The sequence below is a fragment of the Lissotriton helveticus genome, chromosome 3_1 (assembly GCF_964261635.1).
Source record: "Lissotriton helveticus chromosome 3_1, aLisHel1.1, whole genome shotgun sequence".
Lineage (NCBI taxonomy): Eukaryota > Metazoa > Chordata > Amphibia > Caudata > Salamandridae > Lissotriton > Lissotriton helveticus.
The window spans coordinates 552,582,194-552,654,282 of NC_136061.1; positions in this window are offsets into that span (position 1 = coordinate 552,582,194).

Sequence of the window (72,089 nt, forward strand, 5' to 3'; positions counted from 1 at the left end):
AAGCAGCACCCGGCCGCCAGCCTCGCCTCCCACACCTACAGGACTCTCTGCCGACGACGACACAGGCAGCTCCGGGGCGGAGGATGGAGCGGGACCAAGCACGCAGCCAGGGCCATCTGGCTCACAGGGACTCCCGGGACCGACCAACGTCGCATGTGTGACTCCCGCGGCACCCGTCTCTGTGATCTGCACAGTCCCCACCACCACCAGTACCACCAGTACCACCAGTACCACCACTACCACCACTACCACCAGCACCACGACTCCTGCCGGTGCCACCCAGCATGACCCAGCGCGCAACGCTGGTCCAACGGCCCCACACACAAGCAGGGTGAGTGGGCCACAAACACAGGCAACGGGACAACTGCCAATCAGGCGACCCACACACCGCCGGTCAGAGGAGGGACAGCTACCCAAGCCAGTGGCACAGTCCCTACAAGCTCTTGCCAGGTGCCAGGCCTCATACGACCGGTCCCAGGCAAACGCTGATCGTGTTCACGAGGACTCAGTGGACAACACCAACAGCCTGCGCGAGATCTCTGGCATCCTTGGCCAGATGTTGGTGATCATGGGCCAGCAGGCAACGATGTGGAGGGAATGGGTTGCCCGGAACAACCCCCCCCCTCCACCATGTGTGTCAGCGCCACCGCCACCGTCACCTCCGCCTCCCCCGTCACCTCCGCCTCCGCCTCCACCGCCGCCACCACCACCTGAGCCCCTGGCGACGGATGTGGCCCATCACCAACCTGCCCTCCCAGCTGCCTCTGTACCACCTCCGAGACGGAGGGGGCGGCCGAGGCAGGAAGTTGCTGAGAGCAGTGTTGGAGCGCCAGGCACACGCTCCAAGAGGGGACGACCTTGACAATGCCACTGCCTGTGCCAGACATTCACCCTGCAAACCATCCTGTCCCACATAGACAATCATTGCCACTGGTCTGCTGGACTAGCCTGACACCCCCCAATGTGGTGTCAGCACGGACATTTCATCTGCCATTACCTACAACTCCAACTCCCTCCCTCCCACTTACTTGTAAATATTCACCAGCACAAAAGCACAACCTGTCAATAAATTGCATTTACTCACACAATGATGTTTTGCCTCCATGTTTATTCACATGATTGCCATCAGATACAGACGTAAACAGGTACAGGGATCATAGTCGCACATGATCATGGCGCTGCGGGAGTGACCTAGAGAAAACCAGAGACAGCAAACACACGTCAGTAAAGAGATTCACACACATCACAACACAATGCACAGCAACATTACACAAACGACAACCATCACACAAGCATGGGATGGGAGCACACACATCATGGACACTCCTATGTCCAAAGACATGAAGACACACATGTGCAACCATCACAAACCACACCCAGCTGAATAACCCCATATCCACACAACACCAGAAAACATACATGAGGCATTGTCAACCGCCACTAGAGGTAGATACTCACATTCAAGGGAAGTAGCGATCAATGAGCTGGCGCCTCTGGTCCACACCTTCCTCCTCACCACTATCCTCATCAGTCGACATGGGTGGGATGGGAGGCCGAGGAACTCCTTCGTCTTCAGGGTCCAACAGCAGTTCAATGTCATTGCGTACTGCCAGGTTGTGGAGCATGCAGCAGGCAATCACGATCTTGCATACTTTTCCTGGTGAGTAAGGCAGTGCCCCTCCGGTCTTATCGAGGCACCGAAACCTAGACTTCAGCAGTCCAAAGGTACGTTCGATGACTCTCCGTGTCCTTCCATGTGCCTCATTGTACCGCATTTCACCCGCCGTCCTCGGATTACGTAGGGGACTGAGGAGCCAGGGCCGGTTTGGGTAAGCCGAGTCGCCTATGTAGGGGGATGACAGAGACAAACATCAGAACAAGATATGGTGGGTACCCCATGCAACACAGAGATCACAAGAGTCCCCACTGCACACTCACCAACAAGCCACGCTTGACCGGGTGGCAGATTTGCCATGAGTCGTGGGACATTGCTGGTTCGCATGATGTGGGCGTCATGTGCGGATCCAGGAAATCTTGCACACACATGGGAGATGATGTTGCTCGCCAGGCACACCACCTGCACGTTCAGCGAATGAAAGTGTTTGAGATTCCTGAACACTTGTTCGCGTGCCCGTGGTGGAATGAGCGCGATGTGCGTGCCATCAATTGAGCCCACAACGTGAGGTATGTGGCCCAGTGCATAGAAACCAGCTTTGACAGCTGGCAACTCTTCCGGACGTGGGAAATGTATGTACTCATCCTTGTACAGCATCATAGCTGTTAACACATCCCGAAGAACCGTGCTGAACATTGCCTGTGACATACCCCCGGCACCTCCAACTGTATACTGAAATGTGCCAGTAGCGAAGAAATGTAGTACCGCCATGACCTTTGCAGTGGGTGTAAACGAGCCAGGATACGTTCTACGTGGCTGCAGATGAGGAGACAATTGAGCCACAAGCTCCAGCAACCGACGTCGATCCAGCCTGAATTTCCGAATCACCTCCTCGTCTACCATATCCTCCAGCTGAGTGTATGGGCGATGCACATTTGGAGCCCTCCTGTGTGGGAGAGAGATGTAACTTAGGTCAACGTACAAACGACGCATACGTGTACAACTCCATCACATGTGTACCTTACTGACATAACTCCAGTCGTCACCCTAATGTATCGTAGACACATCACAGACACTCATGCAACTGCATGCACACAAACGATAAGTTTACACACGCCATGTCATCAAGCACAAATGCCACCACCAATGATGATGTGCATACGGTAATGACATGCATGGTGACAGAACGTATAAATCACATACACGGAATGCATGTGTACCACCACCACTGTAGTCACCTCGACACAACAATAAACTGACAACAGATGCATGAATTGGCCACACAGCCGTGATGTACTGTGTAGTTGTGAAGATGTAACAACGTCTGTAGGGTCAAACCCGACGTCAACACGTACGAATGCACATCTGTTGGCCATTGTGTGCCGACCGATGTCCCTTGTATGGACACACATGCTATATTGTATGACATATGACCTTTCACAATCACGCTCACATCCCTCATGACGCAACTGCACACAACACATCACGGTGCAGCGTCTGACAAGATCACATATTTGGCGCCGCCATGGCGGTGCTCAACTTCCGCTACTTCCCAAAGGCCGAATGCGGCCTGCGTCCCTCTTCCCATTGGCTGCATGTGCAGGGACCGTGACGGGCACACATCGGCAACCGCACGTGCAAGCTTCAGGCACGGATGCTTCAGTTGCAACAATGTACTATCACTGGCGCCTCCATGGCGGGGCACGTACACAGCGGGGGAGGTGCAGGCCTATACACCCTGCAGATGTACTCAATGGACATGCCAGTTCATGACCCCCCTTACAGTCACCTTGCATCATCCACCGTACACCGGCCGGAGCGGCCGGCCCATGAACAACCGCCGTGCCCGGCCATGAACACAACCGCCATGGCCGTGCCCGGCCATGAACAACCGCCGTGCCCGGCCATGAACACAACCGCCATGGCCGTGCCCGGCCATGAACAACCGCCGTGCCCGGCCATGAACACAACCGCCATGGCCGTGCCCGGCCATGAACAACCGCCGTGCCCGGCCATGAACACAACCGCCATGGCCGTGCCCGGCCATGAACAACCGCCGGTCCCGGCCATGAACAACCGCCGTGCCCGGCCATGAACAACCGCCGTGCCCGGCCATGAACACAACCGCCATGGCCGTGCCCGGCCATGAACAACCGCCGGTCCCGGCCATGAACAACCGCCGGTCCCGGCCATGGCGGTTGTGTTCATGGCCGGGCACGGCGGATGTTCATGGGCCGGCCGCTCCGGCCGGTGTACGGTGGATGATGCAAGGTGACTGTAAGGGGGGTCATGAACTGGCATGTCCATTGAGTACATCTGCAGGGTGTATAGGCCTGCACCTCCCCCGCTGTGTACGTGCACCGCCATGGAGGCGCCAGTGATAGTACATTGTTGCAACTGAAGCATCCGTGCCTGAAGCTTGCACGTGCGGTTGCCGATGTGTGCCCGTCACGGTCCCTGCACATGCAGCCAATGGGAAGAGGGACGCTGGCCGCATACGGCCAATCGCAAGTAGCGGAAGCTGTGCACCGCAACAACAGGGCCAGTCATTGGCCCATTTCACGATCACGCTTCCAGGGCTGACCAATTGCTGGCGACGTATGCCACTGACACGTGCTGAGGGCCCTATATATGTGTCTTGGCCAACATGAAACTTCCTACCCTGGGGACCAGTGCTGCCTGTGACCATCACCTCGACCTGCTGCTGCTGCTGCTGAGCTGACCACCGACTGCTGCCTGTGACCATCACCTCGACCTGCTGCTGCTGCTGCTGAGCTGACCACCGACTGCTGCCTGTGACCATCACCTCGACCTGCTGCTGCTGCTGCTGAGCTGACCACCGACTGCTGCCTGTGACCATCACCTCGACCTGCTGCTGCTGCTGCTGAGCTGACCACCGACTGCTGCTCTAGTGCCATACTCCGTGATCTTGCCATGTCGAGTGGCAAAGAGATCCGGTCTCGACCCTTCACCGCCGCGGAGCTTGATGTCCTCGTGGACGGTGTACTCCGCAACTATGGACGCCTCTACGGCGCACCGGGACGGGTGGTAAGTGCAGTGTGGGACATGTTGGTGTGCATGAGGGGGCCAAATGATCAGGCCTATTTATATCTTAGCTGTGTAGTGTGGGCTAGACATATGTTCCTGATTGTGCATGGCTGCTGACAGTAACGTCTTGCCCCTATGTGTGTGACAGGCCACCTGTCCACTGACTTAAACCCTTTTGTCTCCCATCATGGTAGGTCAAGCTGCACCTTCGCAAGGACCTGTGGAGGACCATAGCACGGGAAGTACGGGCATTGGGGGTGTGCAACAGACGACATACACACTGCCACAAACGCTGGGACGACATTTCCAGGCTGAGCAAGAATGTAGCGGAAGTAACACTGGGCCTGATTCCAAGGACGCCCCGTCTGGCCCGACGCTCCATGACCCCTCTCATGCACCGTATCATTGCAGTGACGCATCCTGAACTGGCCGAACGTCTGAGTGCCGATCAACAGCAAACTAGCGGTGAGCATACTGTCTGTGTAGGAAACTTGTGAGTGCTATGCATGTATTGGTGCACAGACACACTATTGAGTTCCGTGTTGCGTATGTATGCCTGTGATGGCATTTTGGTCCCATTGGGTGGTACTCATTTGACATCCAGGTCCGCCATGTTGACACGCCACTTGCTTAGTAGTTGAGTGTTAAAGCACATCCCCTAGTGGTCCATGTCCCCATGGCAGAAAATGTGAGGATGACTGGTAGGGGTGGGCCATGTGCAGGATGAGGGCTCATGAACCTTTGTCTGCTATGTGATTTGGCTATCCTGTTCCTTCTGTACGTGAGTGTGCCCATGACTCACACATCTTTTCTGTGCATTTCAGCTTTGACAGAGGACACTCAGCCACAGACGGTGGAGAGTAGCCGAGGAAATGAGTCCGGCTCAGACTTCGCACACACGCAGACTGACACGGAGGAGGCCAGCGCCGGAGAGGGGGACAGGACCGTCCCTGAGGACTCGCATGTGGAGACACCATCGTCCTCCTCGTCGGACACTCTTGGTGAGCCTGCACTGTTGTCACAGACTGGGAGTGGGCACTCATCACCTTCTGTCGGAAGACAGCACACAGGGCCCACACTTCCGCCAACTGCACCATGTATTGTTCGTGGCCGAAGGAGTAGGGGGAGCAGAGTGGCGTTCGGTGCAGGCACCGCTGCCCCTGCCACGGTGAGCCAAAATGCACTGTGTGCTGAGGCCGTTGATCTGCTGCGACAGCTGTGTGTGGGTCAGACCAATATGACAAATGCTTTCCAGGATCATGATAGGAAGTTGGGGCAGGTGGTGGCATTCATGGAAGGGATGCATGGCGATCTTGCAGGTCTACACAGGACAGTGCAGTCATTGGCAAGCAGTGTGTCGTCTGCAATAGTACAGTCGAATGAACAGGGTGCTACTTCTGTTTCCCCATCTACACCGCTGGATGTCTCAGGGGGTAGTGATTATTCAGAGCAGGACTCAAATACAGGTTATTGCACTAGAAGCAGCGTCAGACAGCACGTCAGGGCACGCAGGGCACAGACCCCATCCCCTAGATCAGCTAAATCTGTTCACGTAGACGACGTCAGATGCACTGGAGTACACACACAGGATCCACAAGTGTTGTTGGGGGACATGCCTTCCGGAGCTACACAGGCATTCAACACGAAAGGTACTCCGAAGGCAAGGGATACTCACATGTCCATGGACTGTTCCTTGGACAAGGCCAGTCAGAAGACAAAGGCACATACTGAGAGCAGGGAGACTCCCAAGAGCAGGCCCACAGCAGAGGTAAGGGACACTCCCAAGGACAGTGAGAAGACTAAGGCACCTACTGAGAGCAGGGAGACCCCCAAGAGCAGGCCCACAGCAGTGGATAGGAACACTCCCAAGGACAGTGAGAAGACTAAGGCACCTACTAAGAGCAGGGAGACTCCCAAGAGCAGGCCCACATCAGTGGATAGGAACACTCCCAAGGACAGTGAGAAGACTAAGGCACCTACTAAGAGCAGGGAGACTCCCAAGAGCAGGCCCACAGCAGAGGTAAGGGACACTCCCAAGGACAGTGAGAAGACTAAGGCACCTACTGAGAGCAGGGAGACTCCCAAGAGCAGGCCCACAGCAGAGGTAAGGGACACTCCCAAGGACAGTGAGAAGACTAAGGCACCTACTAAGAGCAGGGAGACTCCCAAGAGCAGGCCCACATCAGTGGATAGGAACACTCCCAAGGACAGTGAGAAGACTAAGGCACCTACTAAGAGCAGGGAGACTCCCAAGAGCAGGCCCACAGCAGTGGATAGGAACACTCCCAAGGGCAGGGACACACACAGGGAGCAGGTGTCTGCTGGAGGCAGGTGCACCACAGACGACAAGTCTGCTGGCAGGAACAGGGCGGCGAGCAGGGCACAGGCTACATCCAGAGACAACACTCCACCTAAGGATAAGGCACATCCTACGGACAAGGCATCTAGCATGGACAATGGCGCAATCAAGGACAGGCATACTTCACCCCTGGGTGCACTGAGGCTGATGTTTTCTACTAAACGCCAAACTGATGTCTCCGCGGCGGAGTCCCCCCATACCTCCACTCCCATCCAGGCCAGTCAGAAGCAGAGGAGGGTGTCCCCTGTTGTTGCATCCCCCATTACACATCATTCCGAGTCCAGGCGGCAGGCACAGAGCAAACGACAAGCAGGCTCCAGCACGTCCCCCGAAACCAGATCCCCGGCAGCAGTTGCTCCACCTATGCTGGGTGGTGATTCTTTGGAGTCCCCACCACTTGGCAGTCCTGTCCTGTCCAGGGTGCACTCACACCTCCCTAAGAAACGCAGACACACACCATTGACACCTGCAAACCCCGATTTGGCTCTAGGTGAGCTATCCCCAGCTCCCAGGCCCACCCTGCCTCCTGGCCCATACAGCCCTGTGGCTCATCATTTCAGTTGTCCCAGTGGCGCCGGTGCAGTTGACTCTCATGTATCAGATGGTGGCACAGTGTCAGTTGTGCCCTCTCCTGTTGCAGGTCCTGGCAGTGTATCTGGGTCTATGGCTCACGTGTCAGTTAGAAGATCTGTGGCTGTGTTGCACACTCCTGTTTCTGGTGCTGGCAGTCTGTCTGGGTCAGTGGCTCACGTGTCAGTGACTACATCTGTGGCTGTGTCTCACACTCCTGTTGCTGGTGCTGCCAGTGTGTCTGGGTCCGTGGCCCATGTGTGTGTCACTCGGGCTGTGGCTGTGTCTCACACTCCTGTTGCTGGTGCTGCCAGTGTGTCTGGGTCCGTGGCCCATGTGTGTGTCACTCGGGCTGTGGCTGTGTCTCACACTCCTGTTGCTGGTGCTGCCAGTGTGTCTGGGTCCGTGGCCCATGTGTGTGTCACTCGGGCTGTGGCTGTGTCTCACACTCCTGTTGCTGGTGCTGCCAGTGTGTCTGGGTCCGTGGCCCATGTGTGTGTCACTCGGGCTGTGGCTGTGTTGGACAGGCCGCATGTTCGAGCTGTACCCCCTCCCCGCAATGGGACCAGGACCCTGGCTCTCCCTGCATCCCCAGCCAGAGTCCACCAACGACCACCCGAAGTACCCTGCAATCCCTCCACTACAAGACACCAGCTCCGGACCCAGCTGGCCCGGGTCACCATCTACCCCACGACATCGACCCGGCCGCCATCTTGGGGCACTGCAGCACGAGGCCGCGTGGCCTCAACTCGACCCTCACCCTGGGCCCGGCCGGGCCCGACATCGAGGCACCAACCTCCCCCCAGGAGGCAGAGTGACCACTTGGCGAGTCAATGGGAGAAGGAATCGTCAACGGCTCTCCTCCGCCAGGTGTCGAGCACCCCAGGCCGCCTGGGCGCTGGCTCCACCCCCCTGCTGGGTGTCTGGACTCCCTCATCCCGGACCTCCCGGCCCCCAGGCGCGAGGGTCCGGACATCAAAGGGGACCAGACCTATAACTGGGGCAGGACCAGACCAGGAAGGCAGTTGTATCCTGGAGTCGAGAGACCCGAGAAGAACTCATCCGTGACTTGGCCTGCTGGCGCTGCCGCGGCCCTCTGCCTCGTGAAACCATCGTCTTGGCCTGCTGGCGCTGCCGCGGCCCTCTGCCTCGTGAAAACATCGTCTTGGCCTGCTGGCGCTGCCGCGGCCCTCTGCCTCGTGAAACCATCGTCTTGGCCTGCTGGCGCTGCCGCGGCCCTCTGCCTCGTGAAACCATCGTCTTGGCCTGCTGGCGCTGCCGCGGCCCTCTGCCTCGTGAAACCATCTTGGCCTGCTGGCGCCGCCGCGGCCCTCTGCCTCGTGAAACCATCGTCTTGGCCTGCTGGCGCTGCCGCGGCCCGATCCACAGACCCTCCAGCTCGAGGATTGTGAGCTCGCCTTTTACCACCACCTGTACCAGTCCGGTACTAAGACTGTCCCGCTACCCCCTTTCCCTACAGAGACTAGAAGTGAGAGGACCCCCGGGTCCAAGTTATCCTGTATCGCTGATATCCTTGCCTTAAGAACCTTATATAAAGCCTTGAACTCGACTTGGTGTGGTGCCTGTTTGTGGGGAGGGAGAGTACTTGTCTGTACGATCGCCGGAGACGGTCCCCCTCGGGGATCTCTCCCCCGGTATCCGGCCGACCCTCAGGGTCCCCGTCTAACATTGGTGGCCAGCGACGGGATCCGAACCTACGCATGATCGTACAGAAAGTCACTCGCCCCACCACACACAACAACCATGTCAATAGAGAGCGGAACAACGGAAAAATTTCTGATGGAAAAATTGGAATACTACAACCACCGGGAACTGAAGCAATATTGCATAGAACTTGGACTTCCAACCACAGGTCTTAGCACAAAGGAAGACTTCAAACGAGCCCTAGAAGCTTGGGCAGAAACGGGTACGGCCGTACCCCGAACACAAACAACCGAAACGAGCCCCGCACCAACTAAAGAAAGAACGGATCTCTCCCTGGAAGAGATCCGAGAAAGAGAAAAAACCAGACTCCACGAATTAGAACTTGCCCGACTTCGCTTGGATGGGGAACTCAAGCTGGCAGAACAAAAAATAACCCTGGAACACTTACGACTCAGGGAAGAGCGGGAAGACAAGCAAAGACAGAGGGAGCTAGAGGAAAAGAGACTAGAATACGAACATGAGCGCAATCTCAAAGCACTGGAGATTCAGAAACAGAATAAAGACCTCGGGCTCCCCGAACGACCGACCCCGTCTGCCTCGACCGAACCCAAGGTTCACATCCCCAAAGATGTCATCCGGGAATACCACAAGAACGATGATATCCAGCAGTGGTTTAAAGCCTATGAGGTGGCAATGACCTCCCACCGGATTCCCCGAAGCGATTGGGGAGCCGGATTATGGGGGAGGTTTGTCAACGAAGGGCGGGACGCCCTGCTACAACTCCCGGACCAGCTGATGACCTCCTACGACCACATGAAGGCCGCCCTCCTCACTCGATACGGGCTCACACCTGAGATGTACCGCCAACGGTTCCGCGACTGCAAACGGATTCCGGGTACAACTTGGGTGGAGTACGTGAATTTTTTTAGCCGAGCCTTCGAGGGGTGGATCAAGGGCAACAAAGTAACCATCTACGACCAACTCTTTGACCTTATCGTCTGGGAACACCTGTCGAACAACTGCTTCGTGGAGCTCCGGCAACACCTCCTGGACAGCAAGCTAACCGACCCTCGACAACTCGCCGCCGAAGCCGACCGGTGGGAAAGCACCCGAGTTGGCCGGAGCGCACCCAGCGAAGTATCCAGATCGTATCGCCCCCGAGGGGGAGGAGGAAGTCAGGGTCGGGGGAGAGACCCCGGCCCCTCGTCACCCCCCAGAAACCCCTCGACCCCGGTTGGCCGGGGAAGCCCTGCCGTCCGGGCCGGTTTCCGGGCCAACATTACGTGCCACAGGTGCCAGCGACCCGGCCACTACGCCAGTGATCCCAACTGCCCAAAGAATCCGAACACTCCTCCCCGCCAAGTTGCAGCGGCGGCCCTAGGGGAAGAAATAATCCCGGAAGACCAAGAGGAGTACGAGACCGATCCCTCTGAATGGGCACCCGCCGTCATGGCACTGGTCTGCTTAGGGGAGAGAGACATGATTCCGCGGGCCCCCCTTCCCGCCAACACACAGAAGTACGGTCAATGGGTCAACATCAATGGCCGCCGGGCGGAAGCCCTCCGCGACACCGGGGCCAGTGTAACGGCGGTCCGACGCCACCTCGTCACTCCAGACCAAATCTTGCCGAACATTCTTTGCCCTGTTCGATCAGCCGACAACTCCGAAAGCCTATGCCACATGGCCTGCGTCCCCTTCGAGTGGGGAGGAGTAACAGGGATGTTAAAAGTAACTGTCCGCGATGATGCCCCCGTGGACTGCCTCCTAGGAAACGACCTTGAAAGCTCTCCCTGGGCAGCTGTCGAACGGAGGGAGCACCTGGGGATGCTTGGCCTCCCCGAATGGGTCTGCGTCACGACCCGGTCCATGACCGCCCGCGCGGTCCCCAGCCCAGAAGAGCCCGAGTGGCCAGAACCTCCTCCCGCGCTCATCCCAGAGGAGGCCGCCCCAGAAGCCATTCCCTTGACCCAAACCGAAGAAGGACCCGACCAGCTTCGGGACGTCCCTGACCTGGCACAATGGCGGCAGGAGGGAGGCCCCACGCAGGAACAATTCCGGGCCGAGCAACAAACCTGTCCTTCTCTCGAAGGACTCCGGCAGCAAGCCCTGGCCCAGAGCACCGGGGATACCTCGGGGGCCCACTGGATCTACTGGGACCAAGACCTGCTCTACAGCGAGCAGAAAATTGCAGAACTAGGGGCCAGTCGGGTGCTGGTGGTGCCCCTTCGCTTCCGAGACTTCCTCCTGAACTTAGCCCACGATGTCCCCCTTGCCGGACACCTGGGGCAGGATAAAACCTATGACCGCCTGGTGACCCATTTTTTCTGGCCCCACATGCGGAAGGATGTCACCAACCACTGCAAGGCCTGCCCCACCTGCCAGGCCAGCGGGAAAAGTGGCCGAAAAATCAAAGCACCATTACAACCCTTTCCTGTCGTCACCACCCCGTTTGAACGAGTGGGAATAGACATTGTGGGGCCCCTCGACCCTCGAACAGCCCAAGGACACCGGTTCATCCTGGTCCTGGTAGACCACGCCACCCGCTATCCCGAGGCCATCCCTCTTCGGACTGTGACGGCCCCCGTGGTGGGCCGGGCCCTGATGGGGATCTTCTCCCGGGTGGGATTCCCCCGGGAGGTCGTCAGCGACAGGGGCACGAACTTTATCTCCAGATATATGAAGTCCCTCTGGCAGCAATGCGGGGTCACCTACAAATTCACAACCCCCTATCACCCGCAAGGAAACGGACTGGTCGAGAGATTCAACCGCACCCTCAAGGGGATGATTATGGGTCTAGAAGAACCCCTTCGACGCCAGTGGGACGTACTGCTGCCATGCCTCCTGTTTGCCTATCGGGAGGTCCCGCAGAAGTCCCTCGGCTTCAGCCCCTTTGAACTACTGTACGGACACCCCGTCCGGGGCCCCCTCAGCCTAGTCAAGGAAGGTTGGGAGCAGCCTCCCCAGAAAACTCCCCCGGACATCTACCGGTATCTCCTGGCTCTCCGCAACCAGACCCGGCGGTTCCGAGACACCGCCAAAGCCAACCTCGAGGCCAGTCAGGAGGACATGAAGAGGTGGTACGATCAGCACACGTCCTCCATTGAGTTCGAACCTGGACAACAGGTCTGGGTGATGTCCCCGGTTGAGCCCTGTGCCCTCCAAGACAGATGGTCCGGGCCCTTCAAGGTAATCGAACGCAAGGGGCCCGTCACCTATTTAATCGACATGGAGACTGCCCGGAACCCCCTACGGGTCCTCCATGCCAACAGGCTCAAACCCCATTTTGTGCGATCTGAACTCAGCCTCCTAATGGCTACCGATACTGGGACAGAAGAAGACTCCGAACCCCTTCCGGACTTACTGAGGGCCTTCGAGCAGGATGGCTCAGTGGAAGGGGTCCAGCTCTCCGAGGCCCTGTCCCCGGAGCAACGCCAAGACTGCCAAACGCTCCTGAGGCAGTTCGCCTCCCTGTTCTCCCTCACCCCCGGAGTCACCCCCTGGTGCCTCCACGATGTGGACACCGGGGACAGCCCTCCTATTCGACACCGAGCATACCGCGTACCAGACCGGGTACGAGCCTGCATCCAGACCGAGGTGTCCAAGATGCTGACCCTAGGAGTGATCGAACCCTCAGACAGTCCCTGGGCGAGCCCAGTCGTCCTGGTTCCCAAGGCAGCTGCCCCGGGCGTTGCCCCTGAGCTCCCGTTCTGCGTGGACTATCGAGGGCTGAATGCAGTTACCCGGACCGACGCTCATCCCATCCCCCGGGCAGACGAGCTAATTGACCGGATGGGGGCCGCCCGCTACCTGAGCATCTTCGACTTAACAGCGGGCTACTGGCAGATCGGCCTCACCCCTAGGGCCCAAGAACGATCCGCCTTCTCTACCCCAGACGGGCACTACCACTTTAAAGTCATGCCCTTCGGCATGAAAAACGCCCCGGCAACGTTCCAACGGCTGGTAAACCAGGTACTGGCGGGCCTGGAAGACTTCAGCGCCGCCTACCTGGACGACATTGCTGTGTACAGCCACCAGTGGACCGACCACCTCCGCCACCTGCGGGAGGTTCTACTCGCCCTCCAGCAAGCCGGGCTCACCATCAAGGCCAGCAAGTGCCAAGTTGGCCAAGGGTCCGTGACCTACCTGGGACACCAAGTGGGAAGCGGGCTGGTGGCCCCTCTCCAACTCAAGATTGCTGCCATCCAGGCCTGGCAACCCCCTACGAGCCAAACGGAGGTCCGGGCCTTCCTGGGGCTCACCGGATACTACCGGCGGTTCGTGAAGGACTATGGCAGCATCGTGGGGCCCCTCACAGAGCTCACCTCCAAAAAGAGCCCCAAAACCGTCAACTGGACCCCGGGCTGCCAATCAGCCTTCGAGAAGCTAAAGACCGCCATGTGCACGGCCCCCGTGCTCCAGGCTCCCGACTACAGCCGGGAATTCATTGTGCAGACGGACGCCTCCGATCATGGTGTGGGGGCCGTCCTCTCCCAACTCAACGCCGAAGGGGTCGACCATCCGGTGGTCTTCATCAGCAGACGCCTCTTGCCCCGAGAACAGCGCTGGAGCACCATTGAGAGGGAGGCCTTCGCCGTAGTCTGGGCACTCAAGAAGCTCCGGCCATACCTCTTCGGCACCCACTTCCGGGTGCAGACAGACCACCGACCCCTGCAATGGCTGATGCAAATGCGGGGGGAGAACCCGAAGCTGTTGCGCTGGTCCATCTCCCTGCAGGGGATGGACTTCACGGTGGAACATCGTCCAGGCCAGGACCACGCCAACGCCGACGGCCTGTCACGCTTTTTCCGCCTCAGCGAGGAGAGTCCCCAGGAAGATGGCTGACTCTCCCCGCCTTCAGCTGGGGGGGACGCATGTTGGACAGGCCGCATGTTCGAGCTGTACCCCCTCCCCGCAATGGGACCAGGACCCTGGCTCTCCCTGCATCCCCAGCCAGAGTCCACCAACGACCACCCGAAGTACCCTGCAATCCCTCCACTACAAGACACCAGCTCCGGACCCAGCTGGCCCGGGTCACCATCTACCCCACGACATCGACCCGGCCGCCATCTTGGGGCACTGCAGCACGAGGCCGCGTGGCCTCAACTCGACCCTCACCCTGGGCCCGGCCGGGCCCGACATCGAGGCACCAACCTCCCCCCAGGAGGCAGAGTGACCACTTGGCGAGTCAATGGGAGAAGGAATCGTCAACGGCTCTCCTCCGCCAGGTGTCGAGCACCCCAGGCCGCCTGGGCGCTGGCTCCACCCCCCTGCTGGGTGTCTGGACTCCCTCATCCCGGACCTCCCGGCCCCCAGGCGCGAGGGTCCGGACATCAAAGGGGACCAGACCTATAACTGGGGCAGGACCAGACCAGGAAGGCAGTTGTATCCTGGAGTCGAGAGACCCGAGAAGAACTCATCCGTGACTTGGCCTGCTGGCGCTGCCGCGGCCCTCTGCCTCGTGAAACCATCGTCTTGGCCTGCTGGCGCTGCCGCGGCCCTCTGCCTCGTGAAAACATCGTCTTGGCCTGCTGGCGCTGCCGCGGCCCTCTGCCTCGTGAAACCATCGTCTTGGCCTGCTGGCGCTGCCGCGGCCCTCTGCCTCGTGAAACCATCGTCTTGGCCTGCTGGCGCTGCCGCGGCCCTCTGCCTCGTGAAACCATCTTGGCCTGCTGGCGCCGCCGCGGCCCTCTGCCTCGTGAAACCATCGTCTTGGCCTGCTGGCGCTGCCGCGTCCCGATCCACAGACCCTCCAGCTCGAGGATTGTGAGCTCGCCTTTTACCACCACCTGTACCAGTCCGGTACTAAGACTGTCCCGCTACCCCCTTTCCCTACAGAGACTAGAAGTGAGAGGACCCCCGGGTCCAAGTTATCCTGTATCGCTGATATCCTTGCCTTAAGAACCTTATATAAAGCCTTGAACTCGACTTGGTGTGGTGCCTGTTTGTGGGGAGGGAGAGTACTTGTCTGTACGATCGCCGGAGACGGTCCCCCTCGGGGATCTCTCCCCCGGTATCCGGCCGACCCTCAGGGTCCCCGTCTAACAGGCTGTGTCTCACACTCCTGTTGCTGGTGCTGCCAGTGTGTCCGAGGCAGGTAGTTCACGCAGTCCCCCCTGATTCTGTGATGTGAGGTGCTGTACACTTCACTCAAATGTTAATTCACATGGTGTGTCCATTGAGAACTGCGTGGCACTCTTGTGGTCCCTGTGACGGGTTGGTAGGTACACGTAGTTGTGCTGCCTCTGATGTACCTGCTCTGTAATGCACAATGCCCTGTTGATGCTCTGATACTGCATACTGCCCTCTCGTTACCTGCCTCTGATGTACCTGCTCTGTAATGCACAATGCCCTGTTGATGCTCTGATACTGCATACTGCCCTCTCGTTACCTGCCTCTGATGTACCTGCTCTGTAATGCACAATGCCCTGTTGATGCTCTGATACTGCATACTGCCCCTCTCACGTGCTGCCTCTGATGGGCCTGTTCTGTGCAATGGACTGTTGATGCACTTTGCCCCTCTCACGTGCTGCCTCTGATGGGCCTGTTCTGTGCAATGGACTGTTGATGCACTTTGCCCCTCTCACGTGCTGCCTCTGATGGGCCTGTTCTGTGCAATGGACTGTTGATGCACTTTGCCCCTCTCACGTGCTGCCTCTGATGGGCCTGTTCTGTGCAATGGACTGTTGATGCACTTTGCCCCTCTCACGTGCTGCCTCTGATGGGCCTGTTCTGTGCAATGGACTGTTGATGCACTTTGCCCCTCTCACGTGCTGCCTCTGATGGGCCTGTTCTGTGCAATGGACTGTTGATGCACTTTGCCCCTCTCACGTGCTGCCTCTGATGGGCCTGTTCTGTGCAATGGACTGTTGATGCACTTAGCCCCTCTCACGTGCTGCCTATGATGTACCTGCTCTGTACTCTACAATGCCCTGTTGATGCTCTGATACTGCAACCTGCCCTCTCGTTACCTGCCTCTGATGTACCTGCTCTGTAATGCACAATGCCCTGTTGATGCTCTGATACTGCATACTGCCCCTCTCACGTGCTGCCTCTGATGGGCCTGTTCTGTGCAATGGACTGTTGATGCACTTTGCCCCTCTCACGTGCTGCCTCTGATGGGCCTGTTCTGTGCAATGGACTGTTGATGCACTTTGCCCCTCTCACGTGCTGCCTCTGATGGGCCTGTTCTGTGCAATGGACTGTTGATGCACTTAGCCCCTCTCACGTGCTGCCTATGATGTACCTGCTCTGTACTCTACAATGCCCTGTTGATGCTCTGATACTGCATGCTGCCCTCTCGTTACCTGCCTCTGATGTACCTGCTCTGTAATGCACAATGCCCTGTTGATGCTCTGATACTGCATACTGCCCTCTCGTTACCTGCCTCTGATGTACCTGCTCTGTAATGCACAATGCCCTGTTGATGCTCTGATACTGCATGCTGCCCTCTCGTTACCTGCTATGTTGTACCTGCTCTGGTGCCCACTTTGCCCATGTTCACGCATACACTGTGATTTGACCCCTATTATTTGACAATAAAGGTAGTCTATCAAGTCTCGTGGTCTGTCGTTGTCATTCCTGCTTGCGTACTGCAAATGTGTATTCGTATATGCTTCTCATCAGTGGTTTCGGTAACATGACACTCCCCCTCCCTACGTCACGTCCCTTGCTGGTATTCCCCTCCAGACAGCCAATGGTTTGTACCTTACCTGCGTCGTCGTCCATAGTAGGCCATGACTAGGACGTGGTGGATCGCGAAGAGCATCGGGAAAGCGTGTAGCGCCGGGTCCATGGTGGTGGTCAGCTTGCGGTGGGTATCTCGGCTGTGTCACCTATGTTCGCTGTGGGGATTCCGCCGTGTTAAGACAGGTTGTTTTTCCGCAGCGGTTTTATGTGTGTTTTCCGCCATCTTGATTTGGGGGACGGTCTTCGACGTCAGTGCGTACGGCGGAGCGTCCGGATGTGTTCCGTCCGCCGCGTGGTCGTGTGTAGTTGGCCGGCGGAGCGTGTTTTTCCGTCGCGGACAGAAATTTGACACGTTTTCCTATCCTGATATGGCGGACGGAGTATCCGCGGCAGGCGGACACGGAAAAGGCTTTTTCCGCCTACTCCAGGGCCGCGGTGGCTCTTCCGTCCGCCATCCTGATCGACCCCTTAGTTTGACTAACAAGCTAGTGAGGGTCACTGCAAATTTGTATGCTTTCTAATCTTGCAAGGATACAATCCTTGTAAAGTACTTATTTAGTGTTTTATACTTCACCTTGGAAAGATATGCAGATATTTCCTAAACATATCAATGGATGGCTGTCATTGTACAAGCCATCCCTATTGACCCTGTACAAATATATTAAGCCTGCTTGTTTAAAGAAAAATCATTTCTTTGTGATTAATAGACTCTATTACACCCCAGCGAAAATCGCAAAGTTCGCCCCAGATCCAGCTCCCAAATGCCCTAGATGTGGAACACCTCTCGCAAGCGACCTACACATATTTTTTGAGTGTCCATCTCTTGAAAAATTTTGGAATGAGGTGGGGGATAACATCCGAGATATTTTTAACATCAATATTGTGGTAAACATGACATTAGTGTTCTTCGGGGATGATGGCGGCCTCAGTCAAACCCTCCCTCAGAAGGACAGAGGGCTACTACTATACTTGATCCTGCTGGCCAGAAGGGAGATGTGCAGGAAGTGGAGGGACCCTTTACCGCCGCAAAGAGAGGATTGGCTCAAGGCTGCATTTTCTATGGCTCGCTTAGACTATGATGGTGTGGAGGACAAGACAATGAACATCTGGCACCCCTTTGTGAACTGGGGTAAGAATCTAAGTCTAACTTAATATAAATGGTCCAATGATTACACCAGGGTGCCTTACAAAGATGGGGACCAGTCCGACGACCCAAGCGAGTGCGGTAAGCCGTGGGGCCCACAGATTACGAATGCGGCTTCTTAAGACCCGCAGAGGCTTGAAAGGTGAGATGAGGACAAAAAAAAAAAAAACCAATGGATGGCTGGCAAATACTACAAACATGCACTACAATTCCATTTCTGTACAGGCACCTTACTCTGCTTTCCTAGTACCTGTTGTCCAATAATTTGTTCAACATTAGGTACCATCACCTTTTTTTGCTATAGGAGTGCCATTCTTCATTTCATAACATCATCCTCTGTAATCTATAGCATGAACTAATATATTATCCTGCAGATAGCTTCCATCATTAAAGAAAGATTCTGTACTAGAAGTATGTATGCATTCTCCACCAAAAACTGCACAAAAGTTATATATTTTCACTAATCTTTCTTCTGGTTTTGTCTCTTCATGCACAACACCATTTTGTCAAGAGTCTTCATTCTTTTTGTAATCAAAATAAAAAGTTTCCCCTTCAAAGCAAAGGCCTTATCAACTACCCTCTCAATTTGTTCTTTCTGTTTCAGTGCATGTCTCCTTCTTCTATACTTATTCATATTTCTCAGTAAATGTATAACTACTCTACTACGAAACACCCTGGCTCGGATATCCTGAAACTGCTTCTGTCTCCTGGTTAAGTTGTGTCCATCTTTGTTACATTCTTTCCTGTTCTTGTTATAAAGATTTTGTCCATTGTTAATCTTTCTCATAGCTTGAATAGTATTTTCGTTATTTCATATTCTTTGGAAATGTCCAAATATATTTTTAAGCAATGACTGTGTCCTCTTACCAATAGCTCTTTTTTCGTTCACCACTTTTTCTTTACTTTGCCCTTTTTGAGTCTCAGTTCTTTATGTATTGATACTGTAGTTGCTTCTGTTCCTTTTTCCTATAAGCTTTTGTTAGCATTCTGTCTGTAATTATGCAGATATTGTTTTGTAAAAAAATATATATATATATATTTTTGTAGCCAATGTTTACTACTGGCTTACACATAATAAAAACTGTTTTTATGTTATGTTGCAGTTTTAAATCTACAAATTAACCTACCCACATAACTATAAGCACTTACTTCAATGTACCAAACCCAATCCAAAACACAAAACATAATTTATTAGTTACCTTTTAATATTATAGCACCCTCTCCTACAATACAGCTTCACCATATCTCTGTTTTCTTATACAAACTAAAAGACCACTTTATCCCTTGTGTATTCAATTTAAAAAATAAATCAACCAAAGTGTAAAAGTACATACAGTGTCTCAATACTATAAATCCAAAAACACAACATAAGAGCTATTTCTGTGCCTCTTTACCACTGTTGTGTCACTGGTACATTTACTGTGCCAATGCTTTTCTATTTAGATGTGTCAGATTTAGATTTTGAGAATCACTGCATTTAAAAATCTACACATCAATCTGTATCACAGCATACAGCTCACCAATTCTTGCAAGTACATGCAAAACGTGTGTGACAGGTTACATATTCCTCACTAAAACTTGAAAATACATATGTTTCTGATTGAGTATAATAATACTCCCTGGATGATTGGATGGGTGCATAGATAGTACTTAGATGATTCCCTCAGAATATAGGTAGTGCCTGCATGATGACCTGAGTATGTAGGAACTACATCAGGGGTTCCATATCTGTATAGTTAGTGCCTGTGAAGTCCAATGACTATCTTGCTACTATCTGGGTGATTGGATGAACGCATGGGTGTTGCCTGTGTAGTTCAATGAGTGCGTAACTAGAGCCTGCCTGATTAGAAAAGTGCATGTGTAGTGCCTGGGTGATTGAATAAGTCTAGATATCACACTTGATATATAATTGCATACATAGCTCTCTAAGAGCATACATTGCTCTGTTGCTCAGCGTGCACATGCATCCGTAAGTGTCTAAAACTGAAAACAACAATTCTCACTTTTTCAAAGCACAAAACCTTTTCTTGATGGCATACCTACATCATTTCGCAAATATTCATTGTGTCTTTAAAACATATATTCAGCATTTCTCAAAGAAATGTTACACACCAAGTGAAGCTAGCACAAGAACTCGTTTGAGACATCCTGCACTATTAGCCCTCCTCAAGAAGAAATCCACCACCCTCACTATATACATGACATTTTCAACAGCCTTAACCACTTGGCTGCTAAGGGGTGTGCGAGGGGTTCCATTGACTTTCCATTGAAATCAATGGAAAGTCCATGACGAGTTACCCTTGTCATTAGCGCTGAAGGGGTTAAAGAACATAGTTCACCATGTAAACATATATGCGATTTCATAAGAGAGATACACTTTCAGGCCATCTTTCAAAAACTATATAGTTCTCTGCATCCTCAAGCAAATTCAAGAATCTCATTGTACATATAACTATCTGCAACCACAAAAACCATATCTCACCATCCAAGTATATGCAAACCGGTCATATAAGTTTAAAACCACATTGACAAACACTTCCTAATACATGCCTAACATGTATTACTACTTTATAATTCATATACAGCCTCAGCACGTTTATATCTTTTACTCCTGTTTAATAATGTGACTAAAACTACCCTAGCTCCCAGAACGCAAAAATGCTAATGTATCTATTCTGCCTATACTGTTTACACATTTAAAACATTATCATTTTTAAAGGCATTACTCCTGGTAATTATCAACAGTACTAACATCTTAAATACATACCCGCTGCATAATACAATTCATCTGATATAATTTTTTTCACATCACTGTGCAACTCTTTTTAATCAAACTATCATATTCATCTTCATTTCTAATGTATATTTTTTAAAATAATTAAAAAGTTACATACCGGTGAATTGAGCTTGTAGATTATATTGTCGTATAGCGTTTTAGGACCCGAGTGTAATTTTCCCGATTCATGCCCTTATATAGGTATAAAATACTGTATCCTTATATAGGCATAGAAATCATAACCATATTAAGACACATCTCAAGTAGTCCTAATACAGCTTGGCTACTTCCACTAGTTCTGAAAATCTACAACGATTTCTTGGAAAAACCCGCCTTCAGCAGTCAGGGACTTCCCCCTGCATGAATATTGATTTATCCAAGAACTCATGGAGTTTTCAGTGAATATAGAGGCACATGCATCAAAGCCTTTTGCGATCGCAAACGGTGCGATTCATTAAAATCGTCCGTTTGCGATCGCAAAGTTTGCTTTTGCGATGCATCAAGGGTCAAGTTCCTCTCAATCTGAGAATTCGCAATTAATTGCGAGTTCTCAAATTGCGATTGCATTGAAGGAATCGCATATTGCGATTCCTTAAATGCAATGCATGAAAGTAAAAAAATCAGCGATTTCGCAAATAGGGGGAGCAATTTACCATGAAGTTCAACTTCATGGTAATTTGCAAAAACTTTGAAAAATGCACTTTTGTGCATTTTTCAAAGTTTCATGTTGCGCACACACATGCCCTAAGGGCATTTGTGTGCTTAAAATATTTGCACAGATCAATTTCAGGGGTGCAACAGGGTGTCCCTGCACCCTTGCAATTGCATTCTCAATTCGAGATTTGCTAATTTGCGAATCGCAAATTGAGAATGTCTTCCCATTCATTCCTATGGGCCTCTAGGCCCATAGGAATGAATGGGGGGGCTTTCCTTAATTCATTCCTATGGGCCTATAGGCCCATAGGAATGAATGGGGGGGCTTTCCTTAATTGCGACTCGCAATTTGCGAGTCGCAATTAAGGAATATTTAGAAATCACAATGTTTTTTGTGATTTCTTCATGCATAGCCTTTTGCTATTCCTTATTAGCGAATCCTTATTTTCCGCTAATAAGGAATCGCAAATGGCATTGTTGATGCATGTGGGCCTAAGTCTCTAATGACGTTATTATGTCCAATCTTACGTCAAACTCTGCACCTTCAAGGTATAAATAGGCCCACACTTGTCCAAACAAACACACTGTGGTTTGGAGCAGTTCGACTATCTACTTGCCAGACGCGCCCTGCTGCAGCGAGTGCCGAAGGAAGCCGACCCTCCAGCTGATGCACTGAGAGACGCTGTACTTTCTCCTGCCGAGAAATCCAGCTCCAGTTTTTCCAGGCTACCCTTGCGGGTTGCTGGGAAATTGAGTCCTGAGAGAGAGATACCAGACCTCCTACATTCTAAAACCAAGGTACGGAGCTGATTAGACCCTAAGAGAATTCTTGGAATAGATTCTTGGCAAAGAATACTAAAACTAGGCTACACCTTACTCATTCCTTCCCTTGTACTAGACCTAGGTTAGGTACATCGAGGTAGGCGTATTTTAGAAGCACCAGATGAGTACTTTTAGTCATTATTTATCACTGTATGTATTTTATGCATTTTAGGTATTTTATGGCTTAGAAACCATATCATGCTTTTACAATATTATTTTATAATACTCTTCGTACTGTACGCTTTGTACTTTACCACAAGTATTACGATTGCAGCAGTAAATTTCTTATGCTTGAGAAAGAAGACTGTTCAATAAATATTTTATTGATAGCGCCCGTCGCTCTTTTTCTCTGCACCTCTGGTGAAACGAAGCATGCACGATTGACTCAGTGAAATAACTATCTATCAATTCCGTGACTCTAGAGATATATTTCTTATTTTTGGGAAACAAAGTTGTCATGTTTTAAGCGGTTGTCAGAAACTAATCCCTTCTTGTTTATTCGAGAACGTTTCTAGTGACCTCTGAGCTAGCTGGCACACACACACAATTAAGTCTAGTATATTCGGTAGAGACCTAGTCGACTTCAGTCCTACGTCTAAACTACAGGATACACTATTCCAATGTGCAGAGCCTATTGGGAATATAGGAACTACACTACAATATTGTTGAATTAGCTCTTTCTGGATAGTTTTGACACTATTAAGATTTGTAAAAACTAAGCACAAGAATGGTACACCACTCACATAGAAGGCAACTATAAAATAGCAACCTCTTTAACTTTCCACTCTATTATCATGAGAAAGGCAGCAAATGAAATCATGTCTTTTATTTTAGTCTACTTCATCTCCACTTGTGAATGGTTAGCATCTGTTAACCCTTTACCTATGTTTCAAAATGAGGTTCCTGTGTCTGTGTGTTCGCGATCCTCGCGGAATAATCGGGAAAAAAAAAACTGGAGTCCAAACTAATATTAGCTTCAGTTTTTTTTTATTTAACTACTGAACACCAGTTTATTACATAGTCCTGAGTTGGAAATTAAAGTATGCCATTACTTAAATTGTGTCATAACTCCTCAACTTATGAAAAAATGTTCTGTCTCTTTAATACCCTTCCCCCCATACACTCTTATCTCAGTGTACCTAGCAACCCAGTAGAACCAGTAGGTCACAAGTTAACAGCACATTCTAGAAGGAACATGCTATTTCCAAATGAGATACAGCAGGTATAGTTTACTCCACAGATTCAAATGCATATCTGTATTACATTTCTTTTTTTAAACAACAGTCTATAATAGAACTTCTTGCTAAGGCATCCAACACTACTTAATTTTATTCACTTTCATGCTGACAGCATCCAATGAAATATATATTTTTTTTTTAAACTCAATTTTAACTGCTTTTCATTTGGAAAACTACCTTATTCAGCTCCACCATTCTCCTGACTGCTATTGCGGATGGTGGACCACTGTTATGTTTATTGGGCTAACGAGGCTGCAAAAAACAGAGGTATTGACAGGGACTTGGGTTTGCCAAATGTGGAGATTACTTGGTTTGTAATTGATCAGTAAAGAGGGATAAGGGATTGGAACGTCCGTTTCTTTCCCCTAGGGTAAGTAGTAGATTTATCAAATCGAAAACGGACACTTGTTACACCTTATGACCATTGGTTAAAGGAATGTATTAGAGTATCCTCAAAAACTCAATGTTTTTTGGAGTGCGGTATATCTGTTTCTTCCGCCCCACATTGAAGTTGTGGCAGTTATCATTGGGTACTCCAAAGCATTGTGATTTGCCAGCCTCATCAAGAGGCACCTCTGGTCTGTGGTGCAGTGTCCAGAGATGTGAATAGAAAAGGTGTGAAAGTAAATTGTTGAAAAAAGGAAAAAACGTTAAAAAAGTGGAAAACCGCCCATTGGATTTTAATAGAGGGTTGATTTCCGCTTGAGTTAAAAATATGTGATACTACTCATTAGATCAAGTTACTGGATCTAGCAGTATAATGATGAAATCGTCGACATGTTTCAGCTCCTTGGGCCCGAGGGGTCTGTGGAGCTTTCGTCAGGACTAACAAACAGAAATTAGTACTTACACAATTTGTGTAGTATCTTTTCGATATGGTCGTTTTCTGATAGTTGTTTCTGAAAACGATTCCTCCAAATTCTGATTTGGAAGAACCCTGTGCTTCATCGGGGTCCCGCTAATTTTAGCCCAGAGCCGCGTGTAGGAAAGCTCCCCGCCTTGTGCTGACTCTGCCCCCGGGTGACAGACCGTTTTCGATTTGATAAATCGATTACTTGGTTTGGCCAGAGAGGATTAAAGTTACATCAGTTGCCAGCTTTGGTTAAATCCATTGTGGATTGCCGAGCTCCTCACCTCATGATTGGGCACTCTGTTGGCAAACGGTGTCCGTTTTCGATTTGATAAATCGATTACTTGGTTTGGCCAGAGAGGATTAAAGTTACATCAGTTGCCAGCTTTGGTTAAATCCATTGTGGATTGCCGAGCTCCTCACCTCATGATTGGGCACTCTGTTGGCAATGACCTAGACACATTGACTGGGCTAGGGCTGGAAATCCTAATGAAAGCTATTTTTGCAGAACTGATATCACTTTTCCCTCCCACTGTCTTGGTGTACTCTAATATATGCCACAGACAGAAATAGAAGTAGTCAAATCAATTCTGTCCACAGATTTACAACGCTAGGAAACACGCTAAGAAAAATGTTTCTGCATTCCTCAGACACTATGCCTGGGCTGTATCTATAACAACAATCTGCTTTTGACATGCATGGAATTCATAGAAATGATAGAATTCACTTTACAGACAAAGGCAACAGGGTGTTTCTACTTAACCTGGAACTTTGCACCCGGTCTTATGTGCAGCTGTCATATACACACAATAAACACAAAGGCTCTTGTCAGAGCCACCCTAGTACCCCAAATATTGATACTTTTCTTTCAAAAGATCCTTTTTTTTAGTTTTAGGGAATCTTCATAATTATGTTGTGATGGTCGCCGATACACAGCAAGAACGGAAAACAAAAGCAGACATTGAACGGCCACCAGCACATCCCAAAATAATAAGTAAATAAATCCATTCTAAACATTGCGCTACACATATTACAATATACATGATTTTTCAAAAAACATGTTTAAACTCATGTATTGGTACTAAGCTTCTTTAAAATTCATCTTTAAGACCTATTTTCAATTGTTGCGGCGACGATGCCGTTAACCATGACGATTGCGCCTTTACCATAAAGTGAAAAACACGTATATATGCACACAAATTACAGTATTTTACACACTAGGAGTTTATTAATGTACACTTCAAACTCATGTTTTTCTAGTGTATTTCTTGAACAACCTTCTCTAAAACCTATTTTCCATTTTCGCAGTGAGGCCGGAGATCGCGATGACGTTGGTAATTGCGATGCCCGCGGATACAACTTGAAAGCGAAAAGCAAAAGCAGGAAGCCACCACCCCATTAAAAAATCATAACTAAATAATTAATTCGAACCATCACACTAGATAACTCACTATCTAAATAACTCTATTAAAACACTTTTCAAAATCTCAGTATCTCTATAACAATACGTATTAACGATTCACTGATTTTTTAAAATATTTCCACCAATATTCGCGGTGCTGCCACTTTAGTCACGACGAACTTGTGATGGTACACATGGGGCAGCGCTGGCGGTCACAGTGTCATCACAAATATCAAGCATGATTAAAAACATTCATTTTGGACACATAACTTGTGTTAGTGACTTGTGTCACTAACACACCGATTTCTCAAACATGGGGTCAGAGTATCTCCACACTGACCCCTTATGTTAGCTTTCACACACATTTTCAGCCCCGGGAACTGTTCCCAGATGATAAAATGGCAGCCACAACTTTCTGTTCAGATTGCGTCAAGCCAATCAGAGCATTCCTGTCTGCACAGGTATCTGTGATTAATCGTACATGCTCCAAAAATATCTGTGGTCAGAGATATATCTATACATTTCAGCTTATATTTCTCCAAACTACTGGACAGATTTTCACCAAATGACAAAAAGCACTATCTGCCTAACAACATCTACCTTTCTGCCAAATTTGGTATAATTCCATCCAGCGGTTCCGGCTGTAGGTTTGACAATGTGTTCCTAAAGGAATTAAAATTGAAAATGTGCCCTTTTTGTGCACCCCTATTTCTCAGTCCCCACTGCACGGATCAACCCCAAACTTTCCATGACACACAGAATCTACTTTGACACTTATTTTTGGAAAATTTCATGAAGATTGGTCAAACGATGCCAAAGTTATAGGGAAAATGGTTTTCTTATGGAAACTAGGTCCTAACTATACCTACCTATTGGCAACCGCCAGTGGGTACTGTATACCCTTATTCTCAGTTAACTTCATTAGCAGTGTACCAGCGTATGAAGCACAAGAATGAACCGCTGAAATGAACATGATTGTGTTCCAGTAAACTCTTTTCAGTCTATTCTTGTAGACATTCAGAGAGGTAAATCACATGTATTTTTGTAAATACGAAGTACAACACTTTAAAAAAGCCCAGGAGCTGGATTCGACCCTCTGCACTTCAACAAGTTTGGTAAATGTAAAGTTCTTAGATTTGAGGTTATTTTATTACCAAGAAACAATGGAGATTTCAAGAGAAGGTGTTAGTTAATGTGAACATGCATTAACATCCTATATTTACTGAAAGACCATACCATGATTTCAGATTTACAGTGTATAAAATGTGATTTTTAAAATCACATTCTCAAATTCAGATGCCACACATTTTTACCTTTGCAAGTAAATACAGAGGCAAATGTGAAAAGATCACAGAAACCGAACCGAGATGTTCATTTTGATATAACTGCTCTCGTTTTGAACACAAACCGACTGTCAGAAATATCTTTTCATAGCTTGTTTGAGCAGGCAGGTCATTGCTCACTGTAGAAAACACGTACAAGCCGGCGTTGTTATTTTCAGTGCCAGGAGCGCGCTGACTTGCAGTGTTGTCAAATATTTGTCCAAGTCAGAACGCGAAGTGTTTGACTTTTCAATGATCCCCTGGTGTTTTGCTCGGATACCTCTTACAGTAGCAAGAAAGCATAGGCAGAGGTCGGGTTGAGGTGGGCTTGGAAGCACCTGCTCGGCCTGGGAGAAGCAGGGTCGGAACAAGGAAGGCCTGAACACAAAGTGGTTTCTTTGAAATACTTAGCTCGGTACTTTTCAACAAACAGTTGACGGGTGTTACAATCATTGCACAGTTATCCTTCTATGTAACTCAGATCCGGCGCGGAATCATCTCCGTTAAATCATCTACAATAAAGTAAGAAAGTTCTATTTTGTCACTTAGCTGACGAAGACTGTGGCATTGCTGAGAGTAACTTAAGGATTTTAAAGATGTACAGAGTCAAAACATTGAACATACAAATATAAAGTGAGCATGATAGTCAGCCCTGTAGGCTTATAAATCAAATCTTGGAGCAGAAGCACAAGTAAAATACGTTAGAACACATTGGAGGCTTGTGGTGTTATTTAAAAAAGCAATAGAACTTAACTATTGTTGGAAGGCCTGTTGCTTATTGATTGTAACAGGCTAGTTATGTGGAGGGGCATATGGACATTCAGGGCATTATCTAGACTTTGGTGGACTGAATACTCTGCCACAAGCTTGGTAGATATCCACCCGCTATGTTACAACTGCATTATAGCTTATGACATTTGTAATAGCGCAGAAGGGATATCCACCACGCTTGTGACTAGTATCCCACCAGCCAAACTTTAAACAAGGCCATTCATTTCTTGATGTAAAATGTTATCAGATTCCATGGATTAGCAAATGTACTGAAAATAAGGAGCCTCTAAAGCATAATTTCAGTTTTTTCTCTAAAGCTACTTGCATTACTGCTTTTGGGACATACATCCAGAATCTCTTTTCGAGTCAGTGAGTGACTATGGGCCCGATTACGAGTTTGGCAGTCTTGGAGCAGGCCGCCACCCCAGTGCCCGGCTCCAAGACTGACAAACCTGTAGTCCGACCGCCCGCCGTATTCCAAGTGGAATACAGGTCGAGCTGTCCTGTGGTGGCGGTCCCACCGCAGTGCCTTTTAAAGGCTCATTTCTGAGCCTTAGAAAGGCACTGCTACTGGAGCACATTCCTGCACGGCATGGACTACTAAGTCCATGCCATGCAGTAACTGGGGTTGCATGCATAAAGGGGGGCACAACTGCTGCCCCTGAGGCAAAAGGGGGCACTGCAGGGCTCCTTAGTTTCCTCGCTGCCACACTTTCTCAAGGCAGGCTGACTGCCATGAAAACTGTGCCGGTGAGGAAACTCGTAATATGCTTGGCGGTGCTGCAGCAGCACTGTCAGCATATTGCAGGCCTCAAATTGCTGCGAGACCACCAGGGATTGTAGATCCCTGGTGGTCGCAGCAGTCCTATGGCGTCGGACTGCCCAACGCATAATACAGCGGTCGGACCGCCGTTGCGACATTAGCTGCAAAGCCATGGCAGGTTTGGTGGATCATTGGATTGCCAAACTCGTAATCATCCCGTATGTCTTTTATGGCCCCATGGGTGATGCAGAAGGATTTGACGCACACCACCACCCTCCGCACCTGGACTCCGATCAGCACCGAAGACACCATCCAAATGATGAACTCCATCCACTCCGGATCTCCTACCGACCCCTGCCCTCACCACATCTTCAACAAGGCCGACGCAGTCATCGCACCCCACCTGCGGGACATCATCAACACCTCCTTCGACACCGCCACCTTCCCGGAGAGCTGGAAGCACGCCGAACTCAGCGCTCTACTAAAGAAACCTACGGCGGACCCCACCGAACTCAAGAATTACCGCCCCATCTCGCTCCTCCCGTTCCCAGCCAAAGTCATCGAGAAGACCGTCAACAAGCAGCTGGCCACCTTCCTCGAGACGAATGGATCCCTGGACCCTTCACAGTCGGGCTTCCGAGCCAACCACAGCACCGAGACCGCCCTCATCGCTGCCACCGATGACATCCGAACCCTGATGGACAACGGAGAAACAGCGGCCCTCATCCTCCTAGACCTCTCCGCGGCTTTCGACACTGTCTGCCACCGCACCCTAGTGCAGCGCCTCAGCAACGTCGGAATCCAGGAGAGAGCACTGGAATGGATCATCTCCTTCCTCGACGGAAGAACACAGAGAGTCCGCCTACCACCGTACAAGTCAGAGGCCACCGAAGTCATCTGCGGCGTCCCTCAAGGATCATCGCTGAGCCCCACCTCTTCAACGTCTACATGAGCCCCCTCGCAGCCATCGCACGCCAACACAACCTCAACATCATCTCCTACGCCGACGACACCCAGCTGATCCTCTCCCTGACCAACGACCCCGCCGCCGCCAGAGCCAACCTTCACGAAGGGATGAAAGACGTAGCCGAGTGGATGTCGACCAGCCGCCTGAAACTGAACTCAGACAAGTACACACGGAAGTCCTCATCCTCGGCTCCTCGCCCTCCGCCTGGGACGACTCCTGGTGGCCCCCCGCCCTGGGCAGCGCACCCAAACCGACAGATCACGCACGCAACCTGGGATTCATCCTGGACTCCTCCCTCACCATGACCAGACAAGTCAACGCCGTCTCCTCGTCATGCTTCAACATCCTGCGCATGCTACGGAAGATCTTCCGGTGGATCCCCACCGAGACAAGGAAGACGGTCACCCAGGCACTCGTCACCAGCCGACTGGACTACGGCAACGCCCTCTACGCCGGAACCACCGCCAAGCTCCAGAAGAGACTCCAGCGGATCCAGAACGCCTCAGCCAGACTCATCCTCGACATCCCACGACACAGCCACATCTCCGGACATCTGAGAGACCTGCACTGGCTCCCCGTCAACAAAAGAATCACCTTCCGCCTCCTCACCCACGCACACAACGCCCTACACGATCAAGGCCCCAGCTACCTCAACAACCGCATCAACTTCCACGTTCCCAAACGACATCTCCGATCAGCCAGCCACGCCCTCGCCGCCGTCCCCCGCATCCGGAGAACGACAGCGGGAGGAAGGTCCTTCTCCCACCTGGCCGCCAAGACCTGGAACTCCCTTCCGACCGACCTGCGCCTGACCCAAGACCACCTCTCCTTCAGGAAGAAGCTCAAGACCTGGCTGTTCGAGCAGTAGCAGCTCTCCCCCCCCCCTAGCACCTTGAGACCCTCCGGGTGAGTAGTGCGCTATATAAATGTCTGTGATTGATTGATTGATTGAAAGGTATTTAACTAGTGACTGCCAAGTAGTGCAGTGCTTTGAGAGTTGAAGAGATGTGGTCCTAAGGAAGTAAATGCAGGAGTGGTCTTGTGGCTATGGTTTGCATCATTTACAGTTATGCATAAGCTATTAAGTAAAGTCCACTGGCATAGTCCAACTGGAGCAGAGAAGTATGATGATCACCTGTACAAATAACAGACAACTTAGAAGGGAATATCATTAAAATGATTTTGGACATATGTAAATAGGTTGTGGCTAATTGATACCACCTACAGGAACAAGAGGGGGTTGAGGTTCAGAATATCTTCTACGTTTTTGACACTACAGGCTGGTGTGGGAGCTTCTCCTAATTCCTTGAGCCAAAGATTAAAATCCTTGAAGCGAGGTCCATATTTCGCACATGCTAATATCTCTGCTTTCTAGGGATTAAGTTTAAAGCAGTTTTTAATATTCTCCAGGGGCGGCTCCTTCATTAGGGTGGAGAAGAGTCGCCCCACTGCTTTCTCGCATTGCGAGAAGCAGAAACATAAAATGGTATTTTAAAGACTATTTTATGTTTTTGCTTCTCGCACTGCGAGGAAACAGAAAAGTGTGCCTGGTTGGGGGCGGGCGGGTGAGCGGGACGGGAAGGAGTGGCTTGCCCAATGCCGTGGGCCCTGACTGTTTGGTCGGCCCTCTGGTGCTGACCACACCAATCATGCGCACTCTGCCTTTTCTCTATGTAGGCTGCATGCATAGAGAAAATTGCCTCTCCATAGGTATCTGGCTTGGTGCCGCCCCCACCAATCACAATGCTGTCATTGCTGCATTGTTATTGGATTAGGGGAGGGGAGGGGAGGGAGGATGCCTGTGGCAGCTTCCTGTTCAGCAGGAGAGCAGCAGGAAAACGTGGGACCAGGCCAGGAGCTGAGGCAGCGCAGGTCCCGGTAAGGACAGTTTTTTTTTCATTTCAATTAAACCCCCCTGGGCTCCCCCACTAACCTGTGCAGCCCCCATGTGACCCCCCTCCCCGCCCACCACCTGCAAAGCATGTTGGCAGCATCTCTGTCGCTATGAGGTGATATCCTACAGGGTGCTCTGTTGCTAAGAGATGATATCCTACTGGGTTGCTGTTCATGTGTGATTGATCGTCCAATTTTAGGAAGATGTGAGTGCCATCCACATTGTTGCAACACGAAATGGTGAAATAGTAGTAGTCCCTCAGTCCTATGGTTTACCTAAAAGGATATGCGTTGAAGAAGAGGTGTTAGGAAGGAAGAAAGCTATCCTTATCATGTCAGAGAGAGAGAAGGTGATCATTTCCCAAGCTTTTCCTTGGATGATAGTTTGGCTTAGTCTGCTGATGAGAGTGGTGTGAGGTACTATATTGACAGCAGCAGGAAGGTCTTGAACTAGAAGTAGACACTACATTCATATTCACAATTGCTTTGAGATCATCGAGATTGCAATCGGGGAGGTCTTGTTACCTTGTTAGGGACAAAATCCAAATGCCTGGATGAATAGTGGATTGCTATGTTCAATTAATTGGGACAGCTGAAAATATGCATCTATTTAAATAATTGATCAATTTCACCAAATATTTGCCTTTAGCAGCCTGTAGCTTGCTGGGTAGTGATATCCAGAACTTTTCTCATGAGGCTTTGCAAAGAAGTAAAGGGCAAACAAGTGGAAAGTTTGATACTGATTTCCAGCAGGAAATTGACAACTTAATTGAACTGATGTATGTTAGGGGATAAAATAGGATAAAGTGGTTTTGTAATTTATGTGAAGTCCTGTTGATTGCTGAGTATCGTTGAAGAAGTGGGTTGGAGAATAAGATCCCCGTAATTTGTCCATTTCTGCAACTTTGTTTAGGAAGTGAAACATTTCTATGTGTAAATATAATTATTTTGTAACATTTAATCTGTGCCTCGAAGCATGGACCCACAACCCCCCATGTTGCAAACACCAATGCTGAATACATCCTACTGATATCAGCAACAGGGGGGGGGTCAGGGAAACAGAAAAAAAGGTTTGTGCTGGGCTGAATATGTTCTTCTGCTAGTCTGGGGTGTGAAAAGCTTCAGTATCTGTAAAGTAATGTACACGTACTACAAACAGGAAACTACAGAAAACTCGAGTCTTGCTGCATCTCAAACGGATTCACTAGTTTCACGATATGGCAGAATTTTTTTTCCATTCTGTACCAAAATAATGTCCTACACAATACTAAATAAAGTTGCTATCCTTAACTGTCTCTTACTGTCACAAACGATCAATGAAATCCAATGACAAGGTTCTGTTAAATGATGAGCTCCGAGATAACGGCCTGGAGGAGCCAACTAATGGTAAGGGATAGATTAGTGGCATCCTCCAGGCAACTCACTCCTTTCAAAGGGATTAACTGAGGCGCTGCTTCCTGCACATCTGCAAGCATAGGCACAGGTGTTTCCTCGTTTCCCTGAGGAGTGATGGCTCGCCATCTTCCCCAGATGCGCCACTTCTACCAGTTATATAGACATCTAGCTATCAGTCCATAATTTTTAAGGCGGGTTATGGAGGGCAATATTATCTTAAAAGGCACCAAACAAATGTGTATTTCCGTTCAAAACAATCAATAAAAGAAAGTGTCAATTGGTGAAATAATTGTATATGTCATATCATACAAAAGCATATACATGTGATGTATTACATTTAGAGTTAGATTTTTTTATAACAGATTTTATTGATGTTTTGGCAGTACAGCACGGCCTGAAAGGCCCATACATAAATATCAAGGTATAGTACACTTCGGAGCAGTACCCTTGTTTCAGAATGTCAACAAAGGAATAAGAGACACAAAGAAAAACCCAGGCACAAACCAGATACCACCCCCACCCTGCAACGAGTATCTATCTACAGCATAGAGTAAGGCATTTTCAATATATATTACTTATCTCAATGCGAATCGTCTTAATGGATCACATTTGTGTTCCAGTACCACATCATGGCCGAGTTGACTAAACGTTAGCACTGGTGGTTGCGCAATGAAAAGGGGTGATATATCACTATATCACTGTCAACTTACAAACCTGTATCTCATTTACCCTCTTGTACTCGCCAACGACATGGGCCGGGAGTGGTGTAGTCACTATCGGACCTTGGTGCTCCCCCCCCTCTGGATCCTTCTCTCTCTGTTAGTTAAATATTTCACTTAGAATATTAGAAGCATTGCTGCTTAAACAACAACAGACAAGGACTAACGTTTTAGGATTTACATAAGGAATATCAGTTACAGAAATGCATAAGCTGATCCGTTAATGAAATAGTTCAAAATGCATACAAATCATAAGGGTTGCAGCAAAGAACTCAGTAAAGTGCTAATAAAAATCCAGCATAGATTTACCTTCCAAGAATGGGCAAAAGGGCCCTTATTATCTTGGAGGAATTACATCCTTTTACAGGTTTTTAACAAAGGATTTCATACATTCACTACATGAATACATGGTTCATAGGCTCTTAACCAATAAGATGCAAGCAAAAAGAAACATTTACTACAGAATACATTCAGTGATTCTCTCACCATTCCAGTACATTAGACTCAGGTGTTTCCAGGGTCTATACTTGTGAAATGCCTTGTTACATGGTATGTTATGCAGTCTGAGATAGTGAAGTTGGCCTTGGGAAAGTACATTTAGCTTGGTTCAACTGGAAAGTTTTAGGGCCTGATTTAGGTCTCGGTGGACGGGTTACTCTGTCACAATGGTGACGGATATCCTATCAGCCGAAACATAAATCCCATTATATCCTATAGGATTTATATTTCAGCAAACGGGATATCACTTACCATTGTGATGGAGTAACCCGTCTGCGAGATCTAAATCAGGCCCTTAATCTCTTCATATCAAAGCCCAAAAACTGTTTGGATCTTTTCTTTTATTTGGTCATACAATTCTCTCTCCAGGTCCTCTCGTTTGACACCTGCCTTTTTTCTTCTGCTGTCAACTATATTTTCCCACTGTTAACTCCACCGCCCATCATTGTGATGATTCTCCGCAAAAATGTTTGAAAAGCACACATGCAGGGCCAATTAGTATTACTAAGAGAGGGGTCAAAAGCAATTTTATTATTCCTCCACCTATTCTTCCTAACCATTAACCTATTTTGTCAAATCCCTGTCCAATAGACCCAAATACAGAGCCTATTCCATCCCTAGCACCTGTCTCTTCTAGTTCAGGTAGTTGATGGGTTATATTAGTAATATTGTCAATACAGCTATACAGCTGTCGATCTGGTTGACTACTTTGGGGATAAATGCACATGAATTGCTTTGCAAACTCTGCCTTCCTTTGCGAGGTGCATGTCTAAACTAAGGGGCTTCTATATGATCATGGCTATCATTGCAAGCAGCTCATTTTTAATACCAGGAACGTTTCCAGCATTTTTAGTGGTAAGCCTGTCTGTTAGGGTGGACAGCTTTCAAATTTTACCATCATTCAAAGTCACGCTCACTGAGGGTATTGGCGCTCCAAAAATATCACTTAATATTTGCTTAAAACTTTGTTTGCTCCGTTTTACATAGGAATGGAATCAGGGGGAGCTCTACTTTGTTCTCCTTGTCCTTTTCTCTGGTTGCCTTCTGTTTCATCCATTCACTTCCTTTCTCTTCATCTTGTCTTATTTTTTCATTTAATTAATCTACAAAGGTTCTCTTATCCTCACTAATCTTACAGATTAGATCATGAATGCCTTGGTTAGTGGAATTTCCATTAGTTAAGAAAGTAAAGAATGTCATCATATACTCATGCTGATCTATCCATTTCAAAGTTTTAGAAAATAAATAGGCTTGCCTATTTGCCCACAGATACATGTTTGATCCTTTACAAATGGTATATTTTCTAACGGACATTAATAATTAATATAAAACAGTTTACTTCAATTCTACTGGTAAAATGGATTTAGGAAAATGCTGCTGGAGAAAACATATGAAAGAGGTAAGTGGTACTAGACAGATGCTTTGGTTCCAAAAGTTGGAAGACAGGAACAGATGAAACAGTTTTCAATCTGCAATATTTTAACATATTCAGCATACATTTGGAAGTATACATTGTAGTTTTAAACACTCTCAAAAGAAGAGCATATGAAAGTCTACCCACATGCATTTCCTTATTAGTTACAGGGATACTGATTTGGTTAATTTGTGGGTGTGAAACATTTCCCTTCAGCAGATAGATATCTAACATCCATCCAACTACGGAAACAGCAATGGCAACTACTGAGACAATTTTGCAGCGGTGTTGCATCATGTTAATTTGTATCTGATCAAGTGAAGAGATTAGACTTTGACATGGAGATTATTCCTTCTAAATCTACTGTGTAGTCACTACCAAATCTCGAAATCTACAGTGATCTTTATTCTACAGCATCTGGATGCCTAAGGGCCCTGTGGTCCTATGGTCATTGCCCTAAATCTCTTTCTGTCCTTTCAGCTTTGGTCAACAGTGTCTGCGTAAGTTGATTTTCCAAAGTATGTCCAGTCAGGACCTGGATAACTGTGATTTACTTTTTTCCTTTTTAGGTCTTTTAGCAGTAATTGACCCTAGGTCTTCATCACTGATGCTTTGAAGTTCTGGATTATTTTTGTTCTTCTAATTGTCTCTGGTCTCTTAACTCTTGTCAACAGTCTCTTTCATCTAGAGCTAGTCCTTGGCTATTCTTCATCTGGTTGCACTTGTTCTCTTGTGGTACTTGTAAGTTCCAGCTCAGTAGGGGCTGATGCATTGTCTAATGCTGAACTTGCTATGTAAATTCTGCTCTCTGAATTGGAGACACTTATCCCAGGCAGATTCATTTCTGCCTTCCACGCGTGCTTGCTCTCTCTGTGAATGAGTAAACTCAGTCTTGAATCTTGAGAGTCAGCTTCAACTGAGGAATTTGTATCACTGTTTTGCAGTGGTGGTGGTTGATGCTCTGCTGTGGAAGGCTTGGAAGACTTGGACTGGCCCTCATTCTCCTACCCTTCAGATCCCTTGGAAACCTCAAACCTGGGTTGCCTCAGGGAGTTAGTGGATGTTGGCTCCACTTCTTCCTCTGTGCGTATCACCCTCTTGTTGTGGGAGGCATGTATCCAGTTCAGCAATTAGGCACGCATCACAGCAGTGTTAGTCGTCAAAACAACATGGTATGGGCTCTCCAGTGTTCTTCCAGGCACGCCTTGTGAACCTCTTTCTTCACATGAAACCAATCATCAGGGCTCAAATCATGGAATGGAGCTTTCCGCACAGATGGAGTGGCAATGTCCATCTGGTGAGAGACAGAATGTACCAAATCAGCCAATCCTTTGCAGTACTCGAGAACCAGGTAATCTGTGATATTCACAAGAGCAAGGCTACAAAGGGGCGGCCGAGTCAGTCCCATGGATGTGGGCACTTTTTCTTGAAACAAGAAGTTTCTTCACTTGATTTCATATGTTTCACAAAACATTCACAAACTTAATAGATGATTTGTAATTCCATGAATTTATTAATTCATTTTTTCAATCTTCAATAGCAATTTCATTAGTTCCTAATTGTATCTTGATTTCATCAAAACGCAGTTTTTAACACACCCAATGCATTGCGGGTCATTTATCGACCCTTCATCAGGGGTCTAGAAGATAAATACAGGAAAACCAAATGAGCATGTGTAAAAAATAATGTCATCATATAAGCAAAATTACTCATAGTACAAAAACAAAACACCTACACTCTTATCTACCAGGTACCATATACAAACTACAGCGGCGTGGTCCCTTCTCCTAGGAAAAATCTCACCGAATGGTCATTGTATCTTAACATAAATGAAAACGGGATTTGCCACTAAGCCCATTCTCAAGACCGCCTGAGCATATACACACTTGGTGTCAGAGCGTTTTAGTTTAAATCTCAAGTAATGCGTTAGTTTTCAGTCCGTGTAAAACAACAGAAAACCTCGACAATTCATGATTGTGTCATGACACATGTGTGAACCAGAATTTGCCAATAACCCCACTCCCAAAACCACTTAATCATTCATGAACTTACTGTCGGAGCGTTTTGGGAAGCTCCATTAACGAGTAGTGCGTTGGATTTCACTCCGTGTAAAACAGCGGAAACATCATTATATAATCCACCTATATCACGTGTTCAGAATTGGCCTATGTGTTCACTGATAAGCATTCACTCTACACGTGGCTCCCCACTGGAGAAGGCCCCCTTCTCAGGTGTTGGAAACCGGCCTATACCTTCACAAGAAACGCTCCCCCTTCACGTGACTCGCTGCTCTACAGACCATGTTGTTATGTGTTAATCAGGTCTAAACTCCCACAACCTTATTAATGATAATGAAATATAGCACTCAGCATGTTAGGTAGGCGTGTAAATGAGAAAAAAAAAAAAAGTAAAACAGTGTACAATAAATTTTAGTTGAATGGGTGTAACATTTAGGGTGATGGTTTAGCTCACATTGTGCGCGTAAAGGTAACAATAAAGCATTGTTAAAAAGTATAACAGCTCATTACAATGCTTTGATATTTAATTCAATGGAAACATGTGAATTCAATCCTATCATTCATCCCATGCGGTTGCATGGAATTACGTTTTTTAAACCAAAAATATTCAGCTCTCAAGCGTTGCTTATGCGGATCCATATCACAGCGCAATTGAATAGCTTCCAGAATCGTGAAACTGACTTGTGCAATAGTATGACCTGCTTCAAGCCAATGTGTGGCTACTGTGGACTTCATATTTTTCAAGCGGATGTTGCTTTTATGTTCTGTCATTCTGACCTTCGCTTTTCTTTCAGTATGTCCCACATATATTCTGCACAGGGGCATTTTATGGCATATATAACGTTCTTGGTATCACATGTACTGGAATGTAACAACGGTATTTTAGTGCCCTTGGTGTGGTGCGTAAATTAATTCCCTTGAATTACCTTTTTGCAATGCGTACAATTTTCGCATCTCTGCATCCCTCTAAATACCTGTTTGTCTTTCTTTACTTTTTTGCTTAACAATTATTCTTTGAGATTGTTTGATCTTTTAATAGCAAAGGTAGTTTTTTCATCCAACAGCGATTTGAGGTCCGGTTCTTGTTGAATAAGTGCCCAATGTTTCTTCATAATGCTAGTGATTTTAGCCGCTTGTGTAGAATATTTTAATACACAAACTGTCAGATTTTTTTCTGTCTTAGCTTCACTCGTTTACTCGTGAGTAGGCTTTCTCTAAGTGTGATATTTTCGTTAGAGATTCTTCTAGAATGTTCATTGGATAGCCTCTCTTTCGATATTTCATGATCTGACTATTGATTGTTACTGTTACGTCTTCAGGGTTAGAAGTGATACGTTTTAAACGGATAAACTGCGACAGGTGTAGATGTTTTTTTAAGGATTCTTGAAGGAAGCTTTTAAAATGCAAACAGCTGTTGCGATCTGTCACTTTAGTGTACACGTTACTTTTTATGATGTTGTTTTCAACGGTTATTAGTACATCCAAAAATGCTAGTTGACGTTTATCAATGTGATGGGTAAATTTGATCCGTTTGTGGCACATGTTCAAGCGAGTTATAGTATCTTGTAGTGCATTCCTTTCTCCTTTCCAGATAATGAATATATCATCGATATATCTTTTGAATAGAATCAATCCCTTTTTCAATCTGGATTCTGTAGAATATGGTCTGATTCAAACTTTGCCATAAAGATATTTGCGTAGGACGGCGCCCCTGCAAATCCCATGTACTGTTACATTGCTAAAAAAACATGTCTTTCCATTGAAAATAATTGTGGTATAATGCAAAATGTAAAAGTTCAAACAAGAAAACTTTATTGGTATCATCGAGATCGTTTCTTAGAAGACTCCATTCTATGGCTTCCAAGCCTTCATTATGAGGGATTGAGGTGTACAGCGTGGTGACATCCACTGTACATAACCACAATTCATTAATATGCTCAATGTCCACGATCTTCAACATGTTCAGAAAAGCTGTGGTGTCCTTAATGTAGTTTTCCCATTTTTGTACAAGGGGTTGCAGAAACCAATCTAAATATTTCCCAATTGGTTCGGATATGGAGCCGCATGCTGAGACAATTGGTCTAAATGGTGGCGATGTGGCATTTTTATGCATCTTTGGGAGCATATATTATTGGGGTCGACGAGGATATTTAATGTCAAGATATTTGTATGTTTTCTCAGCGATCCATTTCATTTGCAAAGCATGATTTAACATTTTCCTGAGTCAATCAGGAGTTTGTTAAAGCGCGACTACTCACCCGTAAGGGTCTCAAGGCGCTAGGGTGTCATCTGGAAAGCATTGGTGGGATGTTGCTCTAGTCTCCTATATGTCTCCCTATCTTGTAAATGATTCATAACACTGGTTTCATAAAACTTTGTGTTCATCACTACCAGGGCACTGGGTGTGCTAAAAACTGTGTTTTGATGAAATCAAGATACAATTATGAACTAATGCAATTGATATTGAAGATTGAAAAAATGAATGAATAAATTCATGTAATTACAAATCATCGATTAAGTTTGTGAATGTTTTGTGAAACATATGAAATCAAGTTAAGAAACTTCTTGTTTCAAGAAAAAGAGTACACATCCAAAGGACTGACTCGTCTGACCCATGTAGCCTTGTAGAATGTATTGGCACTGCTAGACACAGTGCAACGGATGTAGCAGCACACAACAAACTCTGGTAAATTTTGGAACAGTAGTGAAAATAGAGTGCACAGAAAAACTGAATGTTCATAGTATTCAAAAGAGCATCAGCTGGGACAGAAAGGATTCCCGTGGCTCTCACCATTAGAACCTCATGAGTAAACAATCCTGTTGTCTTGCATGGAGAGATCAGAATGCTCATCAGTACTAAGAGAAGTGCATCGGGCCATTTGAGGGATTTTGAGGAAGAGACTTTTGTCCAATTATACTTTTATCATCCGGTTTACCCTCTCTATTACACTTAATGCTTTTGGTCTGTAACTGCAGTGAAATCTTTGGTCAATCCCTAACTTTGTGCACAACATCTGCATTACTTCATTTTTTAAATGACTCCCTTGATCTGATTCAAGATGAGCTAGCATTCCAAATCGCAGTATCAATTCCAGCAGTAGTAGTGTGGAAACTGTTAAACTATTACATCTCCTGGCGGGATATGCCTCTACCAAACAGAAGCATAAACATACCATGACCAATATGTATCTTAACTTGATTACATCAGGACATCTCCATGAAATCATTCTAGAGCCAGTTGAAAGGGCCATCTGATTTCTCTATGTGCCTCATAGAAACCACAACCTCCTTGCCTTGGACTCAAGAGCGCAGTATCGAGCAATCTTGTCTGCATAGCAGTTCCTTCTTGTGACAAAGTCTTCAAATCTCTTGTGTGCAGCACACTTCACTACTGCTATTTCATTTGGCAGCTGAAGGGTATTCAATAAGTTCAGGACATACAAACTGCCCTTGATAAGTGAACCAAATGATGTCATAAATCCCCTCTCAGACCACAATTGACCGATGTCATGTACAACTCAAAATCCATACTAGATGTCAGTGTAAATAGTAACTTAAGAGCCTTGTGAAGTACAACAGGCTCTTGTAAGAGCAATCAATTCAGCTACTCATGGGGAGCTTACATGGCACAAGTAAGATGATTTTACAGATCCACTTAGGGTACAAACGGCATACACAGCTCTTAAAATGCCACATTTGTCTCTCAAGCCAGAGCCGTCAATAACCAAGACATGGCCAGATTCAAGAAGGGGCACCTCCAGCATATCTGGTCTCAGCTTTGTGTATAGTTCGGTGACATCAATACAGTTGTGATTGAATTCCCTTCCTTCACCTTCAACAGGGGTAGGCAATAGAGAGGCAGGGTTCAGGGCAATATACATCTTTAAAGAGATATGTCAGCAGCCAAAATATTTCTCTCATAGTGAGTTAGCTGGCTGTTGGTCAAATACTGTGTGTGGGTGGGAGTTATGAGAATCTCAAATGAATGGGGCACCATGACAATGTGCGGATGACCCAACACTATTCCTTCCATCTGTGGAATGCTCAGACTGACCGCTGCCACCTCTTTGAGATAACCAGGCAATGCTGTGGCTACCTGATGAAGAGTTGCCAAGAAATAGGCTATGGGACATTTAGTCTCTCAATTGATCTGTGTCAACACAAATAAAGCGCACCCATCACACTCATGGCAGAAGAGTATGCACTCTTTTATGTAGTCTGGCATTCCAAGAGAGGGTGCACTACAGAGTACATTTTTGAGCTCCTGGAAGGCTCCTATGCTTCTGTCATCCCTTGGTACTGGGTCACTAACATCTCTATGTATCAACCTCAGTAAACACTTTGCCATGAGGGAAAAGTTTGGGATCCACTGTTGGCAATAGCCAACCATGCCCAAGAACATTCGCACTTCTCTCTGTGTGGTGGGAATTTCATTTGGAGGACCGTCTCAATACGATCATGGGACACTGTTCTGACTCCTTTCTCAATTTAGTGTCCCAAATATTTGACCTCTCTCTGACAGTACTGTAGTTTTTTGGGGGGAACATTGTACCTGTTCTCAGCAAGCTGGTAGACTAGAGCTTTGCTGTCTTTCATACAAGTTTTTTTTTCATTGATGCCATGAACAGGTCATCAATGTACTGGACTAAGGTGGAACTACATAGTAGATGTAGGGTCTCTAAATTCTTCTTCAGCATCTGGTGATATATGAGGGGCTCTCTCTATACCCCTGTGGAGCTCAACACCACAAAAGAGATTTCTCTTGGAATCTGCATGCGAAGAGATATTGGCTTCTTCATGAAGGGGAATGCAAAAGAATGCCTGACACAAATCATTAACAGTGAACCACTCCACTTTTGGGGGAATGTGGAATAGGATTACGCCAGGGTTCTCGTACCATGGAATAACACGGAAAGACTATTTTATTTGCTTTTTGCCAGGCCATAATTGGAGAATTGCATGTACTACCATTTAACCCTGGGCGTAGCACTTCGCTACGCCCACGCAGTGGGCGTAGTGTTGCCTACTTCGCCATTTGCGAAGTAGGCGTAGCAGGCAACACTACGCCCACTCAGTGGGCGTAGCGACGTTGCCCGCCACCCGCCTGAGGGAGCCCCGGAGACGCAGCCGACAAGGTAAGTGGTGTTTATTGTTTATAAAATCATTATTTAAGTATTTAGGGAGGCGGGTGGTATTTTGCGAGGGAGGGAGGCGGGTGGCGTGTAGTGGGGCTACGCGAAGTGCGTAGGTGGACGTAGTTTCTGGTCCACTTCGCCTAGCTTCGCTTAGCCCCACTACGCCTACTACGCCCAGGCTTCCTTCAAAATGCCCTGTTCTATCATATTTTCAGTCACTGGAGTTATTTCTGCAATGAATTCTGGTGTTAATTTGTAAGGTCGCATTTGAGGAAAGACTGCATTAGACCTGAAAGTTATACTTAGGGGTTTAGCACCCTAAAATCAATCCAATCACTTTCTCTGTGAAATCCCATACCTCTTCTCTAACTAATTGCTTCAGGTCCAGGTGTATATCTTCCTTAGTAAGAACAGTGTGCAATCTTACAAAGTATTATTGTACCTGCAACTTAAACTCAGCATCTGCCGGCTGAGTCTCCAGCTCTACTTCATCTGGCGTGCAGTATATCAGGCAGTTAAGTTTACAGAGTATGGGCCAGATGTAGGTCGGTCGGTAACGGCCGAAAATCGGTATTTTCGGCCGTTACCGACCGGTATTTCAGAAATGGTATGTAGGGCCCTTAATTTTACAGAATCGGTAAATTTACCGATCGGTAAATTTACCGAATCTGTAAAATCCCGAATCGGTATTTTTATCGATTCGGTAAATTTGAGATGTAGGTGGGACTCTTCTGAGTCCCACAAGCCTTACAAAATCGGTATTTTACCATCAAATCCAATTTGATGGTAAAATACTGATTCCGGTGTGCATGCACATGTGTGCATGCACACCTCTGCCATATGACAGGCAGACCTGCCCTTGGGGCATGTATGCCTGCCACATGGCACCCGAGCCTGTTTTGGGGGGGCCAGAGGGTGTCAAAGTGACACCCCCTGCAACCTTGAGAAATTCGGTATTTACCGATTCTGTAATTACTGAATCGGTATTGCCCATTGATTCCTATGGGCTTCACAGCCCATAGGAATCAATAGGAAATACCGAATCGGTATTTCCAGATTCGGTAAATACCGATTCTTAAAGATTCGGTATTTACACATCTGGAAATACCTACATCTCCCCACTTCATATTTACCACTTCTTAAATACCGAATCGGTAAAATTCGGTATTTAAGAAGTGGTAAATAAGAATTACCTACATCGGGCCCCAAATCTCCACCTAAAAAGTTCACGGGGCTTGAATCACATATGACAAATTGGTGATGCTCTTTGATGGTCTCAATTTTAACTGGGTCTGAAACCTGATTAATAAGCTGTTGATTTGTAATGCCAATGACTTGAACTTCTTTTTCCGAGAGGGGTAGGTGCTAGATTCCACTGTCCTAATAGTTGAACAAGTGGCTCTAGTATCTATCAGGAAAGATATGAGATGTTCATTGATCTCTCCTTCCACATAAGGGTCACTCTGATCCACTTCCAGGACTGCTCCAAGCACACACTCCTCCCGTCCCCTCAGGCACCATTTGGTTTGGATTCCACCAAGCTTCTGAACATAATGGGAATTGGGGAAGCTTGTTTCCTGATTGGATTCTCCTAAGCTCTAAAACTAGGTTGAAAGTGAGGGTTTCCTCCTTGCATCTGTATGGGCACCAAGAGATTTTTGTGGAAGTCCTGGCCTCTGGGTTTTTGGGTTCATCTGAGGTCTCGGCATGGGGAGAAGTTCCCCGTGGGATTAGGTAATTGAGCATCAATCATGGCTTGGTCTGGATTGTAATAGCACTCACACTTCCAGTGGCTGTCCTTATTGCAAATGTGGCAGGGGGTAGCTTTCTTCAGAGCACTTGTTCCAAGCATACCTCACCCCATCCCTTGGGCAGTTCCTGGAAAGGGCATCAAGACTCCCTGCATGTTCAACCCCATACTTGTGTCATGGTCCAGTCCTGAACTAGGCATGTTTATTCCCCTCATACTTTCAGTCTGCACTAACTTGGTCTGGGGAACCATGAATTGTTCCTTTAGTCACCTTTGCTTAGAGTCTATTGTATCTCTGCAATATTTCACATACTGTAGCATTTTGTCTACAGGCTTGCTTTACCAGCAAAGGACATCCTGTATTATCTGTGTGCTGATTTATAATCACAGCTCATTCACAAAGTAAGCAAGAAATCCTCCCATGTTGTGTTCAAAGGGATTGTTCATACCACTGTGCTCCCTATCCACCTGCATTAATCGCTCCAAGTGTGTACTGACTCTTTGGGCACTTGGGACATTTGGAAATCTTAGGCTAGTTAATTTCCTTTTGGGGGACCTTGACTTTGAGGTAGGCGATGATTGTGTCATACATGGTCTTCACTAATGGTGACAGGGCATTCATGTTTGATACTCTAGGGGGTCCTTGTCTTGGTCAGTCTACAGCTGTCTTAAATTCTGGCCATTCTTGAATGCTGTCCTTACAAACTGATACCTCAAAAAACAAATCCAAGCTTTCCCACAAGACCTTTGAGATGGTCACTGTAGCGCCCTCCCCAGCCTGGGTACTTGCAAAGGACTACACCATACAAAGAGCTTAGTAATACATGCCTTTATTCTTCTGTGTGTAACTGCAAACTCAACATTCTAAATCTGCCTTCAGTGCATTCTGCTCTAACCCATACATCACAGTTCTACAGATACCATTTGGAACCAAAAATGTTCCAAATGGTATCTGGTATCTGATTTCACAGTCTCTTTCTTCTCACTCGGGCCTAGCTCACAGTTGGTCCGCCAATACTAAGGCACCCCATACAAAGGTCACATCGTTTTCCTTTGAGTTATGGAACCAGCAATCTCATCATTCTAATTCACAAGACACTAGAGTCACTATCTGATCTATTTGCATATACCATTTGTCGGGGTTTTCTCTTAACTTCAGGAGAGTGTTCATGAAGTGAAAGAGAAATATTAGAGACCAAGGGACATGTATATATGTGCCTCCCTGAACTTTCCTCTAAGGGTACTCCTTCACTACTTTGCCTGTGGCTTCTCTCTCTCCATCCCCCAGAGATTAATTTTTCAGTTTTCCCTTCAACCTCTCCTTCTTAGACCACAGTTTCCTAAATTTCTCCATGTTACTCCATTCTCTGCTCCTTTCAATCACTTCCCTTACATGCATTTCAATCCTTTCACTTTCAATGACCTGAAATCCTTGTCATTCATCAACAGCCTGACATTCATCTGCAGTTTTTTCTTTGTGTCGAGTCAAACCCACATTTATCAACTACTCTTACCATCTTCCTCTTTGCTTTGCTCATGTTGAGCAATTCATATATTTGTAGTGTCCAAACCTACATTTCCCTTTACGATTTCCTTGATCCCACTTTTTAATTGAGGTATGTGTTATCTCTGTGGGATCTGTCTACCCCACTGTGTGGTGGGACCTGGAATTGTGTATGTTGGGGTTCCTCCTGTAATATGGGTTTCTGAGATTTGTCCCTGTGGGGTTCAGGGATCCAATACAGTTGCTGCATCTATCATACTTAGGAGAATGCTTGGCGGTTAAGGAATTTGGGTTGTGCTTGTGATCATCCGGGTGTAAAGGGTACTTTTGCTGGTCAGGGTCCAAGACTTAATTGAAGGTCCAGCTGTAGGTGTCAGGGCAATGGATGTTATGATGTTCTCAGTGTAAATTGGGGTGCAGTAGCCTGGAGACAGTGTACGAAAGTAGATTTGTTTTTCACTGGTGGTTGTAGCCTTATGGCTAGAGCGGTCAACCTTGAAGCTGGGGAACCGGGTTCGAGTCTTGGCAATGATGCTCAACAACCTGTGATTCTGGTCAAATTACTTAATCTACCCGTGCCTAACACAATTAATATGTCCTTGTGTAATGAAACTGGCGCGCATGTAAAACGCTCTGATACCTGATTTCTTAGGGTCTAGTACGCTCTATATAACAATCAATAAAAAAATTAAAAAAATAGTGTCTGGGCTGTGGCACCTGTTCCAGGTGCTACATGATATGGGAATGGTCTTATTCTTAGGAGCTCATCTATGAAGGCATCCTCCTCATTGCTTTCTGCCTCTGTCACATCTTTGGGTTTCTTTTTGGTACTGCCCTTTCCCTCTTCCACGACTTCACTTTCAATCAACGGGTAAGCTCCAATTGTCTCAATCAGTTCCTCCCATCACCTCCTCTGTCTCGCATCATCCTGTGCACTGATCAAAGAAAAGCGTTGGTACAGATTTTCTGTGCAAATTGCTTTCTGAGTTTACGTTTGCAGCATATTTCCAAAGATTTAAGGGCTTGAACTGTGTGGGTCTAGGCTGGGGTTTTAAGTCATACTTCCTCCTTCTCAAGTTTTCAATTCTAAGTACCTGGAATGTGCCACTCAAGGAGAATGATAATTCTCATCTTTTGCAGTGTATTTGTGCCACTAGCTGAGCCACGTGCATGTGTTTAACCCTTTCTTTAATGCCATTTCCTTAGCTGGTGTACCTTTGGGTGGAAATCTCTCTTCCTTATTTTAATCTATATGTGCTTTTGAAAAGGGGTTCCCCATTTTGTCAAAGGTGAATAATCTTTCTTTAATCTGATTTCAGTCTCTTTCTTCTCACTCGGGCCTAGCTCACAGTTGGTCCGCCAATATTAAGGCACCCCATTCAAAGGTCACATCGTTCTCCTTCGAGTTATGGAACCAGCTATCTCATCTCCCCACAGTGTTCAGAAATTAGAATTGGTCCAGGGCTAGGTCAATTTGAATCTTTGGGCAAAACCACCTTAACCATGAAGGTACAGTCATTGGTTCTTTGATCAATTAGCTTCATTCAGGTAAGTCAGTTCTGCTACCAGATGTGTCAGCGCACAAACTTGTATCTCACTTACCATCTTGTGTGAGCCAACAGCTTGGACTGGGAGCGGGGTAATCCCTTTCGGACGTTCGTGCTCCTCGCTGGGTTAGTCTCTCTGTTAATTAAACCATACACATAGAATATTGGAAGCATTGCTGCTTAAGGAACGACAGACATCTCTGATTCGAAAAACACATCTGTCACCACACAAAGCAGCATAAATAAGCGTATCAGTTAACTTTGCACGCAGAAGGATTTCTGCACCACAAGTTGACATGAAGATAGTGCCAAAGCAGCAAGGTGTTACACAGAACAAACTATTAAAAATCAATGCAATGGGTGATGAAAGACACAAAGATCTTGTTGTAATGTTCTTATTTATTTATTTTACTCAAGATCTTTTAGTGACATAGTTTGAGTTCTAGAACCGAGTCACTCTGACTCTGAATTAGATTCCTGTGAACAGATGATGAAGAACCTTTATGTCAGTTGGGTGGCTGAGCTGTTTTATCCTTACAATTTGAAGAATAAACCTACTTCTGAAGCAATATGATTTCCTGCCTTCTCATCATTCTTCAAGAACCTACTTTTTAACACTGGCGATGATTGGGTGTCAGTTCAACAGCTCAACTCCAACATTCCTGAAGAAAGCGCAGATTTACATGACTTTCTTCAATAATTTCATCAAGTAAGACTTTCATTTTCTCTCTAAAGAAATGTCTTTATATACTCTAGACTTACACGTTGGGAACATTTCCTTAAATGACTTTCAATAACTGAAGACTAACTGGAACGAATCCTGCGAGTTTTATTCTGAAGACTATTTTATTTAAATTCCTCAAGTTTATTATCTGAAATGTTCATCACTTCCAGCGTTTAACATAAAACTAAAGCTTTTAAATAATTTCTTCAATTTTTAAAGCTTTGAGATACATCATTGTTTTACTCACCATTGATGTTATGATTTGACCTATCTTCAACATTATCTCCACGTGCACAATTCCTGCCCGTCTTCAAGCGGAAGCCACCATTGTACACATTATACGTGTACTGGCAGCTTAAAGACGTCATCAAGATTAGCTGAAACGCTAACTTTCTGCTCGTTAACGCTGCAACGTCATTGCGGTGGACGTGGTCTACGCAGCAGCCATTTTGGGTGTAATATTTTCTTCATTGTTTCCTACTGTTAACTAGCTACATCTGCCTCGAGTCACCGGAGAGTGTTGCCTAGCTACGAGCGTTAATTACAAGTCAACGGAGAGAGTCTAATTCTGCCGTACGCATTTCTCCCATGCTACGCACACGTTTCACAAAATTTCTTTGGAGCGTCGATCTTTAATATCACGATGCTGACACACGCTCTCTCAACTTTAAAGAGTGTCCTTCTGCGCTATATTGAGAACACAATTATTTCAGCGCCATTCTTTTCAATCATATAGGGTTTCCTGTGTTATACTTCAGTGCTGATATGCACAGCTTGTTCCTTTCAATTATAGAGTGTGTCCTGTTTTAACTTCAGCGCTGACGCGCACAGCTTATTTACTCTCTAATTAACGCTGACACGCACAGCTTGTCCTTATTACTTCGGCTTGCTTATGGAGAAGGTGTGAAGGTGTGCTGTTTTATTATTTCAACGCTAACACACGCAGCTTATTTAATCCCTTATTACTTCAATGCTGACACGCACAGTTTACTTAATCCCTCATTACTTTAACGCTGTCACGCACAGCTTGTTTTTCTTTTAGCCATGCAAAATGTTACTGCAGCCCCATTTTTTCTACAAACTCCGGGTGATCCATCGATCAAATGGTCTAAATGGAAAAAAGTGTTTGAGCGCTATGCACATGTTTGTGGGACTTCTCTTAGTGTTGAGAGAAAGACAGCTTTACTAATGCATTGCTTAGGATCAAAAGGTCAGGATGTCTTTGATCATCTCGCTGATGTTCCTGACAATGTTGCAGCAAACATGAATAAATTTGAACTTTGACCTTGATGCCCATTACTTACCTAAAGTCAGCACCATATCAGAGCGTTATCATTTTGGTAGACGCATGCAAAAAGAGGAAGAAAGCATTGAGAACTATGTGACTGATCTAAGAAGTTTAGCTTCTACTTGCAAGTTTGATGTTCTCATTGATGAAAGAAGACGTGATCAGTTTATGCTGGGGTGTGTGTCTGAAAAAATACGAGATGAACTGTGGCTTAAAGATGAACCATCTTTGGATGAGGTTTTAGTCATAGCCAAAAGTATTGAACATTCTTTCGAATGTGTCAAAGAAATCAAGAAATATTTAAATAAGGATGTGAATAAGGATATTTCAGTGGTTGATGCAAACTTACACTCTAGTACAAAAGAGCCTCAAGTTAAGAATTACACAAAAACATTTAACAAATCCAATATCAAATTTGATAAAGTAAATAAGTTTTAAAGATGTAATAGTTCTGGACATTGGGCTAATGACAAAACTTGTCCAGCTTTAAATGCCATGTGTACTTATTGTAAAAAGAAGGGCCACTTTGTAAGTGCTTGTAGAATCAAAGCTGATAGACGAAGTGTCAATGAAGTTTCCCATGAGGATGGAAATGTTCATCATGATTTTGAGTGTGGACAGATTGTGGTTCAGGTCGGAGGTGATGGGCCTTTAGATTTCATACTTGTAGAAGGTCATAAAATTAAAGTTTTATTTGACTCCGGTGCCAAAATCAGTATCGTTTCTAACAAATTTTTTAATGATAATTTGAGTTTCAAAGTTAATCTTTTGAAACCAAATATTCGACCTACTGCTTATGGTGGGGATCCCATAGAGTTGAGAGGTTATTTTGTGGGTTTAATTGAATATGAGGGTCGCCTTACCTCTGGTAAGATTTATGTTTCCAAGAAAGGTGACAGTATAATCAGTTGGTGGCATAAAAACGATCTGTGTGTCATGTTAGACCCGAATAACACTCCTCCCATCATTGATAAGGAGACTATCAAGTCTGTAGATCATTCTTCTACTTCTATGAATCAATCATCTTTACAAACTCAATTAATGGGAGAATATCCCCAAGTTTTTGGAGAAAGGTTAGGGTGTCTGAAGGGTTATTGCCACAAGATAAAATTGCACCCAGGATCTGTTCTTGTATCTAGTAAAGTATGGAATGTTCCTTTTACTGTAAGGGATGAAATGTTAAAAGAATTAGAAAAACTTAAATCTCAAGGAATTATTGAGGAAGTTGAAGGAACTTCATGGTTGGCTCCGGTCGTGGCAGCTAGAAAGGCCGACGGGTCTTTGAGATTGTGTGTGTACCTTAGGCAACTTAATAAATGTGTTCTTGTGGACAAATATCTGCTCCCTAATATTTCAGAAATTCTGAGCATGGAGTGTGGTACGAATTTTTTTAGCACAATCGATTTAACGCCCGCATACCATCAGATCTTACTTGATGAATCCTCGAAAGATTTGACTGCTTTTATAACGCCATTTGGTACTTTTAGATTCATCAGGCTCCCATTTGGTTTGGTCTCTGCTGCCTCCATTTTTCAAGGGGTCATGGAAAAAGTACTTGTAAATATTCCAGGGGTCTCCGTCTATCAAGATGACAATTTGGTGTATGTGCGTGATGAATTGGCACATGGAAAGAGGGTTCAACAAGTGTTGGATAGACTCACTACTCATAATCGTACCATTAAAAGAGAAAAATGCAAATTTGGTCTTGACAAAATTGATTATTTGGGTCACACCATAACTGCTGATGGTGTGGTTCCAAAGGCTGAATTGGTCAACACCCTAAGAGATTTGACTACACCCATCTCAAGAGAAGAACTCATGCGATTCTTAGGGATGGCTGAATATTACAATAAGTTTATAAAAATGTTTGCAGAAGCTACATTTAATATGAGAAATTTATTAAAGAAAGGTACCAAGTTTGTGTGGAATGAGTCATGTGAAAAGGTATTTGTTAAAATTAAAATTAAGCTACAGAATACACCTAATCTTCGCAATTATGACCCTAGAAAAAATTCAATTATCTCTACTGATGGCAGTCTTAAGGGTCTTGGTGCTGTTTTATACCAAGGTGGATTTTCTCCAGAAAATACCATAATGTTTATATCAAGAAGTTTAAAAGATGCAGAGTCTAGATATTCAGTAATCGAGAGAAAAGCTCTTGTGGTCTATTGGGCCATTAAAAAATTAAAGTAATTTCTGTGGGGTACATCTTTTATTGTAAGAACCGATCACTAACCTCTGTGTGAGGTGTTAACTAATAAAGGTATTGATGCCATCTCTCCAAGAATTTCTAAATGGATAGTTGGATTCCAGGGTTACAATTTCACTGTAAAACCTGTTCCCGGTTCTGACTATTTTGTGGCAGATACCCTTTCAAGGTTAGTTCCTCCTGATGAATCTGATACTTGCACTGATTCTGCTTTTGATCATCCTCAAGATTTTGTTTGTGAAGTTGCTTATAAAATAATTTCACATGAAAGATGGCTAGATACATTTAAAGAGGACAACATTATTCAAAAAGTGGACAAAATTATTCAAGATCTTTCTAAACTTATTCGTGATGGTTGGGACCATAAAGATCAGTATGACTCAGCCGTAAAAGACTTTTGGAGTGTAAGGGATCAGCTCTCTTCCTGTGATGGTTTACTTCTAAGGGGTCACAGGTTAGTTCCACCTTTATCTTTGAGGGAAGAGTTGTTAAATTTAGCTCATGAAGCATATCTAGGTATCTCCAAGACTAAAGAAAGAGTACGCTCTAATTATTGGTGGCCTGGCCTTGATTTACAGATTGAAAGATTGGTTAGAGAGTGCATTCAGTGTTCTCTTAGTGAGAAAGGCTTGAAGATTAGAACTCAACCCATGGAGAAAAGGTCTCGACCTAGTGGTCCATGGAAGGACATTGCGCTTGATATTTTAGGACCCATACATGGTGATGGTTCTGGCACTTTTATCACTGTTGCAATGGACCTTTATTCTAGGTGGCCAGAAATGTTCTTTTCTAAAAATATGAATACAAACACTGGTATTGATATCCTGAAATTACTTATTTTAGAGAAGGAATTCCTGAAACGTTACTCACAGATCATGGTGTTCAACTTGTCTCTGGAGACATGAAATATTTTCTGAATAATTGTGGTATTATTCATAAAAAATGTGCACTATTTCACCCTAAATCTAATGGTACAGTTGAGAGATTTAATCAAATTTTAAAAGAAACTGTATCATTAGCGAAACAGAATGGACTCAACTGGAAGGATGAACTTTCAAAGAGAGTTTGTGTGTATCGTTTTGCTCTTCATTCTGTCACTGGAAATTCACTTTTCTTTTGTTTCGTGGTAGACAACCTGACATGTTTCTTGTACCACCATTGGTTAATACATTTCTTTCTGTTAAGGGTGAGGTCTTAGATTTTACTTCATGGCAAGACAAAGAAGATCAAAAGTGCTCCAAGAGTAAGGAATATTATGATGTAAGACATGCTGTTAGGACGACTAAAGTTTCTGTTGGTGATTTTGTAGGGATCAAAAAGCCTGGTTTCTGTGTTTCTGGTTCTAAATTTTCCAAACCCATTAAGGTAATTAAAGTTTTTGACAATGCTATAAAAACATCTGATCATAGGGAATTTAAACCGTGTTGCTGTGTGTAAAGGTGAAGGTGTTATAGACAATTTCTCAAGAAATGTTAGAGATAAGACAAGTCCTGTTGTAATAAAATCTTGTAGGATAACTCGTACTCCATCATACTTACATGACAATTCTACTTGATCTTTGTATATTTTTTTATATGATGTATAAAGGAGGGAGATGTGTTGTAATGTTCTTATTTATTTATTATAATCAAGATCTTTCAGTGACATAATTTGAGTTCTAGAACTCAGTCACTCTGACTCTGAATTCGATTCCTGTGAACAGATGATGAAGAGCCTTTATTTCAGTTGGGTGGCTGAGCTGTTTTATCCTTACAATTTGAAGAATAACCCCACTTCTAAAGCAATATGATTTCCTGCCTTCTCATCATTCTTCAAGAACCTACTTTTTAACACATCTCTAAAGGTCCATTCAAACCGAATCAATTAAAGTCTTAGCAGCACCAATCAAAAATAGGGGCAAATAATGGGCAACTATAATAGGTGTAATTGGTACAAAATTACTTATAGTACATGATTTACTCATGGGTGCTCGTCTGAAAGTAGTGGAGATTTGTACTGGAAGTTGTGCTTTTGAGTACAAAAAGCATGCAAGACAGCCTCCGCAATTCATGCTGGTACATGTAGTCCAGCAGTTTTTCACTAAGTGTAGAAAGAGATGAGTGCTATGTTGCCACTAATTCAAAAATAATATGCCATTAAGGCATGGCCCGCCCAACCACAACTCATTCTTCTGACAGTATGAAACATGTGTCAAAAGTTAGCAAGAAATTAGCTGATCCTGAACGCGCAAGTAACCACTCTGCATGTTGAGTAAAAGACTGTTTGACTCCATGTACTACCAGCATGTATCAGGGAGCTCAGGGCAGTCTTGCAACTCCACTCCAAACCGTTTGTAGCAGCTCGTGGTCATTAAAGCAACTGTTGATTTGATTTTGGGAGCCAGGAGTTAGCTCTAAGTGCTGTGCTAGAACTAATCCAAGAATAATTCAGCCGCAGGACATGCCCACCTCCTCCCCCGCAAACACATAAAGACTTCTGAAGAATCCTGAAAGTATTAAACATGTGTCAAGGGTTACCAAGCACTTGGTTGCCCTCAGGACCGGACTGGGTACAGCAACCATCCCTAGCAGGTTGCTGCTCGACCAGCCCTGGGAGCTTCGGGTGTGGGGCGGGGGGTTTCTTATAGGGGGCCCAATATTGCAGCACTGCTGCAAAACCAGCCCCCCACCCCCTGGTGACAAATGCTGCCCCCCACAGGCACAAAACCGGCCCCCATGCCCCCGGCCCACTGGAGAAATGCCTGGTGTCCGCTAAAGCCAATCCGGCCCTGGCTGTGCTTGCGTTTCACATGTAAGCAACCACTCTTAATAGTGAACAAAGGTATTCGATTACATGTACCAGCTTACACTGGGGAACACTAGGATAGTCTGCCAGAACCAGTGTGCAATTTACCCGCTCGTTAAATTACATTTTCAAAGCAAGAATGAACAACGGTATTAACACCACACAAAGTGCTGCACAATGTTTGCCACTTGCCCAACACAAATATGGTGATTTCTGCAGAGCATAGCACTGCTCGATTCCTTCTAAAGCTGGGTCCAAACTGAAATCGCTGGATCTATATGTAGTGAAATTGCGGCATGAAATGCAACCGGGTTCGAATTATTCTGTCCAAGGCAGACACCTTATCCACTTTCTCAGGTGGTGGCAATATGTTTTGTGACTGTATTGACTGGCATCACCAAGGCCATAATTCCCATTGCTGGTAAAGTTGTCTGCTGCCCTCAGGCACGAGGTCAAATGTTTATAAATACCTTAAATAAAAAAATTAAACCTGCCATAAAACCCTTTTGGGGCTCTTTGTGTAAGCCCTGTCTGCCAGCCCCCACGCATCCTTATTGTTTTGTTTGCACTAATTACATTTTCAGTAAGAATATAAAAACAAATAACCAAAGCTGCTGAAGTCCAGCCTGATGTGCTAGTAGCAATGAAGACCTGATTGGCAGACCCAGCCGAACTTAAGTATGTAATTGGAAGCACTGCATCACCTTTACTGTCTTTTCTGCCTGACACTGTGACAGATCTGGCATTAAGCTCACAAAATGTGCACTTATCCCTGGACTCGAATAGATCAAGTGGCCTCTAGCTGAAAATGACTTCTGGCCTCTTTGGCGGCTGATGATTTCCACCGAAAGATGAATTCCTCCTCTGAGGTTTTCAGTCAGCAAAGCCTTGAGTCCCTCTTCTTTCAGACACTTCATTAATTACACGCTTTCACAATCTGCAGATGTTCACAGCAGTGGGACAATTAGTTCTAAGTGCTCTTTGAATACTACTGCTCTGAATTAGCTTGCATGTGGGATGCCCTGCATTGCACACTACAGTCGACCTTTAAAGAGCTGTCATTTACCTGCCAAAAGAAGCTGACAAATAAAATACTACCTGCGAGGCAACGTTAATGGAATCAGGTGGAAATGGTGAATGTGCATCGTTTGTTCACATAATGTATAAAAACAAGCAGTCACGAGTATTTTCTTCCCTCTTTTATCACCTCCAGTTATTTAGACTCGGGTATATTTTTTTTAATTTTTATTTTTAAACTTGTGGCAGCTTAACTCTGTTTTGCTTTGTTTTAAAACGTTCTACTTTTTCAACGATTTAAAGTAGTATTTTGAAAAAGAACTGTCAGTAAAGAGCTAATCCTCCCATTAGTCAATCAATGTAAGAACATTTTAATACCTAATAATAGATTCGTTAGCAAGTCACAACATTTAATATGTAAGGTCTTAACCTGATTTTCCATAGCGAAAGGTTCATATCTCTCTTCAAACGACAGGCGACTCAAAACTTTTATTTCTGCTCTACTACTTTCTAAAAACCATCCACCTGTGTTTTCTGTTGTAGGGATGTGTAGGCTCTGGCCTGGCCGTAAAAGTCCTTACTAACTCTTCCATGCATATGCAGATCAGCCGCGGACGGTGGTGGGAGGGGCAAGGTGGGGGTAGTAATGTATGGATTACGGAGTTTAACAAGTAAGTAAACGTATAAATAAATAAAACAAATTTTGTTGCGCTCACTGCATCGCATTTGGTGATTCAGTGCACGCAACGAAATTCAGTACCCCCCACCCTGCCCCTCTCCCTCCCCACGTCACCGCCCGGGTGGTACTCCCACCACCGTCCGCGGCTGATGCAGATACAGGTCGCATAGATGGCTCTACTGCGGAATCCAAATATAGCCCTTTTGTCTAAAGAGGAGAAAGACTGCACAAAACCCAAAAATGATAGACCAAATTACTCATCAACCTGGACTGTATAGTCTCTGACAAAATTCTGGCCAAATGCTTATAAGCGATATTGCCTGTCCTGATCGTCCCATACCAAGGTAGCTTTCTGAAAGGCAGACTCTCCAATGATAATATTAGACTACTGGGACATATACTACAGATCTCCAAATCCCAAAACTCCCCAGGTGTGGCAATAGCACTTGATGCTGAAAAAGCATTCGAAAACATCGTGTGGTGCTTTTATAAATCTCTTTGTCTTGTATTAACTTAGAGGAATCTTTCATAATAATGGTAATAGCCTTGTATTCAAATCCCTGCGCTAAAATTAGTTCCAAGGGGAACTATCAAGCTCCTTCCCGCTCAAATAAAGCACACAGCAAGGGTGTCCCCTTTCCCCCTTCCTTTTCCTCCTAGACGTTGACCCACTTTGCTTTCGCTCAATGAACAAAACAACTCCATAGAAAAAATATTGGGGGCAGACCCTTTAAGATGGCTGCATACACAGATGATATTTTAATCCTAAATGAACATGCATATACCTCTGTCATTTAAATTGTGTCCAAAATAGATTAATATACTGCTGCCTCTGGGTATACTCTAAATAAACATAAATCAGAATGTCACCCATTGAATATTCTCTGCACCAAGGAAGTCTTAAACAATTCTGGCTTAACTAGGCAAGCCATATTTCTTAAATACTTAGGCCTCAAATTCAAGGATAACCTAATTGAATCTATCTGACATAACAAAGCCTTAATATTCCAGAAAGTATAAAAATGTTTAGATTGTCAGCCCTGTCAAGTACCACGCATCAGGCATCAGGCTAACGCTTTTCAGTGTGGTGGTCTGCAGCACTGCACTGAATTGCGAAATCACTCATATTTGTGGCTCTTCATCTGCCTGTCAAGCACAGAGGCCAGAGTGGTGGCTGCTAATAGGAACACCATTTGCTGGAGTCAAGTGGCAGGCAGCACGTGCTCTGCACTGCTCAGCAGACTTGGGGGCTGGCTGAGCTGCTTGTTAGTATGTAACACTCTTGATTCAATCAACACGAGGCACAGAATAATGATTAGATATATTTCACTGATGGATACATTTAGGCAGTGAGGTCAACAATGTGAGGGACACTTCTCCGGTCGCCCACCTGACCAAGAAAACATCATCTGCCTACTTGTGAGGGTGCGAGGGGGCCATACGCACATTGCCAGCAGTCTGACTCCTCTGCCTCGGCCCAGAGACCCTCTGCCTGAAGCAGCTCACCTACAGCGATGACTGAGGCCAGTAAGCTGTGAACTGGGCTAATGCATGATTTGCGGGGATTTACAAATGTCCTGAACTCCAAGACAGTGAGAGGCAGCCTTTGATAGTGCCCCTGCCTACGGTACGGTGGATGCCTGAGCGGCAGTATACCAATGGTATGTGGGGTTGCCACCTTTTCCGAAGAAATACCTGCCAATTGTTCACCTCGTTTTAAGATTTGGAAAGCGTCAAACATAACATACAATGTTATAAAAATTGTCTTTTTATATAGATCGCCTTTCTGTCTGTTTACTTTAACTAGCAGCCAGTGATGATTTTTTTTTAAACTTTATTTTCGAGTTTATAGTGTACAAAAAGAACCCCCCCCAAAAAAGGCATCATAAAAACATTTGTATACAGCTCGACGGACTCATTATGGCACATCTCGCACAAGGTCTACATCTTGAGATACGTAAGTTCATGAGGGACAGTAAAATAACAAGCAAAGGACAAGTAGTGTGGCTCACTGGTTAGAGGCGGCAGACCCGAGAGCAGAGGATGGCCCGGGACCAGGGTTCGATTCCCGGCGCGGCAGGTTTCTGGACCAGGGTCAGCGGACTCGATAATTCTCTCGCCTCGGTGCCCACTCTGATCAGCGTTCACACTCGGCAACTCTGGGCATTAGCTTGCCTCATCTTCACTAACGGCCCCACCAGACCGCCGGGGATGCCTGGTCTCACCCTGGAGATACCCATTAAGGGACCATCTCTCAGGGAAGCCAGGAAGGGTTTCGCAGCGGTCGAAGCGCCTTGGGACCCTACGGGTAAGTAGTGCGCTATATAAATGCCTATACACATACATACACATGTGTCATCGTGAGGAGAAAGACCAGGTCCAGCTCTGTGCACTGTATGAGCAACCGCTCAGGGGTCCCCCTCCCCTTCCCCCTCAGACCCTGATTCTTGCGCTGAAAATAATTCGACCCCTCAGAGTCGCTGTGTGATAATTGCCCATCCGTAGCCGACCCTGTCATACAAATGGTTCGCCATGCCAGCAAGTCCTCTTGCAATTTCTCATCTCTCCTGGTGTTCTGCATGTGTGTTTCCTCCTCGAGGGTCCATTCCCTCACATCTTTAAGCCATGTGCCTATCTCTGGGGCCGTCTGTCCCATCCACGTGATAGCGACCCTGCGCCTAGCCAGCACTAACATCAGTTGTAATAATTTATATGAAAGTTTCTGTTTCCTCGGCTTAGGGACTAATGCCAGCAGACAATGTAAGGGTGTTAGCTTGATCTGAAGGCCGGTGGTGGCAAGCAGCCAGTGATCATTAAGTTGGCATCTCCAGAACATTGTAAAGTGCATTCTTCTTCTTGTTTTTACTGTTTAAGGTAAGAAATAATGAGGGGGAAATACCCACTTTAGGTGCTATTCACAATTTTTGCACAGCAATAAAATACTCCTCATATAAATAAAAAGACAATCAGGTATAACACTACAGGTAGGTTCAGGACGATATACCTGTGAACTGCTGCAAGACAATAATCCACAGAGGACAGTCCAGCCCTGGTCAGACATAGGTGTTTATTACTGGGAAGATTATGAATAAGAAGACTGAGAAGAATTGGCTCTCGCATTTAAGCCGGATCAGGCCTGGTTGTCAATTATTAAGGCCTTAAGCTATTTATGAGGTGACATTTGTGTCAGAAGGTGGCTTTGAGGTCACATTGTATGGGAAGGAGGATACACTGTTTTTGCTGGTTTGTTCTGGGGCTCCTCAGCACACTTTGATCAGTTCATGCAGAGGGAGGATGAGGCATGTGGTTCTGCTTAAGTCCACCTGTGGGAGATCTATCCTCTTTTTATGGGCAGTGAGGCTCATTTTCAGGCAGAATGGCATCTCACATCCTGTTTTGTACAGGCTGGTCCCACAGTGCCCTTCCATTTCTGGTGCTTTACAGCAGTTTTAAAATCTAAGTTTCTCGTTGCTCAAATGGGGGTAATTTGTAGTATTTTCTATGTTGCTGTCATCTTGCAAGAAAGTGTCACTCATAGTCGGTGGCTCCCTCATGGAGGTCAAACGGAATCTCTACAGTAGGTCAACTAGGCACTAGAATGCACTCTTTATCCTTCCGCGATCTTTCTCAAAAGTTTAACTTACCCCCCTCTGACTTCTACGATGTTCTTAAATTGAAAGTTGCTGTCTCTAAGCACAAAGCTTTCCCGTTTAAACCTGCCTCATTTCCATTCCTAATAAACAAGCTTCAAAGAGGCAGTCATGTAGCCTCCAAAATGTATCCTTAGGTCAGTCCCACATCCACCTCGCTCTGAAATACCTACAACAGAAATGACAGAAGGAATGGTCTCAAGAAAGCCTACAGTATCCGCCAGATATAGTTTGGCCGAAACTTTGGTCCTCTCCTTTTCCCAAAGAAAATAACTCCTAAACTTTCCCAGACCAAACTTCTTATTCTCCGCAGGACATACTATAAACCTCACCGACTCACCACTGTAGGTCTTTGAGAGAAAGACAATTGCTGGTGCTGCAACTTCCCCCAAGCTGACTTGCATCAAATGCTATATTAATGAACACTACTACATACTTCTTGGACTAAAGTCCACAACACCATTGACAACATTCTTCAATTTATATTCCCCAGGAACTTTTCATTTTCCGTCTGTGGTGTCTTCCACCCCTCATATGCTATGGACCTGAACCCCAAAGAACTTCTTTTTGCAGACTTACTATTCACTCTAGCCCATAAAACCATTCTCAAAATATGGAAGTTATATAGTAATGTCTATAGTCACACTTTTTAAATTTTTTATTTATTTTATTATTTGTTTGTCCTCATCCTGCCATCACTTTTTTGCTGGTGCAGCTCTCATCTCCAGATAGGAGAGGGTGATCTGTCCATGCAAAGATATTGCTGTTCCACGGTAATCTCCCCCAAACACAGAGAGAAGGAGAAAACAGGAAAACCCAGCAGGCATGGCTTAATCATTGGACCCACTAGTTTGTTGCCAATTTATGTGATACATCCAGACCCCCTCCAAGCTTTGGGGGTTGGTAGCTATATCAATCTGGCTTGTGTACTTGATGTGTTTAACACAGTCCTTTATACATGAAAAATGGTATAAAGGAAAAAATACAGAACAGTTTATGAGCAGAGCACATGTAAGTACCCTCTCCAGAACTTTTTGTTATTCTTAATGTATGTATCACAATGTATTTACAACACACATAAACAATGGCACCTAATCAATGAAGAAGACAAAACATAACATATATATCACAACATTATATACATTACCATAAACACAATTATGCATTACACGGAAACCCTAGAATATTATTCTCACTAGTGTCCACCCAAAAACTTTGTGCGAACCACTCAGAGGTAGTCCAGGTGAAACAGCTAAGACCTTTGGACTTATTTTCTTAGCTCTAGTGTGACAAAACACAATTCCAAAGAAAACTGTAGTTCCAAGGACTCCTCCTTAGAAGTGTCGACGTGACAGCGTTTCAGCCTTTTCTTCTTTGACCTCCTCCGGACATGGGTAATACATTACTAAACAAAATAAACACAACAAAACAACATTACTCCAACCTTCTAATTTGAGTGGAGCAAGCTGGCTGATGAAAGTGACTGCCCAATCCACGGGACAAGTGAAGAAAAACAAGTGCTACCAAGATCTGGCAAGCATATGAGCTACCAAGCAATTGGGTAAGCCCGCTTCAGAGTGACACAAAAGAAAAAGGAATAAAGATTAGTATAACACAGTCAGTAAGAAGCTTGCATTTGCAGATTTCCAGAGCCTACATATCTCTCTTCTTGCCAGCAAAACCACATAAAAACCAAATTCTATTATAGGAGACCTTGCCCCCAGACCGGCATCGGGGTTAAGCCCTAAAAATATAAGTTGAGGGCTTACCTCTATCTGGTATCCTGTGACCTCATCGACGAAGTTGCATACTGATGTCCAAAAAGGGGCAATCATAGGGCATTGCATAAACACATGTGTGTCATCCGCCGCTAGGGACTTACATTTCGGACATCCGATTTTCTCTCCCAGTGATATTTGAGAGCTTGCTTGGTAACCAGTAGACCCTGTGTGTGGTAAACAAATGGTTTCTCTTTAGTGAGGCAGGTTTCACACCACATATAATGTGGAAAGAGATACCTGCCATAGTTGCCTTAAATTTCCTTCCACAATTCCCCCTTCCCACGTTGTGGTTATATCTGACATGTTCTTGACATGCGCCTCCAGGAAGGTCCAATATCATATCGAAACTTCCTTCTTTACCTGTTCATCACCTGCTCAAGCCATGGTTTATCTTCCTCTTCTGCCCACTATTGGGTTGCCCCAGGGTTGATCGTAACTGATAGTATTCAGATCTTGTTAGCTGACAGTTAGTGCACACCCTCAAACCTTCACACCACACTAAACCAGAACCTACTGTTAAATCTGCCCAGCAACTGAGACCAGCTGACTTTAGGGGTTGACTGAGCTGATCTACCAAGCAGTCTGGAGTGCCCGGGGAATCCCAAATTGGTGCCGAAGACATATAATATGGTAAACTGAACCGCTTTTGAAAATATACCCATGTTTTTAATTTTGTTTTCAAAACTTTCAACCTGACTTTTTTAAAGTATTTTGGGTCCCAGTATTTAAACAAAAAGTGACGCTGTGCCAGTCCACTAAGCATTGCCCCAAATAATCTGCCCGTAGTGGAATGATCCAGGTTATTGGCCAACATGCGAAAGTTCTTAAATTGGAAAGCATAGCAAGACATCAGGAGATCAGGGAGAACCAAACCCCCTACGCCCAGCTTTCTCCTCAATTTTTTCCAGGTGATCCTAGATCTCTCCGTGGCCCAGATAAAACTCCCAATAGGAGGGTAAGGAAGCAGTGCGGAGGAGGTGTTTTTCAGCAAAGCGCTGAGTGTGTAATATAAAGGGTCTTCCCAATGGATGTACGCCCCCAATACAAGCAAAATGTAGATATCAATTAAGATCTGCACCTGAGAAGAAGGTTAAGAGTCCAAGGCCTAAAGAACGCTGCAGAATGAAGTGGCCGTAGTGTTTCCTATCAAAAAGGCATTGAAAAGTTCTGGAAGACCAAAACGCTGAGGGCCAAGAGAAGGGTCTGCATTTCTCAAACCCACACCCTCCCTTAATTCTTATTTTAAAATCATAGAGCAGGCTAAAACTGCTAAACGGATCCAGGGGGCGATGGGACAAGAGGGCAAGACCAGGATACCTTACTGGGGACTTGGCACCCTCCATTTTAATCAGTAATCGCTTTACCCCATTTGTAAACCTAGATGATGGGAGCAGGAAACAGTAGGCCAAAGAGAGGGTCCTGGCGTTAAAGATGCGTCCGTGGAGGCAAGCCTGTGTCCCTTTGAGGCTAGTCCTCATGCCGGAGAGAGAACAGAAGCCCCTTTGTGAAAAGTAATTCTGAATTCAAGGTCGGATATCCTTATTAAATTCGAGATTTCAGAGATAAACCAGAAATGCATACACAAGAAATGTGTTGAGTTGGAGGAAAAACTGGATGGTCTAGCCGAACGTACTGCAACCTTAGAGAAGGATGTGAAAGAACTGTCAGTAATGATGAGCCAGAACGTTTGAGAGATTAAGGCCTTGAAGGTGCAAAATAAGACATTGCAAGATGACCTTGAAAGTCTGGAAACACATTCTAGGCGAAACAATCTGAAGCTACTAAATATCCTGGAAGGGACATACAAAGGAGATGTAATGGGCTTTGTTTGTAAACTGTTAAGAGAGGGGGTCTTGCTAGACAGGCCGGATGTATATCTCGAAAAGAAGATCCAAAGGGAGCACAGAGATCCTTTCAAATTAACTGATAAAAGAAAGTCTCCTAGGAATATTCTCATTAACTTTCTTGCCAATGCAGTTAAAGAACTGATTTTAGGCCATGCATTGAAGGAGAAAACCTTGAAGTATGAAGATTTTACCTATCAAGTGAGGTCTAACATAGGTAAGATGACAATGGGAACTAGGCACTAGGATAAACGACCTAAAGAAAAAAGGAGCTCAGGTCCAAATGAAAGTCCCAGCAATCTTAAAGATTATGTGGAGGAATAAGATGTATAACTTGCGTAACCCAGAGTAGGTGGATATTTTCTTGGCTCAGATGGAGGGTACCACGGCTGCACCACCTAGCACTTAGGAGCCCATCTTTAGAATTTGCGGAGAAGTAATATTGATTTGATGCGTTATATATAGGGCCAGTTTGATTTAAGCAAGTGTGATGGAGTTTCTATATATCCTCCCACGGGGGGAGATCGCGAATGGCGGAGTGTATTGCCCATGGATAGGAGGGGGGTTCCCCAATGGGAAAGGGAAAGGGGGTGCACAGGGTGCTGAGAGCATGGGGGGGAAAAATGTAAAAATACGTCCTCATCTATCAAGTTTGTAGTAGCAGCATAACTGTTCCAGGGAAGCCCCTGCCATATAAGGCTAAGCAAGATAGCTTGCAGGTAGGTGTCATGTGCCTACAAAGCAATGATTAAGGTTGGAAAAGTCCAAATTATAACCTGGAATGTGTTTGGTTAGAGATGTAAGGGAGAGCAGGCTATGGTCGCAGAGTATCTCTGGTACAGGGGGGCACACAATATAATACTTCAGGAGACTCATTTGGAGCGGAAAGAGAGTAGATCCTGTTTTAGTATACTACGGTAGGTGCAGGATGTAGTGTGTTCAGATCAGAGAGATGGGACTAGAGAGGTGGCCTTAGTCATATGGAAAAATTCAGGAATAAAACTACTGAAGTATGACTCAGATAGCTCTGGTAGATGGCTGGTGGCTAACCTGGGATTTGAGACAGGCAGGTTGGATGTTTTGGAGAAGTTGCAATCAAGGCTCTTGGAGGTAATGATTTCCATCATCCTTGGAAACGGTTTTAATATCATTTGAAATAAAGACCTGGATAGAATATCAAGGGCAAAATACATAATATCCCCATAGACATCACGTAGGGTAAAAAATATGATGGTCGAATTGAATCTATTAGACATCTGGCACAGGAGGATGGGTGCAGCCAGAAGCTTTACCTTCTGTAACAAAACGTATGGGCATCACTCACGCTTAGACTACTTTTTGGTGGACTTAAGAAATGAGGTGGAGTCAGTTGTTCATGTCCTGCTGTACTTTCAAATCACTCTCCTGTGGTCTGACACAAAGTGAATCGCAAACAGCAGGGACAGAGACGGTGGACCCTTGATAGAATTATATTGCTGGATGAGGTGGTGGTGTTAGGCCTGTTGGATAAGACCGCTGACTTCTGTCATTTTAATAAAGTCTCTGCTAAGTTATATGTAGTGTGGGATTCATACAAGGTGTATTTATGGGCAGAAATAAGTGCTATAATGATGGGTAAGAAGCGAGCTATACAGGTGAGGGATGGGAGATTTTTAGAAGAAACAAAGATGAAAGAAATAGATTCCAGAAGGCCTAATGAGAGGGATCATCTAAGGTACCTATTCTCCGAGGAGAGCTGGAGGATTTGCAGGCAGAGTATGAGGCTCAGCTGGCAAAGAGAATCCAGGATAGATGGAAAGTCAGTAAGCTATGGCGTTTCTCCCATGGTGAGAGGTGTAGCTCAGTGTTGGTTTGGAAAGCTAGGGTAGATAGAGGCAGGAATACGATACAGGATCTGATGGATTTGGAGACTGGGGTGCTTTTAAAGATGAATGCGGACATAGAGCAGAAGCTTGGAGGTATAAGAACAGCTTATATAAAGAAAATCTACATCCAGGAAAGGAGCGTATAGTGGCCTAGTTAAGGGAAGTAGATCTTCCAAAAATAACAAGAGCGCAAGTGGACCTATTAGGGTTGGAGACCAGGGAGAAGGAGATAATGGCTCAGTTTAGGAAAATGAGTGGCGGGAAAGCCGCAGGCCCAGATGGCCTTCCAGGAGCGTTATAAAAAGTAATCATAGAGTAGCAGACCTTTCTAAAGGGATTGTTTAAGGCTATATATATATAAATATATATATATATATATATATATATATATATATATATATATATATATATATATATATATATTCCTGTCCACACGTTGCCCCCAAGCGGGGTGCACTCACTGTCGGCGTTAATAGGGTCAGGGAAGATCTTCAGCGCACCCTGCGTCTGCAGCACCTGACGCGTTTCTGGCTCCGCCCTTCTTCAGAGGTACGCTGCTACATTGTAATGCTGACACCTGACTATCCCAAAAATATCCTTTAATGCTACACACAATCAAACTCAGGTGAGTAAAAGCACAAAGTATCCTGGGATTGGAAGTCCATATCGCACCCCAGTGGGCTGGCAGCATTTGCAATGCACAATAAAGTTTTGTAATTCACGGGCGTACTGATAGCATCTTTACCCATTCAGCCACTCGCCAGTATGTTCCGTCGTGCTCTCAACTGGTGACAGCCACGGAGCCGCCATCTGAGCGGCGGTGCAACCCCCCAACCGGACCGGACGGATTTATTCCTGTCCACACGTTGCCCCAAAGCGGGGTGCACTCACTGTCGGCGTTAATAGGGTCAGGGAAGATCTTCAGCACACCCTGCGTCTGTAGCACCTGACGCGTTTCTGGCTCCGCCCTTCTTCAGAGGTACGCTGCTACAGTGAAATGCAGACACGTGACTATCCCAAAAATATCCCTTAATGCTACACACAATCAAACTCAGGTGAGTAAAAGCACAAAGTATCCTGGGATTGGAAGTCCATATCACACCCCAGTGGGCTGGCAGCATTTGCAATGCACAATAAAGTTTTGTAATTCACGGGTGTACTGATAGCATCTTTACCCATTCAGCCACTCGCCAGTATGTTCCGTCGTGCTCTCAACTGGTGACAGCCACGGAGCTGCCATCTGAGCGGCGGTGCAACCCCCGACCGGACCGGCCGGATTTATTCTTGTCCACATGTTGCCCCAAAGCGGGTGCACTCACTGTCGGCGTTAATAGGGTCAGGGAAGATCTTCAGCACACCCTACGTCTGCAGCACCTGACACGTTTCTGGCTCCGCCCTTCTTCAGAGGTACGCTGCTACATTGAAATGCTGACACGTAACTATCCCAAAAATATCCTTTAATGCTAAAAACAATCAAACTCAGGTGAGTAAAAGCACAAAGTATCCTGGGATTGGAAGTCCATATCACACCCCAGTGGGCTGGCAGCATTTGCAATGCACAATAAATTTTTGTAATTCACAGGCGTACTGATAGCATCTTTCCCCATTCAGCCACTCGCTACTGATGTCACTGACCATGTGATGAGTGATGTAATATGTGACGTCATCAGTAGTGCATTGCGGGCGCGCGAGTTATAGATAGCTGAACTAACTATAACGGGGGAATTTCAAAGGTTTTGTATGAGAGAAATGTCCAGCTAACTATAACATGGGTGAAACCTATGGTTTTTTCAGTGAATTTCTAAGGTTTTTTAAATGCTGGTTCCTAACTATAACGTGGCTGAAACCTATGGTTTTTTCAGCGAATTTCTAAGGTTTTTTAAATGCTAATTCCTAACTATAACGTGCCTGAAACCTATGGTTTTTTCAGTGTATATATATATGTACTGGAAAACTAAACACCCACTTCCTTTACAAAGAAATGAAAAGTTTGCATTGCTGCAACCTCTCTAATTTTTCACCTTAGTCATATTCCACTCAATGAACACAACAACCACAAATACACACACCTACTTGCTACCATTCTTGCCTAAGCTTATCAATTATTCTTCTTTAATTCAAATTCAAAGTGCAGGCCCTTTATTCAGCCTTCTTGGTAACTACTACCCGTGAATAGCAGTGGGTAATTTGCACACTTCTGTCCTTTCTTGCGTCTTTTCTACCACACACTGCGACAGGTTTACAAAACCCTTGCGCCACTTTTGCATCATTTTTCCCACGACCTTGTAAATCTGGCCAACTGTGTGTACTTTATGTACTAGCTTTCTTCCTTAGTTGTTGTACTAGTTTCTCTTGCTCCCACTGCAGAATTCAACACCCTATCTGTGTAATGACCTGGAAATCCAAAGAGCCACTTCACTGACAATGTAGTGGGTAGTTTGCGTCTCTCCAACCTTTCTTATTTTTCAAGTTTTTCATCTTCCACTCAATCTACACATCATCCACACATACCCACATCTTTTTCTTTTTTTTTTTTTGGAAAACCTTTATTGACATCAAAAGGAGAGACAAGTCGAGGCCTACAACCAAGCCGGCCGGCCGCAATGTACAAAACAATCAGGAGTCACCAGGCAAATATTACATAATCAATCAATACAAAGCAGAGGCCGTACAATCATAAAAGGGGAGAAGAGATACAGAAACCAAAGGGCTAAAACACAGGAGTAAATAAGGCTTAATTTTATAATATGGGGAGAAGACGTATGACAGGCTCACTTTCAATACGGAGGCATCCGACATCCCGTAACCAATCTCAACATTAATAAGGGGGCATGGGGCCAAAATATCGGGGGGACAATACAATGCATTCAAGAAAATCAGGATATGTGAAACACAGTCAGCCCCTGAACATTCTCCTCGTAACATGCCCGCCACCCAAGACACTACCAAGCCAGAACAGAGGGATCGGAAAGACAATGCATCAAAACCAGCCCGCCATAGTAACCTCTGGGACACAGGAGGGAAAAAAAGGGGGGGGACTAAGTAGGGAAGGGGAAGAGGAAGGGAAAGGAAAATGGAGGGAAGACAAAATAAAACAATAAAAAGGGATTAAGGAAATATGAAAAACGAAAGGAAGAAGACACGCCGACACAGGCCCCCCGTGGCGGGAAGACAGGAGACAAAAGGAGTAGCGGCCCAAGTGGGGGTATGGCGATCGGGGAGAAAGACAGCCGAAACATAGCAGGAGAATTAACGACGCCACACCCCCCACCCGAAACACACCATAGGAGGTCGGGACAGACGCGGCCTCACGAAAAAGAGATACAAAAGGGCCATAGAACCAGAAGACAAACAAAAAGTAGAACCCAACCCACCCGTCCCACCCTGCACCCCTGTAGAAGGCTATGGCCTACCCTTCAAACAGCGTGCCTGTCGCCCTAAACCAGAACCCGAAATATAGCGAGAAGTAAGAAAGAAGAACGAGACAAAAAGGCAACAAAAGCGGAGAAAAGAAGACAGGAGGGAGGAGCAGAATAACTATAATCCGAACGGTCGGCCGCAGCCCTCCGCCCAACCAAACCAACACAGTCAAAAACAGACCAGGACGACGCCCCATCACGCGCCACAAAACATTAGGAGAAGGGGACCTCCCACCTTCCTACGATTAGAAACAATTGTGCAACTAAATCGTATACCGGGAATCAAACAGAAGTCGTACATTTCACCCCCAACCCTTTCGAGCGACAAACCCCACCCACCACATGGCAATGTAAAACCACATACTAAATACGAAATCAGCATATAATCGAGTGGAATGGTGACTAGCATAGCTACGTGGGGGGTAGATAGATCCACAAGGGAGCAGTAGTCCAAACAGAAAGTATCGATGCATCAACAATCGCAGCACGAGCCATGAAAAACAGGAGTTCAGTTGCGCCACTAGAGCGGGTGAGGTGGTCCCGATTATAGACACAGGCAAAGTCATCGAAGCAGGCACAGGAGGCAGTCCACCAATAGTTTCAGGCAACAATGTCGAACAGGGTCGCAGTACAGCATCCAAGTCCCCGGGGTCCGAACCTTGAAAAGCAGGGCGCCCCAAAGTCACCGGCACACTACACGATCTTCGATCAGTGGTGGAGACACTCAAGTCAATCGAGAGGGGTGAGGCAATGAAGTCATCGAAACAAGAGGGCGACAAGAAGAAATGGCCGCCCAAAATGGCGGCAGATCGTGGCGGACCCACCGAGACGCCCAGGGCCAGGGAAGCGTGCAGGGATCTCAGGGCTTCCAGGATATCTCTGACTGTCGGCTCACGCCCACACTGATCCGATCCCCACACAATCAGGCAACACGGGCCCGCCGCCACAGGGTGACTCTCGTTCCAGAGGGCCGGCCGCCATTTCGTGAATCAGCCCGATCGCCGCCCACCAAGACCCCCGGAAAGAACAGTTCGCAAATGTAGGACTTTACAAGCTCCGGGGATCCCAGCAAGGGCGGCCTCGATGCCAAAAGGATGTCCGCCCAAGACGGGTCTCCGCCAGCACCAGCACCGGCGCCCCAAACAAGCGGAGTCCGGGCCCCGAGGACCAGGGCCGCCGGACAAAGCAGCGGCGGGGGGAGACCCCTTCACAGAATCAGGTCCCGGGGCTTCTCACCCACGTCGGCCGCGCGGCCACCAGGGCAGGCCCGGGTCAGGATCGCCGGGATCTTCGCACATCGGCTCCCAACACTGGTTCTCGCTCTCGGCCGGGGCCGAGAGCCGTCGGATCCCACCGGCCAGGTCCCGGTCCAAGTCTCGCAGAGGCCCCGATCTCTCGGAGGCCACAACTCCGGAGCCACTGCACGCCGAGACCCCGGGGTCAGATGGTAAGTACAAACAAGCCGTTATGTTTCCAAGTCCCCAAAAATGTGTCGTCCACGGACAGGATAGAAGACAGGATAGGCAATCAGGACGGAGGGCTGCGGGAGCCGAGCTAAAGGGCGACCATTACGGCCGCGAGCTAGGCTCCTCCACATACACACATCTAATTGCTGCATTTCTTAGCTGTGATTATCAACCATATGGCCGGGATGCCCGCCACCCCCTCCCAACACACATCCCCAAGGATGGGAAGTCGGACAATCGTTGAACTTTTGGAAGACGGGAGGGAGTCACCCTCCCGGCCGTATTTATTAAAATATGAAACAAAATTTAAAACATTAAATTAAAAGTTTCATCACTATGCATTATGTACAATTTGACATTTATTACATTTCGATGCAGTCATGTACTTTTGGCTAACATCCTGAAAATGCATACACTCTAATTCAAATTGTACATCCTAGCATTAAGGGCCAACGGCAAGGTCTTAACCGGTGTCAGATCCCTACTACCAAACTCCCGCCCTCACCGTGTGAGCGGCGCATGCGCAGAGGGCTCTACCCTCATTGCCAACTGTAACTTCCCTTGTCGTGGTGGGGGCCCCCTTTCTACTCGACGCCATCTTAAGGGTCGTCCGAGTTCCCGTATGAGGTCTCTGTAGGAAGGACAGCGTGGACTCTCCCCCCCACCCCATACTCTCTATCCGCCGTCGCGGATATCCGGCCCCCGGGAAATTAGTCAGGAGGGGCATTTAACCGCCTCCCCCCCTGGGAGGGGCCCATGGCCATCTCCCCCTAGGCGCCCCATCCTTAGTGGGTGCCGCCTCCCCGTGGAAGGGGCCAATGGCCGTCTTCCCCCAGGCGCTCCCATCCATTGTGGGTGGCGCCCCACTCTAGGGACCTTTAAATTCCTGCTCACCGATCATGACCTTACCGCCCGACAAATAAATACGACAGTTGTTTACCTACTAAAAAGAAAAAATTCCACATCATCTTACTGCTATTACTGATCATTCCTGCAAGAAGAAATTTCTCCAATGCAAACCATATTTACATTCTCAACATTCCTTTATTCACTCTACCAAGGAAAAGGAAAGGCCTATACTTTCATCACTCAGAAAACTTTATTTTCTCCAAACATTTGCTATCAGGGGCTGGTGGGTGGGTCAAAATTGCTGCTTGTTCCGTCGAGGGCTCACGAGCAACGAGTGGGTGCAGCCTTCCGATCCGAGGAACAAGAGGACGATCTTCTGGGTTCCCGCTCCTTTATCCTTCTGCGGGAGGGCGTGTACCCGTCCCTGATACGCCTACTGGGCGTGGTCTTCCTTCGAGGTGTCTAGGACAACCCCTCTCGGGCGGGGGAAGGCGCGCTCCGGCTACGCCGCTTTGGGCATACCAGCCGGGCCACGCCCACCCCGCCCAAAATGGCTTCCCGGGAGGTTCGGGCCCCCATCCATACGTTCGGGGGGACCGAGCGGTCGCCCCTTTCCATATGGCCGGGATGCCCGCCACCCCCTCCCAACACACATCCCCAAGGATGGGAAGTCGGACAATCGTTGAACTTTTGGAAGACGGGAGGGAGTCACCCTCCCGGCCGTATTTATTAAAATATGAAACAAAATTTAAAACATTAAATTAAAAGTTTCATCATTATGCATTATGTACAATTTGACATTTATTACATTTCGATGCAGTCATGTACTTTTGGCTAACATCCTGAAAATGCATACACTCTAATTCAAATTGTACATCCTAGCATTAAGGGCCAACGGCAAGGTCTTAACCGGTGTCAGATCCCTACTACCAAACTCCCGCCCTCACCGTGTGAGCGGCGCATGCGCAGAGGGCTCTACCCTCATTGCC